Source organism: Mercenaria mercenaria, chromosome 1 (genome assembly GCF_021730395.1).
Source record: "Mercenaria mercenaria strain notata chromosome 1, MADL_Memer_1, whole genome shotgun sequence".
Lineage (NCBI taxonomy): Eukaryota > Metazoa > Mollusca > Bivalvia > Venerida > Veneridae > Mercenaria > Mercenaria mercenaria.
Window position 1 is genome coordinate 99,668,617 of NC_069361.1, and position 70,648 is coordinate 99,739,264.

The window sequence follows — 70,648 nt, forward strand, 5'->3', positions numbered from 1 at the left end:
GTCTCATGTGTATCTATTTCGTGATGAGGTCTTCTTTGGACGTATGCCGTCGGCATCCTGAAACACCGTCGGCAATGAAATATATGCTATCGTTTAGACATACATAGCAGTAATATATCCACATGTATTTATTTATCCTCTAGTCCACCTTGGCGCTGTAATTTACAGCAGTAATAAGGATTAGAGTCCATTTATGGACACCTGATAAATGCTTTAAATTACGATTTTCAACACATTACACTGTTCGACGTCGGCACATTATACATAAATTGCTGAAACGAAAATCATTTTATATCTCATAAAGGCCCTAATGATGACTTAAGATGACCAAATATTGTTTTAAGGGCATCGTTTCGGCGCAGAAAACAGCAGTAACTGACCACCAAAGCATGTTCCAATTTCGTGATGTGGTATTCTTTGGACGTATGCCGCCGGTATAATTATTATCCGTCGGCAATGAAATATATACTTTTATTTGAACATACATACCAGCAATATATCCACCTGGTTTGATTCATCCTCAAGTCCTCTTGGACGCTGAGAATAACAGCAGTAACAAGGATTCGAGCCCATTTCCGTACACCTATAAAATGCTTTAAATTCAGATTTTTCCGGACATTTCACTATTCTTTGTCGAAACATTATGCATAAAGTGCTGACACTGATTTCATTTCGTATCTTATAAAGACCCCAACAATGACCTAAAATGACCATACATTGGCTTAAGGGCATCGTTTCGGTGCAGAATAAAGCATTAACTGAGTATGAAAACATGTTCTAATTTCTCGATGAGGCCTTCTTTGGACGTATGCCGTCGGCATCCTGAATATCCTCGGCTATGTTAAATGTACTGTTACTTTTACATACATACCAGTAGTATATCAACATGTTTTGTTTCGTCCCAAAATCCCATTGGACGCTGTGAATTACAGCAGTAATAAAGATTTGAGCCCATTTCGGACATTATAAAAACTTTTTAAAAAAATATGATGCCATTGGTATCATGAACATCCGCCGGCAATGTAATATGTAGGACTTTTTAAACAAACATACCAACAATATATCGATATCGTGAAATGCATCCTAAATTCTGCATAAAAGTTGTGAATAACAGGAGCATGAGGGCTTGAAGCCCATTTCCTGAGACATAAAAAGACAAAAACATTATAAAAAGAACAGCTTTGAAAATTTTTCGATGGCCAAGAATGCATAAAGTGATAAAATTTATTTCATGTTGTACTTTGCGCAACTTCCAACTATTGTTGGTACTGTTATAACTTCCAATAGTAGCATCAGTAATATTGTTGTTATTGCTAAAACTGCCAACAGTAACAGCAGTAATACTGTTGTTACTGCTGTTACTGTTCTACTGCTAACTTCCCGCCGGTCTAATAGAAAACAGACATTTATACTGGAAAAAGAGAGTCATTTAAAATCCTAGTCTAGCTACCGGCTAGATAATCTTTTTTTTTTAGAAAAAATAATTCTTTTATATATTCTGACTTCATCAGTCTCGGCTCTGATTATGTTTTGAGAAGAAAAGGGACATAATTATACAAAATTTGAATAGCCTCAGGAGTTATCTCCTATGAACAAAACATACGGTCTGAACACAGACTATTTAAATCCATACATACACTGCTAAGGGTTTCATGTTGGTGAGGTTGTGTTCTTGGAACGTGTCTCTTTGTTCTTGCTTATAAGCTTATTTCAAGGTTAGTGGACATTTGTGTGATTCTTGTCTGTTAATTAGTTTGCTACTAGGACAGGTAAGTATTTGTTTTGCTCATTTTACAGGTTTATTACGGTAGCTATCACGCGGACAGCGGTGGGCTTTATATTTTCAGTATCAGTTTTTTTAAACCCAGAAGCTGACATAATTGATTGCTGTTAATGTCTTGTGACGTGCTTTGATCAAGGTTTATATGCCAGAACATGTACTTTTGCTATATATTCTTAAAACTCATTGCCACATACATCATTTGATCTTCAGAATATTGCTCGTTTTCTTCGTTCGTACTTAAAACTACTTTTTCATTTGATCCGGGTAGGTATTAAAGGGAGACAAATCGTGTAGGAATAAGGCGTTTAATGTGCCTTTTATCTTTTTATTTTTCAACTGCTGTACCAGGGCCAGTTTGACGTTGAACTAACAAAGAAATAAAACTAACGTCTGTAGGAGCCTTTGAGATATGTTAGTGACGCGACAGAGACTGTCTCAACTTTTTTTGAACCAACAATCCCCAGGGCCTCTGCAGACGTTAATACACACAAAAAAAAAACTTGTATATCCCTGTACTGGCATCAATAAAGGGATCATTCATGACACTGAGTATTTCGAGTTGTAACTTCTGTATAATCTTACATGTTTGGTACAATGTATTTGCATATCAAGATTTGCTTTTACGTTTGCTCAGTGCTTTTTGAAGTCTAATTTTACCTGCTATTTTTGTAACATGGGCTACCGGCTTTACCTCATATCTAGCTCACTGTGTAGGCGTAAGTTAGTACGCACTGTTTGATGTTGTCTCATGCATAGTACAATAAATATTTCAGTAAAATTCTATTTAGGGGCAATAAAATCATGTTTCTGTACCAGGTAATGTCTCTTGGGACATTTTAGATAAATAAGCTCGCGTAGAGTACGCTCAGGACATTCACATATTATACGGATGACTTCTTTAGTTTACAAAAGTTATTATACATGTATCAGAGTACAGAGCGGAGCAATTGTGAAAGACACTTCCTTTTTATTCCGCATCAACTTGGGATGAAGGTATGAAAATTAGGTAGACCTTATTCCGGCCGTCCTATCGTCTTCTGTACTTTACTAACATTTCTTGATGGAGTTTGATCTAATGATTTCGGATATATTGACATGAAAAGTTGTGCAAATAATACTTCACGACATATGTCCCTATATGTTACTTTTTAAATACTGCGATTCGAGACATAAGAGATTCCTCAGTTTCTAAATGAGATGAGCACTTTGAATAGTAACTTCTTGTTATCTACGAACATATGGTTAAACGTTTCAAATATTGCTGTACTTCACAGTTTATTAAGATTAAGGGTATTCTACAAATTGAAAGTAAAACTCCTCTATAGACAGCTTGGGAAATGCAAGGACACAACAAATAAATGATAAGAGTTGAAATGATATACATAGATAGGTAAATTTTTTAAGTACCAAAGCTTCATTGAATCCGATGTCAACAGAGCATTGAAAGAAAAGTAATGTAAAATTTAGGTTTTCGTATCGTACGCCTCTTAAATTGCTAGAAAATACATATTTACATATCAAAGAAATTTAAGAAATACCGAAGTAGCTAGCAGGAGCGTTACTTTTCTAAGAAAATGTCATCAACCATTCTAACTGCAAATTGTAAACTTGTTCACCTGAACGAAAACACTTTTAAGAAGAGGATTGTTTATGTCGTCTAGAAAGCAATCGACATGCAACTTCAAATTCATCATGTTCTATAATTATATATTTCATTATTAAAAACTGACCGATTTTTTCTATGAAAAATAAAACAAGTAATTATTTTCTACTACTATTATTATTATTATTATTATTGCACTTTAGAGATGTGGAATTAAAAGCATATACTACCACGAGACCCCTGTACATTTGAACCTTGTTGTGAATAAACTGTATTTAAATATAAACTATGGTGTCTCGGGTGAGCTATTTATTTTATATTTTTAGAGTGGTAATAACAGCGTTATGTTTTCTGCTTGAATGTTGCAGGTATTTTTATCTAAAAAAAGATATAACATCATGTCCATTTCCCAATATCTTATTTCAACAAGATTTATAACTACACAAATTCACAGGCTCTGATCTTAACAAATGAATAAGCATTCGGAATAGCCAATAAATACAACTATATTCAACTCAAAGGAATATATTCATAAATCATGATAAATCTGTTCAATTCTTAATCAGAAAATAAAAGATCAATTAACATGACACATTTTAAAGACAAAGTCTTCTAAAAGTCTATTTTTCTCACCATGGTTACTGGTCCCAAGCGATCAAGATTGTACTAAAAAATCAAACAATCAGGTTGTCACCTATCAAAATTCTCAAATGAATGAATAATTTAATGAAATATATGAAAACTTCTTAAAATCATTTCTTGTAAAACAACTTCTGCATATATTTAACTCAAAGATCAATATTAGCCGAAAAGAAGAATTAAGCCAGGGTAGCCGAAGTACAAAAATCTAACTAAAAGACTACCGGTACGTCAAACTGATATAAACTGCATATACTGAACAAATACAGTGGGACACTGTACTGCGGATCTATCTATCTATCTATTTAAGTTTAATAAGGGTCCATCCGCCCTTTCGGGCACAGTATAGCTTTCGCTATGTAGAGTATAGACCCCCGGCATGTCACCAGGCATGCCGTTAAAGATGCTTTTTGAAGCCAAAATGGTGAAAATTTACCTTTTACGCAATTTCCGTAGATAAGTAATTTTGATGCCAAAAGTGGGTCACTGTCGCGGCCAGTGAGACCTAAATGACAGCTCCCCCATGGTAGCCAATAGACAATATGAGAAGGTGTGGCAAGGGTCGCCCTTAAAAGGGCGGTTGAGGCCGCTGGTGCAAGGTGTCTCCCGTGGTGGTGATGCCCCTCCCCACTCGCCCCTCACGTTGAGCGTGAAGTTTGAGTAGCTCGGGGTCTTCTCCGCATGCCGTCAGTGGATTCGTCGATGTACTGGCAGGTCTTCTATCTTGTTTACACGACTGTGCCACCCAAAAGTGTCCCGCGAACATCTGCCGCAGCGTTCTGTTGTTCACTTGCCGTCTATCGACATGCAGGGGTTCCATCACTACCACCCGAGTTAAATGGAGCCGGGTGGCCTAAGCCTTTTTGTTGATAAACAACCGAAGTTGAGTAGGTTGGCTCCCCCGGGTAGAGTAGTTGGAAGTCTGCATGGCCCATCCTCGTCGTCCCAACCTTTGCAGGGCCACTCCCTCCAGATTAGTCAGGACACCGACAGCTGTCTTGGCTCCACATCTGTCGATACCCTGTGCCTTCTCCGCGACGTGCACGCTCTGGAGGGAAGGAGAAGCACTGTACTGCGGACAGTAGGAATGGACATTTATAGCAATATGATTGTATCTTTCAGTCAATCTACAGCCAATCATTAAAGCGCATCTACTGAGTTACTAGGCAACCTGACCTTGCTTTGGATCATTTGACCAATCACAGACTTCGGGTGGAATAGAAACAGACCTTCATGACCTTAGCAGACGGCATTTCTTATCTGACGTAACCTCTGCACTTAAAGTGGACTGTGAATTCAAAATGCGTTAAAACGACATCTGTTATATCTATGTTACACATAACTCCCTAATAAAAGTGTCAGATTATACTTGCTATAAACGCAGAAGTGGGATTAACATAATTTATAAGCCTGCAAAAGACGATAAGGATCCGACAAGTAGATTGACTAAGATACGTATCCTGAAATCATCATATTCATCTATTTCTAATAAAAATGGTTTTAAAAATCAGTTACTATTGAAATCTATCAATTAAACACACAAAATTTGTTTACTAAAATTTACACTAAAAACTGCCGCATGGCATATGTGGTTAACTTAGAAAGTACTGAAACAGTCATTTGTATACAAACGACGAGAGGAAACAAGTGCGCACTATATAAATTACAAGACTATAATAATTATTTTCAAAATTCAAAAATAGTGTGCGGCATTGTATCCTTAAGGTATTAGACCCTAATAGTAATGTTTAAAAAATGGCATTCGCTTAGTTGAAATCGTTATGTACTGTATTGCAATTTTTATACAATTTTTACCGTGCCGTTTTTTTTTATATAAATTTTGTACAATTTACGATATTTCCTCAAGCTCAAGTAGGGACAAATTTCAAAGTGATGGCAACTGTCCAAAATGTTTGCAGATAATATTATTTGTTATACAATTAATTGTCTTTTTTTCTAGGGTGCCTCAAGTAAAAGGATTTAATGAGACAGAATACTAACTAAAACATTAAAAAATTAAGGTCGAGACCTGTGGGACTGTTTTAAATTTTGCTCACTTCATTCAAAAATAACCTTGGGGCAGAAGTAAAACTTACCTATATTTCGTCCACAATAATTATGTAATCTAAAGAGTAAAGGCGAAATAGAGAATTTTTACCGCATGTAACTCAGTATTTTCAAAGATGTCTAACTCTGGCCCCTTCTGTTTCAGAGGTAAATTCACTTTGAACAGCAAGAAATCGCTTATCAAATGAAAAATTTCCACTTTTGTATAATAAATCAATGATAAGTCTTGAAAAAGTAAAAACTTACTTGAAAAACAGAAATACAAGGGGAAAAAATTTGGTCCCAGTGGGGCTTGAACCTATGCCCACCTGAAAAATTTATATCAAAGTAGGTTTATGATAGGAATTGAATAATTTTCAAAAGCAGGTACACTAGTACGGGTTTAATACCTTATAATAATGTGTGCGTGCGTGCGTGCGTGCGCGCGCGTGTGTGTGTGTGTGTGTGTGTGTTCGGGCTTGACATCTTTTACAACAATTTTTCAGTCATATAAACGACGGTGTCCACTTGTAGCAGTGAGCACAATGCCCAACTTTATAGTGCTGCCTCACTGGAATATCACGCCGTAGACGTGTCACATGATATCCTACCCAGTCACATTATACTAACACCGGACTAACCAGTCCTAGCTCTATCCTCTTAATGCTCAGCGACAAGCGAGGAAGCTTCTACTACCATTTTTCACGTCTTTGGTATGACGCGGCCAGGTAATAATATGTATGTACATTGTTCACGTATAGGGTGTCGGACTCTTCTTAACTTGTCAATGCGTTCTGACGACGAAACATTTGTTTAACAAATAATCAAGACCTTCGAGTAGTTTGTCGTCTAATTTATCACGGTTAAGAGTTCAGATGCGCATGAATTGGTTTAATATCTAAGCATCTGAATGATGAACCGTGGTAAATAAGACGACAAATCACAAGAAGGCCTTGATTGTTTTCATTCTTACATGCTCATTGATGTATTTTGGTAAAATATGCTGGGCTTCATTTATTCCAGTAGTAATGAATCGGACGTCATGCGGCATTTTAACGTCAAAATTGTCGTCATAATGCTCTCTTAACGGTCTGCGCGTCAAGCTCTGTATATTTAACAAATAATCAAGGCCTTCGAGTTGTTTATCGTCTGATTTACCACGGCCCAGAGTTCAGGTGCTTAGGTATTGAACCACGAGGGCGTTAGCCCGAGCGGTTAAATACTGAAGCATCTGAACGATGAACCGTGGTAAATTAGACGATAAATCATAAGAAGGACTTGATTGTTTTCATTCTGACATGCTCATTGAAATATTTTAATGAATATTATGCTGGACTTCATTTACCCGAGGAGTAATGTATCGGACGTCATACGGCAATTTGACGTCATAATTGACGTCATAATGCTCGTTACTGGTCCGCGCGTCAACTGTTGTTTATCGCAGAATATATAGAGTTTGATTTCCTTCTTTGTTTAACTGGAAATCAAATCGAGTCATGTTAGAATTAACAAATAATCAAAGCCTTCGAGTGGTTTATCGTCTAATTTACCACGACTCATCGTTCAGATGCGTAGGAATTGAACCACGAGGGCGTTACTGAAGCATCTGAACGATGAGTCGTGGTAAATTAGACGATAAATCACAAGAAGGCCTTGATTGTTTTCATTCTGACATGCTGATTGACATATTTTGATAATTATAATCCTGGACTTCATTTACCCGAGGGGTAATGTATCGGACGTCATGCGGCAATTTTACGTCATAATTATCTCTTACCGGTCCGCGCGTCAACCGTTGTTTATCGCAGAATATACAGAGCTTGATTTCCTTCTTTGTTTAACTGGAAATCAAATCGAGTCATGTTAGAATCTACGATAAACAACGGTTGACGCGCAGTCCGGTAGGAGAGCATTATGACGTCAATTATGACTTCAAATTGCCGTATGACGTCCGGTTCATTACACCTCGGGTAAATGAAGTATACCATAATTTTTACTAAAATGTTTCAATGAGCATGTCAGAATGAAAACAATCAAGATCTTCTTGTGATTTATTGTCTAATTTATTACGGTTCATCGTTCGGATGCTTCGATATTAAACCACTCGGGCAGATGCCCTCGTGGTTCAATTCCTACGCATCTGGACTATGAACCGTTGTAAATTAGGCGACAAACCACTTGAAGGCCCTGATTATTTGTTAAATATACAGAGCTTGAATTTTTTCTTTGTTTAACTGCCATATTAGAATTTTATTTAGACTTATACATAGTCGTCATACACATCATATGTAGGCGACTTCTCTATGATACTATTAGCCACGATTCCAGAAGCTTCCTTGAATCTTTAGAGTGCCAGGTATAAAGGAGACACTCATCCCAATGTTAATGATTTTAGTTAGACGGGAGAGGGATCGAACTCATGGCCTCTGGTTTTGAAGTCAGACAGTGTTACCAATGGACGCTGCGTATGCTCTTGATATCGTGATAATGTATAGCCAGTGTATTTATATACATTCCTTTGTCAGAATTGCCATCCACATTTATAATTGGTTTTAAGTTATTGAATTGTGAAAAATCAAACATTAGTAGTCCTTTCACTGACCTAAATGCAGAAAGTTTAATACTTACCGGGTATCTTAATCAAGACAAATCAACTTTTCAAATCATCATTTTGTACGCCGAAAGTGTTGGTACATGGTGCTACTATGTTCATTTTAACTACTAAATGATTTATAGTCGCCAAAGGTTGCCCATAAATTGAAGTACTCCCTTACAAGATAGTTCTAAATGTTTGGTCGTGGAGTTCTTTTGGGTTTTTTTGTTGTTTTTTTTGTTGTTGTTTTTTTTTCAGCGAAGTATAAACATGTTGCGTAAGTTTTCAGATTGTACGCAGGATGGACTGTTTACTTTGTACAATTAACATAAATCCTTATTTGTAAGATCTAAAGATCTATATTTTTCCACTCGGTTCTAAAAGTTTTTGTGTTACTTTGTCGATTGTTCACGCCTATGTGAAAAGAAATCAAACTGCGTTGATCAATAATTCATTAGACGTTACGGTCATTGTTGGCGTGCATTAGCGTAACCTACGTTATCGTAGTTTTTAACCGTTTTGACGTTAAGGATTACTTGGGGTGTTTGGGCTACAGTTTTCATAAATCATGTCGTTCCGATATTTAAAGAAATATTTGATATAGATGCACATATAACGTTTATTCAATAAGTAAGATTTTTGTAATAATAATCCAGCTTATAAATTTAAAATGTCCTTTTCTTTCTTTGTAGATAGTAGGCTATTTTTTTCTGGGAAAGTATCGGTAACTTATTCATTCATTTTTCAACGTGTGAAGCATCTTAATATTGGGACTTCCTATATCTGGTTTTGTAGTTTTGAATACCTGACTACCACCTCGTGCAGGTGCTCGCCCGTGCGTGAAACTATGCTTTGAAGGGTATTTGAGGTCTTCCTCCACCATCATAAGCTGGAAAAGTCGCCATATGACCTAAATTATGTCGGTGTGACTCTAACCCGAACAAAATAAATAAAATAGATAAGGCCACACCAAATTGATTACTTGGTCAACGGATTTCCCGCTCCATTTTTTTCCAAAATCAAAAACAAATATTTTTTTTTTGAAAATCAGCTTCCGCTCGCTTCAGTTTTTGCAGACCGATTTCAAAATTTAAGAGCGGGCGTTTTTCACTGTTTAGGGCTCTTATTTTCACTGTAAAGCGACACTAATTCCTAAAATTTAATACTTTTTATCATAATTGTCCATTAAAACACCAGAAGAACATGTTTGAGGCTCTGTGTTGCCCCATTTTGCAAAACTGACAGCCAAAATGACAGTTTCCGCAAAACATTTTTTTCTCAAGATGAACATCAATTTCTCATCAATTAAAACAGTGTAATTTAATAATGGCTAGTGATTAAAACAACGTTTTGCTGCAATCCTTAAAATTATACACATATATCAGCAGTAATTTGGTAGTACTTAAATGATGAACAGGCGGTATAATTCAGTTTGGACTTCACATACAGTGTTACATCATAAATAATGTATTGCTGAAATAACTTTGATTTTAAGGACTGGAACATTGCTTCTATCAGCTATGTAAAATGAACACAATTTTCTTGCGGAGAAGGGATATGGAATTTTATTAGGGCAAAGGAATCCTAAAGAGCTTACAAACTCACAATCCAAGAAAACATGCATTAAAGGCTTACTTTCTTAATTTTCAAGTACAGTTGAAAAACAAGAATATTATATAACTGTTTAAAGATCCTTTTTCAGATTTGTTTAATGGGTACCATCAGATCTATTTATCTAAAAGAAACTGAAAGTGATAATGCATTTATTGTTAAGACTTGCATCATCAAAAGTAAGTCTTTCCTTATCTGCCAAAGTTAAATGTGAAATCAAAGAACAACAGAAAGTGCAAAATTTGTCATTGAATTTACAAGCGAATTTGGCCATCAGTGGATGATGGATTTCCTGGTATCTTGTGAAATTGCATTGAAAGTTGACAGTCACTATGATATATAGGTCATGAATATACCTAATGTACTCAGGTGAGGTAATTGTAGAATTGTCCATATATATAATGATTTCTGTTATACACTACATGAGAGTAACAGCTTTCTTATTCTTTTGTAGTGACATAGAATCTAAGGCAAAACCCTTTATGTGGCCAGGGTACTGGCTTGCCTAGATAAAACTTAGCAAACACATTAGTTCTATACACTAGAAATACGGTCAAATTGCAAGATTTTCTTGTATCCGCCTGTTTTCCCTCCAGTTTGTTTAAATGTCTAAATGTTTGTAATGTATTTTGGGAACAGTTTGTAATTAAACCTTCTATATTTAAAGATCTTTGGTTCTTTATGTATTTTCAAGCCATTTTGATATGTTTTTGCAGTGCTTGTTGACTTTTGTGACAAGGTTTTTTATTTTTTTCTTTTAATCGCTGCTCGCCCGCTCCAGAAGTAGGTGAAATCCAAAAACAAATATTTTTATTTTTATTTCGCTCGCTCGCTCCTAATTTTTTTGGAAAAATTCCAAGAAATTAATTTGGTGTGGCCTAAAATAAAATTAAACGGCAACAATAGGTGTAGCAATTTATTTATGATTATTTTGCATTGAATCACATGTATATCACATTCGACTTATATTGCAAACAATCAACATATATACCAAAGACACATTATCATTACATGATATTTGTTGTCGATAATATACAACAATTACATTTTTATCACTGTAAGTTCAATCTCTCTTACGAGACATTACAGTGTATATAGATAACAAATAGAATAAAGTAGAAATTGCACTCAATATTTTACATAATACTATAATATGATAAGATTTGTCATTTTCCCGAAACAATACTGAATCTATGAAAATATACAAGAGGTAAAATATATATAAGACAACTATATATTGAAAAAAAACGTTTATGTATAATGCATACGACTCTGAAATCACGTGATGTTCACTTACACGCAAATAATGTGCAGTTGCTGTTTTCAGAACAGAAACACAATAAATATTGGTGTAGCTTTTTATAGAACCTGACTCAAAACTTGTTCATCTGATCGGTTCACTCTAAGCAGACTAGGCATCAAACGATACCCAAACAACTCAGCCAATAGTATTGCTACTTGGATACGTTTATTGGAAAGATGATTAATGTCTGAATGTGCATATATAAATGACCTCTTGTCCTTGCAACGACTGCTTGTATAACTAAATACCAACTACCCGTCTGCAGGAATTACACAGTTGTGACTCATGTACAATCCTCTATTATTTATTATTGTCAAACAATGTTTCTTAATGTAATCGCATTTAACAGATTTACAATCCAAACTACGCAAAATAGAATTAACCTTTCTGTTTCGCGTCTGCCAAACCACTGCATAAAAGAAAATAAATAAAGTTTTGCCCGTTTACTTAACCCTTAGCATGCTGGCGGCAAGTGATTTTGCCTTTGCGATCAGTGCAGACCAAGATCAGCCTGCACATCCGTGCAGTCTGATCATGGTCTGCACTGTTCGCCATTCAGTCAGTATCTCTTTAGTATGCACCCCTTTTAACAGTTAATGGTACTGCCAAAATTGAAAGATGGACAAGTTCATTATAGAAATTTAGCAGGACAAGGCTTAATAAGTCCAGGTCAGTTAAAACAACCGTTTTCTGAAGAAATATACCACGACAGCTAGAATGCAGTTTTGATGAAAAAAAAACACTTTTAAATAACAAAAAAGTAATGGTTGTCAGGCCAAAAAGAAACATGTCTTTTCCTTTCAAATCTACATGGACATAGGCCAAGAAAATTATTAGGATCTGCAGAACTTAAATATCTTTTATGTCAGTAAGTGTAAAAGGTGACAAAAAGTACACTTTCAATAGGTTTTACAAAAACAATGCCAAAATTTCTAAATTTAGAAGCATTATTAGCAAAATACATTCCGAAAAGGTAAATGTATGTCAAATGGCCGTACTTTTAAAAAGTTCAACTTATCTGAAAGAACAACTGCTATGTGAAAGTTGAAGATGAAACCTTGCCAGACGACAGCAAGAGACGGGATCAAAATAGCACGTGACAGTTAAGACCAAGAATCAAGAACTGGTTGTGACCGGTCCGATAAATGTTACGGACAGTCCATTTAAGGTTACGATTTTTGTATTTGTTCGTAAGTAAATCAGTTTCTTAAAGCTGATATTTTGCTGAATTTGCAAAATTATGTCAAAATGATTCTTTACTGAAATATGTTGCAAGTCTTAGTTCCTTTGAAGCAGAACATATGTTCACATTTAGCTCCATACATGAATGTTTTTTGTGCCTATGATGCCAATAAATACTAGAAACATTCAATATATAACATTTATAGGACACCTTAAATCTAAAACTGATTTTACTGATAAGCTGAATTGTAACAGAAAAGAAACTCATAAACTCATTTTCAAATAAAACTAGAATATCTCTTTACACATGTACATATGACATTCACCATAATCAAATAAATGCACGCACTTTGCCGGCTGCACAACTTACTATGTGTTGATCTTCGTCCATGTATTGTTTTTTTTGTAAATGACCGAACCGTAATGCATTTGTATTCAAATAATCTTGCAAGTTATGAAACTGCATAAAAATGGTCTCGAATGGTATATAACTTGCAAAAGAAAAGTGCCCTTTTGGCGAATATCTGTATAACTATTTCTTAATTTGTATTTTTTTTTTCAAGTCAACATTTTTGATTAGTTTGTGTCCATTCTCCTCAAAGAAAGTTCGTATAAAGGCATGAAACGCGATGAAACACAATTTGTGCTGAAGTATAAATAATCTGTGTGTGTTTGAAGTAATTAACCGTTACCTTCCCTTTTTATACACGATCGTGCTTGTATATATTTCATTATGTACTCTCCATACCTTCATTTCAAATTAACTTTTCTATTAATTCCAGTTCCAATGAGTGTAAGTTCTTTTATAAGTTATAGAAAGCGAAAAGTTCAAATATCCATTTGTCTGGACGGACAAGGTTTGGAACATATGCCGATTTAAAGTAATATGAGCGGTCAGTTCTAGGATTGCTAATCACAAAAGCTGTCCTATCTGTGAACAGTGTACAATACATCACTTTATTTCCATGCATTTTGCTCATCTGAGAAGTGTTAACGTATAAATATATAGTTTTTAGGTATGGCATTTACACTCACTTCTTCACATTAACGCACAAATCGTAGACGTCCTCTCTGAATGCATGTATTCGCCATTTTTTAAAACAAAATTGCAGATGATTTATATATGCATATGTCCAACTGTCATAGAATGCATTTTTACTACTTTTCGCTAGCACCAACCTGCCATTGATATCTATTCAATCAGAGTCTAGCTCGAAGTACGATATGAAATTTATTATAGTAAGTTATAAAATGCATACGACGAGGAGAAGTAAAGGGCAGTTAAATTATGCTTTGATTTCACTCTCTGAGTGAGAATTTTTATTACTGTTCATCCACTGTTTTACTTTCCTCGACGATGTTATTTCTATTGCTCGTGGTGTATCCATATCATCATCATCATAAAGTTCATTTTCTCGTGCAATTACATCTAACGCGTCTTCACTTTTTCTGCTATAGCGCATGCGCGATTTGTTATTTTCGGAATCACAATTTCGCGGCGTATTCTCTAACGCGTCGGCATCCGAGTCTGATGAAATTCGCGAGCGCCGCTTCTTTTTCTTTTTATTTGTTTGTGTGGTATTGCGAATAGGTAAAAGAAGGGCCGTCGCTTGACCTTGGCGTTGTTCTATTTCCCGGTTTGTGTTAGGCAACGACTGTTGTAGGTAAGATTGGTCAGCCACCTGGTGGACTGGATGCTTAAAAGATTCTGTTCTCTTAACAGAAAGAGAGTTTGTTTTATCCTTTTTCTTATCTCGACGCGCAGTTGATTTGTCGGCACGTGGACTAGAGTCTTTTGAAAATATACTCGGCAATACACTTCCTTTCTCTTCTCTTCCAGTTGATTCATTTGAGTCACTTTCACTCGCATTTTCTAATCTGTTAAAAATGTTTGCGTCTACGTTATTAAAATCCCTTCGAATGTTTAAATTTGACGGGCAGCTGGGTGACCGGCAGTATGACGACCGTAGATCCCTCGTCATTGATCGATGTCGCGTGGAACGGGAACCAGGTAAACTAGCAATGCTTGTTGAGTTGGCGCGGTCGATTGTGGGAAATTTCAATGGAGTACTCGAAAGTGACACCGGAACACTCCCACGTGTGTGTGACTTCCGGGCACTGTGATTTATATAATCGCTTGGATCAGTTTCACTTCCAAGAGATATGGCACTTTTTCTTGAAATGGGTGGAAATAAAGACGATTCCTCCATTGTTGATTGTAGATACTGTGGTGGTGTTGCCGACAGTTCAGAACCAATCAGTCCAGGTGGCATGACTCTGTAGGAACGTTTGGCATGTCCCGTACAGTTACAACATTGTAAAGTCTCTTACGATCACACAGCTGCAGAATGTTTGGTATTCTGTTCGTAGGTATACTCTAAATGTGGTGTTTAAATGACCTTTTCCTAAAAGTACTTTTGTTCTGTTTTACAGATGACTTCGTTGAAGGTTAACAGTTCAACTATATGATTTATTTCCAATATTGTCTAAGGAAATGTCACATTTACAGTGCTGAAATGTAGTTGTTTCTATGTCGGTAATAAGTTATCTAGTTCACTTCTTGTAACACCTGAAAATATAGATTATCAATGGTATAGTTATTGCACATTTCACACAATCAAACTATGCATAGAAATGTAACTGCCTTCTAAAGTGTGAAACATTGAATGTTCTTACGTTGATGGCTGTTTTAGGCTTTGTTCCCTTACGGCTCTATGGCCCAGAAGTACAATCGGCGATTAATTAAGGTTTGAATAGCTCAGACTTAAAGGAGTAACAATAAAAAAAAAGTTCAGACATAGAAAGTGTATAAGTAAAGCTATGTTCTCTCAGTCGGAATCAATGATAGTTGCATTGCTGACCCGCATTCATCGCCTATAAATAAATGAAATGCTCATTAAGTTTGACCCGCATAAGTAAATTGCCGGTAAAATTGTCAAGATGTTTTCAGGATAAGTCAGTTAGATTAATAATTAAGGGAAACATCCGAAGAAACTTAAGCGAATTCAGTTACAGTTGCGTGATCCAGTACAGGCTGAATAATTAACCAATTACCGCCGGGTCTCGGACAGGGACTGTTCCGAAGTGAATAATTTATTAAATGGCGAGTCTACATGTTGAAATGGACATTATCAAAAAGTTAATACTCTTAGTGAAGGTGCATATGTACAATCACGGACATGAGAGCATGACAAAATGTTATATAGACCGAAGTACAAAAAAGTTTCGAAGTACAGAAAGTTGCATTGAAACATTTCTACTGCCCGTCACATACCTGAAAAACGGCTGCAAGATAATGAATATATTACCGATTTTTTTTTTTTGGATTTTTTTTTTTGATTTTTTTTTTGGATTTTTTTATGAACGCCAACCATTTTCTCAATCATTGACCTACGGATTCTAAAAGAGAAATTATTTTATTTGGTTTTATTTTTATTACTTTTTTTTTTTCAATAAAATGTCCATCTTTGAGAATGCTATAATATGACGGCTCAAGTGTATGTATATATAATTAGAATTAATCGTTTGTTTAACGTACGTATCTGCAGTTTATAAGAAAAGAAATTACCTTGTAAAGCATTTCCCATATCTCTTGTCCTAAATTTACTCCATCATAGACAATGTACATATAGAAATCTGTTTTGTTTCTAAATTGACTATCAAAAGACCTAAATTGATTACATGTAATACTGAATTTATGAATAACATCAAATAATACACAGTACTTTTAAAAAAGGATTAATTGTACATTTTACTGGCTGATTTATCCGAGTGTTTACCATTCGATAGAGATCTAAAATGGAATTTAGAGATTTAGAATTCTTTTAATTGAGATATCAAGATTACGGACTTACAATTGAAAATAAGCCAAATTTAGGAACGCCTGAGGAACACAAGGATTTTCATTTTTATTTCGCATTTATATAATATTTACATTCACCACGACTTTGATTAACCACTACGACACGCCTACGTACCCTGCATAGTGACAATAAGGATATACGATATATAACAAATATATGAGCCGCGCCATGAGAAATCCAACATAGTGCGTTTGCGACCAGCATGGATCCAGAGCAGCCTGCGCACCCGCGCAGTCTGGCCGGGATCCAAGCTGTTCGCTTTCAAAGCCTATTGTACTTTGAGAAACCGTTAGCGAACAGCATGGATCCTGACCAGACTGCGCGGATGCGCAGACTGGTCTGGATTCATGCTGGTCGCAAACGCACTATGTTGGTTTTCTCATGGTTCATATTAGTAATAAAATTATAAACCACTTTGACTTTAATAAAATATAACATTGTTTGCACTTTGAACTAGGAGTACATAGCGTAGGTGCGTACGAATGTGAAACGCAACATATAACGTTTTTAGTGGTAAAATATCTTAATGGGATTTTTCTGTTTTTTTGTAAATCTGCACTGAAACTGGTTCTTTAGCAATGTAACAAAGTTAAAACCTGCGTTTGACAGTTCAGGAAATTCCCTTATTTGTTCGTAAAAGTTTCTTTTAAGTTAGTGATCTTCTTTTGTATCCATCTTATGTATTTCCTGTATAATTTTAAAAGACCTTATAAAATGTTAATTATTTATTTATATTAGCTTTCTGTTGAAATACGCATGTATTAAAATCCTCGAGGTTTAAGATCTACAGGTGATTTATATGTCCAAGCTGTCTTCAATGACCAAACACCTGTAAATATTTGCTTGTATTAGTAGGCAGTGGTTCTAAAAGTACAAACTTCAAGTTCGCACAATATATTTAAGATAAAATTATATTTGTTTATTTAACTGCATCAACGTGCACAATCTAAAAACATTATTAAAGGGTGTTTCTGAAAAAAAAAGGGTTATTTAAGGCAAAAATAAAAGAATATCCTTTGTAAATATTTGAAAAAAAATGGATACAACTCCGTTAAATTTTTAGTGTACCCTTACATTACTAGGTATATTTTTATCTCTATGCACTTTTTACCTATAGGCATGATAAAAGCATGCATGATTAAAGCATAACATCAAGTGGAAAGAATGACATTTTCTGTATAAGTTTATAATAGTCTCGTCCATTTACAACCTCGTCAAACATCGTCCATTTTCAAGAACAAGAATCTCGTCCATTTAAAGAATCTCGTCCATTTTCAAAAATCTCGTCCGTTTACAAGAACCTCGTCCACTTACAAGGATCAGTAAACTACACAATAGCATCAATATAATTATGCACATGGTTTTACTTTGACAGAGTCACAAGCATTATAAGAGATTCATACATACTATTGACAATGCATGTAATATGAAGAAGAAAAGTAAACCATGCTTATCCGTCTCTTATAATTCTGTTAAGAATGGCATATGAGCCGCGTCATGAGAAAATCAACATAGTGCGTCCGCGCAGTCTGGTCAGGATCCATGCTGTTCGCTTTCAAGGCATATTGCAGTTAGAGAAACCGTTAGCGAACAGCATGGATCCTGACCAGACTGCGCGGATGCGCAGGCTGGTCTGGATCCATGCTGGTCGCAAATGCACTATGTTGGTTTTCTCATGGTGCGGCTCATATGCATTTTCATAAGACTTCATAATGTTTTAACTAAAGCACCTATCATCTTACATTTGATATGAAATGCAATGATTAACAGACAGGTCTGTGAATTATATTTGCGCACTGAGTAATTTATAATATGTTTAACATCGGATTCCGTAAAATAAGAGCCAAAATTATAATACACATGTACATTATTCGATTAAAAAGTCCAACAAAATGTGCTCTATATATACTATAAATGAGTTCTTCTTGCAGGTTTTGGCGACTTCTTTTTGTAAAAACAAACAATTTTTAAAATCCACATAATTTCACAAGGTGAAAAACCTTGATATAGCTACTGTCAGAAAGAGAACAATATCTATTTAAATACCAATATTTATGCGTCAAGTGTGATACAAATATCCAGAAATATGAGAAAATCAAAGAAACAATTTGAATACTGTCAGACTGTATTATGCTGGATCGCAGGTAATATAGATTGATTACTGATATAACATGGATAGGATTGGTATTGATAAACGCTGTTCACTCAACAACTTCACTCTATAAACAGGTTGTATCCCTTGACCTAACGGCATGTAACGGGTTTTAGGGTAAGTGCCACTTCCGTTCAACATACTGTATAAAACCGTATTTGTTAAGTAAATTAATCATGTTGTTGTACAAATCATTCGGGTTATTTTTAAAGTATATATCAGTCTGTTTGTTTACTATGTCTGTCTTATTGAATAGAATATTTGCGTATGTATGTCTCTATATGTCTTTCTGTGCATTCTGCGTGCGTGCGTGCGTGCGTGCGTGCGTGTGTGTATGTGTTTGTTTATTGGTCTCTTAGATCCGCTTTTTATTTTAGTTCTATGAAACGAAAAAAATTTAAAAATAATAATAAAAGCTGCGTTACCTTTCCTGTACATTTAATCAATTTAACCTTTAATTCCTTACGCGGTAAATAATTCTACAACTACGATAAACTGTTCTTAATAATAGAAATTGAACTGTTTCTTTAAACTTCTTTTGATAATGTGAATTCATATAGTATATCTATAAGTCCCTGAACTTTTATCGCCACAGCACGCACCATAAACTTAGCATTGTTTTATCCAGTGTTAAAGTTGCATTCCACTTAAAAAGGAGCGATCTTTTTACTTATATTTCCCTTCATCGAATCAATACTGTTCGGTGAAATCAATAATACATCAAAGAAGCAAAGGACCGATTTACCGCTATAACAAAACTTTTATGTAAGAAAAACTAGTTGTCATGAGAAGTAAGTAATGGAATGCGTGCCAGATAACTTGAAATGGAATCATTAAATATTTATATCACGTGCCAGTCTAATCACGTGATGTATGTCCTGCATGTGGTGCACACTGCTTGCTATATTATGTTGAAGAAATATCTTCGTTTTAGCGGACATAATTTTGTGGGGATTTTCCAGAAATTACTACTTTGTGAGACCGTCAAATTTTGGGGGAAATAGCACACACAACTATAGTCGATTTAGAACAAGGCAGTCTGAAAGACAACTAAATCCCCCGCCACTGCTATGGATAGTGAAAGGGTAAACCTTTGATTTTAGCTGTGACCTTGACCTTGAACTGACATGGCTGACTCATGAATTCTGCACAACGTCTTGATGAGGTGATCATTTGACCCAAGTTTGATGAAAATCCTTCAAGGGGTTAAGGAGATACAGAGTGGACACCAAATGGAAGGCTCAAACCTTCGACCCTTAGTTGTGACCTTGACCTTGAGCTGGCATGGTTGACTCATAATTTCTGCACATCGTTCTGATGAGGTTATCATTTGACCCAAGTTTTATAAAATTCCTTCAAGGGGTTTAGGAGATATAGAGTGGACACGAAATGGAAGGCTCAAACCTTTGACCTTCAGTTGTGACCTTGACCTTGAGCCGACATGGCTGACTCATAAGTGCTGCACATCGCCCTGATGAGGTGATTGTTTGACCCAAGTTTGATGAAAATCCTTCAAGGGGTTTAGGAGATATAGAGCGGACACAAAATGGAAGGCTCAAACCTTTGACCCTAAGTTGTGACCTTGACCTTGAGCCGGCATGACTGAATCATGGGTTCTGCACATCGTCTTGATGAGGTGATTATTTGATCCAAGTTTTATAAAATTCCTTCAAGGGGGTTAAGAGATATAGAGCGGACACAAAATGGAAGGCTCAAACCTTTGACCTTAAGTTGTGACCTTGACCTTGAGCCGGTATGGATGACTCATGGATTCTGCACATCGTCTTGATGAGGTGATCATTTGACCCAAGTTTTATAAAATTCTTTCAAGGGGTTTAGGAGATACAGAGCGGACACAAAATGGCAGGCTCAAACCTTTGACCTTGAGTTGTGACCTTGACCTTGAACCGACAACACTGACTCATGGGTTCTGCACATCGTCTTGATGAGGTGATCATTTGAACCAAGTTTCATGAAAAGCCTTCAAGGGGTTTAGGAGGTATGGACCGGACACGATTTTGTTACGGACGGGAGGACGGACGGACGGAAGGACGGACGCAGACCATTCCTATAATCCCTCCGCCACGACGGGGGATTAAAAATGACCCAACAAACAATACACTGCTGATCAAAAAGATAAATTTCAAAACACACATTTATGGAATACTTTCTTTTGTGAAGTAATTAACAAAGCCAATGCTCTATGACTGCTTTGATAGCTACCCTGTCCTGTAGCATACACAAATACTTCTTTTTCACCGATCGAAAATTGATGTCCCGGTATTACAATAAATCAACAAAATGAAATATTATGAAATAGTGTTACATTTATGTACATACGGCTAATTGGTAGAAGATGTGTGCATAGTAACTGAACCAACCTGCTGCAAGGTGGAATATTTGCGCATAGGAACTGGACCAGCCTGCTGACTGGTGTAATATTTGTGCATAGGAACTGGACCGACCTGCTGACTGGTGGAATATTTGTGCATAGGAACTGGACCGACCTGCTGACTGGTGGAATATTTGTGCATAGGAACTGCTGACTGGTGGAGTATTTGTGCATAAGGACTGGACCAACCTACTAACTGGTGGAATATTTGTGCATAGGGACTGAACCAACTTGCTGACTGGTGGAATATGTGTACATAAGGACTGGACCAACCTGCTGATCGGTGGAAAATAATGCACATACGTGCTGACCCAATCTGTTGATGTACATTTGGACCTAACTAACCTGTTGACGTATGTAAGGACTGAACCAACCGACTGGTTGTTGGTGAATATGTTCATACAGACTGAACCAAGCAGCTCATTGTTGAAGAATATGTACAAACTGGCTGAAACTGCCTGATGATACTAAGAATGTATGTAAATACGTACTGAATCAACCTGCTGGTTGTCTGAGAATATGTACAACTCTATCAAGTCAAGTACACAGTTAGGTTCCTCAGAAAGATGTCAAGAACGTTTTCACATGACGTTGACTCGGGTCTGGTTTTGTACAACGTCATCCTTTATAGTCAATACTGTGCAAGAAAAAATAAAAGTACGCTTTGTGACTAACAAGAAAGACAGAAAACTATTTATTCCCCCTTCCAGATATATATAACTTCAAAAATCATATCACTGATATTTTACTTAAATGGTTAATAGGCTGCAATCCATGTTGTGACATTTTCACAAAGCTAATAACATGATATGATATTACATTATCGAATAAATACCTGCTTAATAGCCATAAACGAACTTTTAAACATTTTTTTAGTCATTTAAACCCTTTTATCAACAAATCTGTCAATCCAAATCGTTTGAAACTTTAAGTATTATTCAACAGAAAATTATCGTAGTCGATAATTGAAGATCGATAACTGATATCAAATCAGCTGTGATATATATGTAGACATTAAGAATTTACCTTTCTAAGTATTATACTAAATATTTGAAATGTTTATCAAACAAATTGAGGGTAAAATTTGCGATTGCTATCTTAAATTACAACACCGGGTGAAGTTACATGTATGTCACTTTACCTAATAGCAACCATTTGAAAGAATTATTTTAATTGTCGTCTAATGCCGTTAGGGGAAAGCAGGACAGAAAGACAAAAAGAATGATGTAACGCATGTATAATTATTATTTCTTAGAGTGCGTTCGATTCGGACAAGAGAGAGAACACTAGTGTTACACTTGCGCATGCGCAGTTTACTGTCGAATCGAACAGGCTCGAGTCAGGTCGAGTTGAGCGTAAATATGATCAATCAAAAGGATTTTAATCAAAAGGACGCATCTACATTAATTCGATAAATTTGCATTGTTTATCAACATCACCTTCGATGCAAAGATTAAACTTTATTTACAATCGGTACAACTTGTGCTCAGTGCTAACCTTTCGCTTTCCGTTGCTACGCCGCCGTTTTGTCAGTAGGGGAAACTTCCCGTTCGGGAAATCATTTATGGGTTTTTCCCTACTTCCAGAATGGGAAACTTGTTACTTTTTATAGTAACATGCTTCCCGTTCGGGAAGCAATATCGAACGTTTTAGACCCATTTCATTCAAAATAGCCGGTGCATAAGAATATACACAAGATCTGCAAATTGAATATGCCACATTAAACTTGAATGATATATCTAAATTTCTACCGTTCAAAATTTTTTTAAATGTCTTATTGAATATTTTATTCGACAGTGAAATTGACCATTTTCTTCAGAAATTGCTTAAAATCAGAGTTTCCTGAATTGGAAACCTAACTTCCCGATCGGGAAACCTAGCCTTTTAGTTACTTCACAATCAGGAAACTGAAAGCATTCAGAAAATTTATTCTTTTATTTTGTTATAAAAAGCAATTATTTCAAATTTCAAGTTTTCAGGGAGTTGTGATCCTGTAATTTGATGTGTCTGGTGCCCCAGGATTTTAACAGACTCATATGAGTTTGGGTTCAAAGGCAGTGGTTATTTGAATATTTACTTTAGACACATTCCAAGATTTTGTCTTGTGTGACTCCAGCATAGTTTCTGACGTAAATGTATTTCTTTCTCCTTTTAGGTCGTCTGATTTTTTTGATAAAAACATCTATGAGGTATTGTCGTCACTTGATCGTTGGCGTATGTGTCTGCGTTTGTTAAATATTTTGTTTAGGTGTACTTTTTCTTAAACATTGTAAGGGTAACAGCTTAAAAACTTTGCACGTAAGGGGACTATGTATGCCTAGAACCACAACTCTTATATGCATTTTGATAAAATAATTGCCCTTTACTGTACTTGGAAAATTTTAGTTTCTTGGTTAAATTTTTTGTTTAGGTCAAAAACTAAGAGCTACAGTTTTGAAACTTTGCACACTTGTTTATCAAGAACTATAACTCTAATCAGCATTTTGTCAGAATTACGGCCATTTTTGTAGTCTTAGAAAATCCCAACTATATCTTTTTAAGATCTTTTGTATGTGTTACTACATAATGCTCAACTTTTGTCAGTGCTTGACTCTGAATAAGAGCTTTGCAAGTACAAATTTTAACAGTAAAATTCAAATCAGAGTTATGAGGATTGTTTCTCCTAGTGAAGACTTTGATAGTTAATAACTATTTTAATTTTCAAGTCAAAATCTTTGATAGAAACAGAGATATTTGACTTCATCAAAAACTTTTTCAAAAAAAACCAAAAGTCTAAGTTAAAAAGGGGCATAACTCTGTCAAAATTCAAATCAGTGTTATGGGGATTGTTTCTCCTGGTGTAGACTTAAATAGTAAAAAACTATTTTAATCTTTGATAGTAACAGAGATATCTGACTTTATCAAACATTTCTACACTACAAAATCAAAGTTAAAAAGGGGCATAACTCTGGTAAATATCAAGTTATGAGGATTGTTTTCTGGTGTAGACTTTGACAGTAAATACCTATTGTAAGTTTTAAGTAAAAAACTTTGATAGTTGCAGAGATATTTGACTTTATCAAAAACTTTAACAAAAAATCTAAGTTAAAAAAGAGAATAATTATATCACAAGTCAAATCAGAGTTACGTGGATTGGTGTAGACTTTGATAGTAAATAACATTTTTTAAGACTGAAGTCATATTTTTGTTTACTTCTCTTTTTAGGTTTAAAGCAGAAAAAGCATTTGTCACCTTTGCATTTGGGTGTGCAGAAAAGGAGGACATATTAAGAGATTGTAATGCTGTATCAGCTATAAATAGAGACACAGAATCCTTGATTAACTTGAATTTTGATAAATATAAAAGTGAAAGAAACAAAGTAGTTATATCTTTTCTTGAAGGTATCACATCTGACACAGTGAAAACACAAAATACTGTAAGAGCATGTGTTGCATTTGAACAGATTTTACAGTTTCAGGTAGATGCATCTTATGACCCCAGTTTCCTTTATGTTTAATGTTTTACAATATCAAACAGCACAAGGTTAATTGTCTGTCAGTATTGGTTCTAATCTTTAGCTCGATTTTTAAAAGAAAAAAGTAGAGCTGGCGATGGCGTCACCCTTGATTAAAGTTTTTTAAAAGTCAAATATCTCTGTTCCTATCAAAGCATAAACTAGTATTCCAAAACAATATATACTCTGAAACCAAACCATGAGCTTATAGGGACTTGTCACTGCTTTATTTCTATGTCATTATAAGTAAACCCCTTTCATATTTTATCGTTATGTTTTGTAATACTGTTATATTATCATGTATAATAAGTTACCTAAAGAACAGAATTTAATTAATAATATTTCTGGTTCTAGCATATGACAGTATACTACTAAAGCTACTGTTTCGAATTTCTTAATTTTGTTCAAAAATTTTCAATTTGAAAAATACATTTGGTATCACCTTGACAATTGATTTTTTTGTAAAATATTCATGTGAAGAATACAAACAATCTGGAAAAGCATTATCCCTCGTGAACAAAATTAGAATTTTACATTGAAAAACATCTAGCATCAAAAATTGTCCTGCTTTTGGTATTTCTCAATATCACTTTGTATCAAACTAGATACTGTGAATTTATTACTGAAAAAAAGATTTGGCATCAATTAAGGTAAAAGTTGTACCTATACAAATATGTTTAATAGTACCGGTCTGTGTTGCTTGATCTACTTTCTTTGCATTCAGTATAATACATGTAGTATTAAAGTTTTCAGTGTAGGAGACACAGCCTTTGCAATATGAGACTAGTTTGTGATTTTCATATTTATGTAGTTTATCAAGTTTTTTTCAGATCTTCCTTTGAAATGTTTCTTCTGGTTCTTATGACTTCGTCTGGCTTGATATTCCATTTAGTATGATAAAAAGATGTGTCACGCAAATAAGATGAATTTCCTGATTGGGAAGTTAGGTTTCCAAATCGGGAAACTCTGCTTTTTTGCTGTTCATTCAGAAAAAGGGCAGATTCAATGTAAAATTAAAAAAATACTAAGACATTTAAGAAAATTCTGAATGGTAGAAATCTAGATATGTCTTTTAATTTCAATATGGCCTATTCAATTTTGAGATCTCATTTATAGTCTTATGCACCGGGCATTTTTAATGAACCTACATAAAATATAGTGGTTTTACTTCCCGAATGGGAAGCATGTTACTATAATAAGTAACAAGTTTCCTGTTCGGGAAGTAGGGAAAAACCCATAAATAATTTCCCGATCAGGAAGTTTCCCCTACTGTTTGTATCAAGGCAATACGCACATTTGCACGACTTCACTCCATTGCGGGAGGAGCACGTTCTTGACCTGTGACCTCGACACTAGCGTTGCACTACTCGCGTTCGATTGGCGGTAGTGTGAAAAATCCACTCGACTCTACCCGAATCGAACACATCCTAAAATAAGAATCAGGTACTGGCTATGATAAGCCACTTAAAGATCATTGCTTTTGAAGCAAATGTCAATTAAGGAGTAAAACATGTTTTAAAACAATATACACAGACGGCGTGTTTGATAAATAGATTATGATTCCTCTTTAAAACACCAATCTGTCAAATTGTCTACGTATCTTATGTCATATTTGAATAACTATTCGTGTCAAATATAACTTCAATCAGTTTTATATATTTTAGCTCTTACGCTATCTAATTACTAAATTAGTATACGCAGTGTCTGGCGGCACGGGCTATTACAGACTCTAGATACTCCTCATGTTAAACAGTCTTGTTCTAAATAATTTGAAATTAACTTTAATGAAGAACGTACGTCGAGATCTGGTCAAAGTCTGATTTTGTGAACAATACATATCTAGTTACTGAAAACAGTATGACAGCAACAAAGTAAACAAATCTTCTTCAATCCGTGGTTTTATAAAATATCGATTAATATTTTTAGACTATAAAATGGGTAAATTTAGTCAAAACATGAAATAAAGAGAAAATGTGTTTGTTTCACATGTAAGATCAAAATATCTTTCACTCATTAACACCCTATCTTACATTTTCACTCTTGACTATGCCACTTGTGAAAATACACACGTGAAAGATAATTCAATCTTACACTGAAACAAACATATATCCTTTATATACTTTTACCGAATACCGCACATTTATTGTCGAATTTCTTCAACATCTTGAAAATGTCAGCTCTACAAAAAATATCTTTCCAGCAATCGTAAAGCGTATTGCTTTCTGTTTACAGCATTATGCATAACCTCATGAAGTAGGTATCACCTACATTCTAATACTTTTATTACAACAAAACACATTTTGCAACTTGCTTAGTCAGAATGTCTAATGGTGTTTGTTTTTGAGAAGGGTCTGTAAATAAAATACGTTCCAGTGCCTATTTTACAATGAAACTTCAAAAGTCAAGAATAATTTAACTTTGGAACGATTTGCGCATAAATTAACAAAGAATTGCATGATTTATAGTGGGTAATGTTTAATTTATATGCACTTTACGCTTATTTCATGTGATTTACACTTTCAAATGTCTTTGAGAGCTTTTAAAAGATTTACATGGCGGATAAACATCACCGGGTTTAAAGATAAGTGTATTTTATACCAATGATGATAGATTGAAACTATATAAATTGAGTACTTAAAACTTGACACGCACATTAATGGTGGATGGTTGTGGAGGGTTTGTGGTCACACAGAAAGTTATACATTTCAAAATACGATAAGATCTAGTTTATACTCGGGATGAGGGGTTTGTTTTCTTGTTTAAATGAATTCCGATGTTGCAATAATAAATGTTCAAAAGAAATAACATAAAATATTCCTATTCTATTTGATGTGACAGAAATTTTAATACTGAAATTGCTACAAATGATAAAGAAGTATTGAAACGTCAAATCACAATGAACACCGAACGTGTCTCTAACACCGTAACTAAGTCTATTCGCCAAATCAGTACGATATTTTACAACTCTAATAACATCAGAAAATTTATGATTTCCAAAAGTTTAAGACGTAAATATGCACGTATCGTTAAGAATTAATCTGAGATTAAATCTTTAAATTATCATTTATTTTAAAACTGCTGACAAATTTGCAAGTTTTCTTTATTGCAAAATTCGATATGAATATCACGCAGCGATATAAATTAAGAAATACAAATGCAATTTTCATGAATAAAATACAAGACAGCGGCGATAAAATAATACTGACAATACAAAGCATAGCATGTTCCGGAAGTCTAAATGTAAACAGGAAGTGCACTGGAAATAAGACACCACGTGCTGCAGCAGAATAGCGTCGAGGAAAATTGTTGCACATGTAAATTATAGTAATTACAAGCGGCAATCTGCAGCAGCAGTAATGTTGCTACAAGTGGAATTGAAATAGGAACATGCACTCAAAACATGCAGTATTCTATTTCTAAAATGCTGTAAACAAACGAATTAGACAAATAAAAGCCTGGAAGCGAGTCCGATGTATAATCATGGTATCAAACGAAGTATCAAAGTAATGAAACGGTTACTGTCGGACTGACCACGGTTTTGGTCAGCGGCGAGTTTTTATAAAAATCATGTGAATTTTAAAAATAGCTGAAAACCTTTCTTGCTGAATTTAAATGATAATTAATACTATTTATCCAATCAATCGAATGATGTCTTGATCTTCACTTCGACACGTTTCTACTTCCGTTCAGGGGTCACATCCTGTCATAGTTCTCGAACCGTCATAGGGATCCGTATATACACGTTATTCTCCAGCAGGCCCTTGGACCTGCTATCAATATGTTTTGTTAAAAATACAGCAGTGGTTAACGAGAATGATTGGCTTGTAAACCATGTATTGGTTTTCAATGAATTTCATATACTTGCGAAACAAAGCGACGCTGATTCATCAAAAAACACCTTAATCCTATAAATCAGTAATTGATTGAAATAATTACTAAGAATAAAACGTTTAAGCAATTAAAACCACCACTGGAGGTCTAAAAAGCATTAACAATCAGATAAGGAGGCGGGGAAACAACGATGAAGCAGCCCGAATACAGCGCTACAAGAGAAAATGTCTTGACATTAATGACATTTTTTGTACAAAATATTTAACCCAAAGAGTATTAAGTGGGTGAACTCTATAGGAGCTAATTTAGCTGGAAGTGTTAGAGAGTGTGGCATGTGGCATGCATGACAATATATGCCTTCTCATTAACCTGACGTAATCATAAATCAAGATATACATCGACACCGACGCGGCGTCTTTCAAATTGGCAATTTAGAAACAAGCAATTGCCATTCCAAAAGATAAGTTGATACAGGTCTTTTTAAATGTTGTTTGTTTGCATAACTCTAACCACAAAATTTATGGTTATTTTCATCATACATCATATAACGATCATCCTTCTCAACACGTTTTACTCCTTTCGCGGATGCCGGGCGCCACCTAAACATTCATTTGAACCGTTTTGTGTTTTTTCGCCATTATCAAATATTGAAAAGAAAGTAGTACACCTCATTTTTTTACACAGTATAACCCATATGTAATAAGGACTAGCAAAGTGCTCTATAATATATATAGGATTGTTTTGAATGCAACTGAATTAAATAACGGACATGACAAACAAGAGTTAATTCTGATTTCTGTCCACAAGATAGAGCAAACCTTCGACTTAGCGTGCGTCTTTTTTCATGTTATTATTTTTATATCATTCTTGTATAAATTTCTTAACTCGCACTAAGGTTCGTTAAAAACGAAACTTGCAATTTTGTTCTCTTATTACCGATCCATGACTTTTTATACGGATAAGCCATAGGGTAATAGGTATATCGGCTTGAAAGTATTCATATAAAAAGCACTTAAGACCTCCAGGGGTAGAAGTCTTAAATATGCTAATTAGAAGCTGTACATATGTCGGGCTAACGTAGACACTCTTATTGACATTGCGTATAAAAAAGCCATTATGTACACAAAAACACCCTAAATGAACACACGCACTTATAGATATATAAGTACATAATAAATAAGAAGTACATAAAATATATTTTGCTGAAGACAATTGCATGACAGAAAATATAATTGTACTTTTCAGTCCTTTTCAATTATTATTAAACTATTCTGAAATCATTATTGAATGTAAGACATTTAGACAGACATAAATGAATCTACGTCAGCGGAATTATTCTATTATAGAAGACCATAATGATATTGACATACAAGCTTAGTTTGTCGGCATTAAACTATTATGTACATTAACTAAAATAAATTAAACATTGAAAATCAAATTCAATACAGAAAAGTAACCCGTAAAAGATATTTAAACAAATTAGATATGGACATTTAATAAGTCAAATTGTCGGAGAAAAAATAATGTACAAAATAATGTTCTGTGTGGTATGGGCAAGTTGTCATGACAGAACTGAAGAAATAAAAAAATACGTGCAATTAACTGCAGTCTACAGATAAAAAAATCAAGCATTTAATGAATTATGTTGGAAAAGGAACACATGCTATTTAAATTAAGATACGTGCACACGTGACAATATGTAAGTAAGTTACAGACATTATAATGGGTCCTGTATTGTGCGAGCTGCTCTTAGCCCTAACACACAACTGAATAACATGCTAGAAATAGATAGAAACACAGATGCACAGCAATAAAATAACACTATTTATTAACTGTCTGCAATATGTAAGTTACAACTCATGTGTGCTTTCATCCGATCAGATGTTTAAGCAATCACGTCTTTCAATGATGGCTATTTCATTGGGCCTGGATCATCCATATTTCACTTTTACAGCGAGATCACTGAATCACCTGTTCAGGACCTGTTTGGGCTATAGGAAGTACAGTATATCAGGCTGAAACCATTTGCGATTGCTACCGTTTAGAATTAATGTCTAAATGTGGTATCTGCTTGGAATCGTTTGCCGTTATTATACCCTGTTCATCGGAGCAGGTCGGTCTAGACGCTATTATCTATTTTAATGGTAACAAGCGAGAATGGAAACTTGTGTAAATTGAGACGGTCTTGGCCTGTCATTATCAAAGGGAAGTCACAGGTTTGATCTCCTTGGATTCAAAACCGTCGCCAGTCACCAGAATGTCCGAGGACACAGAATCTAAAGACTCCAAGAAAGTTTAAATGAGCCGCGCCATGAGAAAATCAACATAGTGGCTTTGCGACCAGCATGGATCCAGACCAGCCTGCGCATCCGCGCAATCTGGTCAGGATCCATGCTGTTCGCTAATGGCTTCTCTAATTACAATAGTCTTTGAAAGCGAACAGCATGGATCCTGACCAGACTGCGCGGATGCGCAGGCTGGTCTGGATCCATGCTGGTCGCAAAGCCACAATGTTGATTTTCTCATGGCGCGGCTCAAATAATGAGCTAAGACATGTTACAGCAAATTGAATGTAATTTCGTATGCTGAAAAAAAACATGTTTCCGGTGTCATCTTAGTGGTAGCTCTTGTGCTAACTGGAAAATCGATGCTATGTCTTCTTTCAATATAAGTAGGGTCGCAGCAATATAAGCACAAAACACAAACAACAGTTAAAATATGTCAGATCGAAAAACTGAGTTGTTAATGCCTGGTTTGTTTGCTGAACAGAAGGATTTTTGTTTTAGTTTTTCATTATTGTATAATTTCAGTTTATTCTATATAGCCAAACTGTTTGACTGTATACTTCAGACAATAAGAATGAGGATGGGGATCCAGCATTAATTAGAACAACACTTTATTATTGTAAAAGAATGTATGTAATACATCATTCGTGTAAATTAGAGGGCAAATGCATATTCTACATAGTACCGATTATATAAGAAATAACTACTATCCTGATCCAATGCCAATTTTGTAACAAATCTCACAGATTAAGGTCCAATAAATTTGGTCAAGAGGCGATTTACCACTAGCCTATGATAATAATGCCCAGACATAATCTAGAAATAGTTCTTTAGATTAACCTAGTGGCCTTTCATTATTAGTAAAACTTTGATTTTGCTGGATAAACTTTATTGAGAGAGACTAACCTGTGTTAACGGTCAGAAATAATGCGAAATTGTTTTTACAAACCAAACTTCAACACGGCATTTGTTTTATCTTGCCGACAATTCTTGAAATATAATTGAAAAAAAGAAAAGAATTTAAAAAGCCCTTATAAAAGCAACAAAGAAATGTTGAATTACGCTATTACCGAATTTTAAAAGTACTTAACCTTATACTCAAAGGAAAGCAATTTTGTTACATACTGTTTTGCAAAGTTCAGGCTTTATGCTAGATTAAACACTGAGCTGTGTAAGCCAAGACTTTTCTCACGTCTACCATCGTTTTACATGCAAGACAGTAAAAGGATTTCTTCTTTTAAAATGATTTTGAGACAATTACACTTTATGTGCAATATTTTAAATAATTAGATTTACAAAATAAATATTTAATTTCACCTTGCATAAAATGAACATTATCCGCAATGCATTTGCTATATGGCTTTCCTCAGCAATAATGTTTTCTTTTCGTTTCGCTAAGCATACTGATTAATGAGAGGCATCCATATAATTGAGATTCCATCAAAAGATGTACATTTGTATTCTCATGTATTTTCAATACAATATATAACAAAATTTCTGTACAAATGTAAATAACGTGTTCTATGACATGCTTAGATATGCTTTCTTCAAGTCTTATCTAATGCAATCTAAACGTTGTATGACTATAAACGGTTCATATGTACATGTATATACATCATTTAATCACTTGCTAAGTAATCGTGTTTCATAATCGTATCTGTATATTTACCATATTTGCATTTATGTTTTCTCATTTCTGCTTAGATTCATTGTATTCATTTTGTACATTGTATGTGACTCTTCAAATCTGGAGGAAATAAAGAAATCTTATCTTATCTCTCGTCTCGTCAAACCAAAGACGCGAAAAATAGTACTAGTAGTACTAGAAATTTACTAGTTGCATTAATTTTGTTACGAAACTTCCGTTCCTAAATTGAGTTAAAATTTGCATGCGGTGAAATCTTGTACATCAAGATCGAAGAACTGCGCATTTATTAGATCTCTCTGTCATTTGATATGTAATTAACGCAGTATTTCTTTACTTCTTCATTGCCAATAACCAATTGACAAGAAATTTAACAAACCAGATCGTTTTGTAATTGATATAAATGAGAAAGCTTAAAGAATACTGTCAATTTAGACATAATTATTGCTATTGGGGAAATATAAAAAGAGTGACATATCGTTTATATAAAAATGTAAGACCAGGTAATGAATGTATTGTATTCAAATCGTTGCTGCTGATCTTTGTTTATGGTTTTTTTTATATATTCATGTGCATTTATAGCACTTTGATTCGTTTTTTAAATACATCTGCAAATGGCAAATTTATAAAGCTATCAAAATTCAATTAAAACAAGTGACCGAGTATTGCAGTGACAATACAGAAAATCCCTACCGGTATAAAACTTTGTTAGTGTTCGTCCCTTGTGGTTGTTGGCACAGTGTTAAGACTAAAAATGCTTCAAGGCATTTAGGAACTAAGAAACAAAAACTATTTTTACATAAATTTCAATAGCGACATTGACCTACAGGCATAGATCATGTACACAACCGACTATCTTACATGGGGAACAGTAGTGTGCAGTATTAAGATAATCCATCAATGCACGTGAAAATTATGGAGCGGAAACACATTTAAACTTGACCTTCAATAGTGACCTTGACCTTTGACTGACAACCATAGGTTATGTACGCAACAAATAGTCTAATTATTGGAAATATTTCTGTGTAGTAATAAACAAAATCCTTCAATGCAATTAAAATTATGGAAAGAAAACAATTTTACTTGACCTTCAATTGTGAACTTGACCTTTGACCTACAAGCATACGTTATGTATGTACATTATCTACATATTGTCCTCTATATACATACAAAGTTTTATGAACTTTGCTTGAATACGTTTTGAGTAATTGCAGAGGATCCAGACTTGCAGACGGGGAGACGGACAGACGGACGGTGGGCATTCCTATTGTCCCCGAATGTGCTCGTGAAATCAGTTCAATGTACATATAAAACGAATGTCAACGACCAGGCAAGATTGTCGTCTGCTGCAATGAACCTAAGACCCAAACATTGTTAGGAGCAGAAGAGGTGCATATTGTTTGTAAAAAAAACTAAAGCAACATAAACCAACATTAACTTAATGTGAAACGGAAGTAATGAAAAATCTATCAAACAAATATAAGCACTGGATTTCAGAGCTTTAAGGTACATCAAGAGAGTAAAAAAAAAGACAAAAAAGAAATCTGAAATGATTAATTGAACACATAATCGTTACAGTGATCTTCCCGGAGGAAAACGAAACAATTAGTATGTTAATACAATACAGTACAGTTAAAGAACGAGGAACGTGGCTGATCTTAAAGGACTGAATACACCAAATAGGAAGTGACTACTCAGTGTTACATGTGAAGTAGTCAAAAATGTAGTTCCATGCTGCGATGAAATCTGGTACGAGTCATATGAGGAAATGGCAGTTATATTTTTGGCTGAGTTTTATCGTTTATGGTTTGAGAAAAGATCTAGACCATTTTCATTGTTAATTTCCAAGTATTAGTTTTATTCTTGAGAAAATGTCTACATACGCGTAATTGGTAACCGGGTATTTTCATGGGAGCATTTTCAGAGGGTGACGTTTTTCAGAACAGATTAATTTTCTTATATGTAACATAACATGTCAATATTTTTCTATTTTTGATAAGAAGACATGTCATATTAAATGACCATAATTATATGGTTTTCATATCATTGAAAGGCTGAAAAGTACTGAAAATGAGGTCTCAATATTTCGTTGTCTATATGAAATAAAGAAGGAACTGAATTGGTAGAGTGTAACCTTAAAGTCTAAATCGATCCATGGAGTGGCTGTAAGGGAAACAACCAAGATCAGATAATCAGGCGATTAATGCAGAATGGTCCCTGCCAACAAGGTTCGGGACGCCATAATATGAAAGTGTGACTTGTACTTTTTTTTGTACTTTCACCTTGCTATAAAGCCAAGCAAAGACAGGCATATGTAATTTATTGTAACGCAAAGGTATACGATAGAATCTTATTGGTATTTTATGTTTTAGCTGGTATTTGGTTAAACAGATTACAGTGGCATTTATACGCTCATTCATCAATATTTCAAATGTTTACATGGTATACATAGACTATATAATTTTGCCCATGGGAAAACTTTCTCTTGTAATACATCATAGGTAGATTGGGCAACAATAGATTGTACAAAATGAATAATTGATTCTCCCCCAAATGGTCTTAATTGATACGCTACTTTGTCTGACGAAACCTGGCACTGTTCATATAAGTGAAAGCTATCGCGAGATCAATAGATACACGCGTTATTCTGACATCCTGCAATAATACAAATGCTGTATTTATGTAAGTAATCAGTAGCTTCATAAAGATTTAAGAAATAAACTATTTTTCGCAAAGATAAAACCTCTTTGTAAAGATCACGGATGGAAGGGCCAGGGAGAGGTTTGTACTGAAATATTATGAAAATATGATTCAAGTATGAATCTGGTGGTCTTCGGCGCAGGACTGAAAGAATTTCTAACTTTTGATTTGTCCCTAGAAACGTTCATAATGATGTGCTTATTACACTACACATTTATGTCCTGTTTACGCATTTAAATAATGATTTGTCTTGTCTTGACATCCGGTCTACTACACTTTAAGCTACTGAATCCGTCTTTGGTGCTCGGGATCGTCTTATGTTCTAAATAGTACTTGCTTGTCATGTCCTGTCCCGAAATAAAACTTCTATTTCAACCAGAATTATTGTTCAAAAGTGAACTTAACTTATTTTGACATACAAGATATGACTTTGTCAATGTGACGTTACAGTTAGCGTGCGCTATAATGTTTGTCATATCCACTTTTTCATATCTACATGTGTCACATCACCAATGATGTCATTTTAGTGGGTGTCGTGTTAACGTCAATAATTTCCAATTTTAATAAGCAAGAAAAGCAAATATTTATTATTTATAAGTTTAACTGCATATAAGATAAAAGGAATATTAGCTCTGCTCCGCCAAACATGCAGTTTCTAATATTTCCACTGCATTTCTCGACACCTATCTATTAACCGATAGAGTTTATCATTAAATCTTTGCACTTCAAGAGATGCATATGTATTTTATGCAGATATATTGCTAAACAACTAGGAAAAGTTCTAATCGGTCACTTTATCAACTGAGATTTTTTAAAGTGTAGTTCTAATAGGTCTGAAAATTTATATACAGAGTGAAAGGCTTAGGTCTTATCTATTTTTACAACCGGCAATGTTTGCCCATCGTTTTATCATAAGAAGCACGTGCGTCTCGTGCGTACATCACAAAATTCGATTCAGTAACGCTTGCAAATTCTGTAGCGATTATCTGTTCAAGAGCGCGCATGCGCAGTTTAAATGGTTCTATCAGGCACTCCAGAGAGAAGGTTATGAATGTAGTACTGCTACTAATAGACATTTTCGAATTAAGTCTACGTGGACTGTGAACACCTAAGACGATCGATTTTTCAAGGGGACCGTCTCAACATGATAATTTTAATTTATGTTTGGTAGAATGATGGTAAGGTCTGGCTTATTATGTCGCCGAACAGGATAAGATTTTTGTTTGTTTGTTTGTTTTGGGTTTAAAGCCGTTTTTCATCAGTATTTCAGTCATGTAACGGCGGGGAGGATAAGATTTGGATTTGTCTTTCCGGCTGTCTGTTTACCAGAGAAATGTTTTGTTATATATATATCGCAAAAAGTATTTGATCTAGCGTCATAACACTTTCCTGAAATATTATTTAATATTAGAAGTTGCGCATCTGCGTCTAAGTTGCAAAGATGAGCTAGTCTGATTGCAATGTATCCATATTCCATCGTCGTCGTCGTCCGACATGAAAAATCTAAAGTGGGTCAGCTGGGATCAAAATGTAGGTCAGAAGGTAAGTCATTGTGAAAGCTGTGGAAAACGTAATACTAGTAGCTTGCGCCTCCATTCCTTTGTTATTATTATGAGGGGACGTATTTTGGGATACCTCAGGTGTTCATCTGGCCGTCTGTCTGTCTGTGTCCGTCTGTCCGTAAGCAATTTCGTTTCGACTCCGTTCTGTAACTCGTGAACCCCTTAAAGGATTTTAAACAAACTTGACAAATGTTCTCCACATCAAGACGACGTGCAGAGCGCCTGTATCAACTTTAAGGTCAAGGTCACACTTAGGTGTCAAGGTCATATGACTTTGTTTCGTGTCCGCTCTGTAACTCTTGATCTGTTTGAGGGATTTTAAAGAAACATTGCACAAATGTCCACCACATCGAAACAAGGTCAATGTCACAATTAGAGTGGGGTCAAAGGTCATATAACTTTGTTCCGAGTGCGATGTGTAACACTTACACTGCTTGAAGGATTTTAAAGAAACTTGGCACAAATTTTCACAACATTATGACGACATGCAGAGCGCATTGCTCGCTATAATACTTTTTTGCGATATGTGTAGCATATTTTTCTTTCTGATGGACAGAAACACCGAACAAGAGCTGTCCGTAAGACAGCGCGCTCGACTTTTTTCAGTGATTGACTCTGAATTAGAGCTTTGCCAGTAAAAAGATTCTAAGTTAAAACGGGACATAACTCTGTCAAAATTCAAATCAGAGTAATGGGGATTAATTCTCTGCGTGAAGACTTTGACAGTAAAAACGTATTTTAAGTTTCAAGTCAAAAGCTTTAATAATAACAGATATTTGACAAAAATTTATCCAAAAAAAATCTATGTCAAAAGGGACATAATTCTGTCACAATTCAAATCAGAGTTATGGGAACTGATTTTCCTGGTGTAGACTTCGATAGTAGTTAAGAGGGGCATTATTCTATCAAAATTCAAACCAGAGTTATGGGGATTATTTCTCCTGGTGAAGCCTTTGATGGTAAAAAAGTATTTTAAATTTTAAGTCAATTTCTTTGATAATAACAGATATATTTGAGTTTATCAAAAATTTTAACCGAATATTCTAAGTTAAAAAGGGGCATATTTCTGTCAAAATTCAAATCAGAGTAATGAAGATTGTTTTTCCTGGTGTAGACTTCGATAGTAAATAACTATTTTAAGTTTCAAGTCAATAGCTTTGATAGTAACAGAGATATTTGACTTTATCAAAAACTTAAACCAGAAATTCTAAGTTAAAAAGGGGCATAATTCTATCTATATTCAAATCAGAGTTATGGGGATTATTTCTCCTGGTGTAGACTTTGACAGTAAATATTTTAAGTTTCAAGTCAATAGCTTTGATAGTAACAGATATATTTGACTTTATCAAAAACTTTAACCAAAGGCGACGCCGACTCCGACGCCGGAGCGAGTACAAGAGCTCTATTTTTTTTTCAAAAAGTCGAGCTAAAAACAGGCACATCCGAATTTATATCACCTACCGCATAGTGATGATATAGTAACCCAAACCCTATTGCCGTTATAAACTCTTTTTCCTACCGCCCATAATATAATCAAATTATGTTGAGATGGTCCCCTTGAAAAATCTATCGTCTTAGGTGTTCACAGTCCACGTAGACTTAATTCGCAAATGTCTAATAGTTATAACAGTATTAATAATAATAATTATAATATAAAAAATAATGATTATAAAAAGTAAGCAATAAAATAAAAATAATAATTAAAGTAGTAGAAGTATTAGTAGTAGTAATAATAATATTTTATTATAATTATTACACAATAATAATAATACAAACAAAAAAAGGCTGTGATTGATTTTCAAGAGTATGTATTTATTTCCGTCCCTGCATCAACATTACATTTACAAATACTAAGCAACATATTTAAACCTATGTAAATGGTCATTCAGTCGGGGAAATGCAAGACGAATTGGTTTATTAAATGGAATTTATATACACCTGTTGAGGAAATATCAATAAATCTAGATGACCGATTAGATTTTCTGTGAGCATGGTTCATTTGAACCAATACATTATTAAGGAGTAATAAAAATGTGGGCATCAAAGACTTTAATCAATGAACAAAAAAAAACCCACAATATACGAACAAATTACTAATAACAAATAAGAGCTACGCCTGAAAAGGTCAGTTACCTTGAGTAAGTTATATATAGATACGAAATGAGTCTGATTGGGCTAATGTAAATGATAGTGACTTTCATACCGCAGATAAAGAAAGAACTCTTACAGCTGATACTGTTAATATGATTTTTATCATAACAACACGCCTAACAGGCACCAACTCAAACCATTTATTATCAGAAGTAAAAATTAAAAGTAGAATGTATTATACATTTATTGAATGGATTGTTGGTCAATAGTAAAAGCTATTGCATGAGGTCCAAGGACAAAGGCCCAATAGCTTTTTATTATTGACCAGCCATTCAATAAGTGTTTTATTATATAAAATCAGAAATAACATTTCACAGTTTTATTTTGATTTTATTTTACTTTATTTCACGTATTACCCCAGTAAGATATTTTGAATATAGACTGGTCATACATCACAAACTATGGACCTGCGATTTACATATGGAGTCGTGAAATGAAAAAAATATATATATATGTGGCACAATCATTACATATATTGGCTATAATAGTACTGAAATGCTTTATCTTTATCATTTTGTGTACATATTTATAAAGCTACATAAGGATAGAAGAGTGTTATTTATATACAATAGTATGCTTCTATAGACAAAGGAGAATTTTTAATGCATAATTTCGGTGTCTCGTATGAAAGGTATAAGTGTTATTTTAATTAGCGTAATATGATCAGCTATCATTTTCATTCATAAAAACTCGTTTCTCAAAGTCAATGTTTCGGAACGTGCAGTTTTGATATAATCTTTGTGACAGATGGGTCGAACGCCAAATATTGGTCGACTTGATAATAGCTCATCTCATGTGTCTGATTTGTCAAATGATAGGTAATAACAGGTAAAAAACAACTAGAAAAAATTTCCAGTATTTGACATGAAACAGGAAAGAAATTTCGAAACATGAAATCAATTAAATATTGAAACAGGAAGTTTCCCGCTCAAGCTGCTTATATATTTTAAAGAGACTACTGTCTTAAACAGACATCAAATGTAAATATTTTCCTCAACAGATTTACCATTTTATTTTTCTATCTTTGGTTCCTGAACAAAAAATTTACGGCTATACATTATGGCAGTCAATAATGCTAAAATGTATATAACCCATTAATATCGCCGAAAGTTTGTTTCATCTCGGCACTGATCAATGGTCATAGAGGTGGGATTTACTGATAACAAATATATGAAAAGATGATTTACAAAAACAACACAGAGAACATAAAAGTATTGAATTATAAGTTTATCTACAATATGGATGATTGATAGGAAATATTTGCTTCGTTTTACCACCTCGAAGCCTTTATTGAACCACTACATTTTACACTGTCATACTTAAAAAATGATTTATCAGCCCTAGATTAGTACAATTCTACATTTTCAATCAAAGTAATGGACAAAGACTCAAGTTACAAAAATACGAAACCTCAACTTTTTTAATTAGCTCAAACGCGATTTTCACGCTATGGCGTTTAATGCAAACGAATAAATTGAATCAAGGGTATTAAACACGCAGACTGTATTATTGAAATTTAAATGCATTAATCCTCAAATATGTATATCGTTTGGTTATTGAAAAGAAACGAAAGAAAGAACACAAAAGAATTGGATTATCCCAAAAATTAATTTTCCACATCACCCGGTCAAAATGTTTACAGACATTCAATTCATTATTGTTATGAACATAAGCAAAGAAAAAACTTTAATCAAGGTCAACAAGTCAGCCAGTTCAGCATTAAATTTATTTAGAAACATATACGGCCGGTTTTTAATGGAAGACAAAATGTTTAAACTAATTTTACCACATTAACAACACATGTCATGATTAAAACAGCAATGACAAGTTACAAATGTATTTAAATTATTCGCCCGAAATTTTGTCACTGAAGTTGGCTTGTGAACTATATTTCTACAAATTACGACAACTATGTAAAGAAATATTTCGGTAATATGAAAGTAGCTTATCCCGCGGCTGAACTGAAAAATGACAAAATTCGAATAATAGTACTACTATTTAACACAAAATGAAAATGGTACAGTCTTATCGAAACGTCTTTGGTTCGAAACTAATTAAAAATACACATATTTAGTGGACTTGGGCTCTTGAGCTGGGTGTAAAAGTCACGAATTTGAAATACATTAAAATATATGAGGATTTAACATTATTTGGTTTGCCGCCAACGCAATATACATGTATTTACCAATGCAGAAACAATGATGTCAAAATTTCAACTTGACATAAACGAGGATATCATGCTATCTGATTCACATAAACGCGACAGAAACGCGGAGACAAAGTTATCATGCATTCAGCTTAACATGAACACGGAACAATGATGCCATACCGTCAGCTTAACAGGAACATGGAGCATTGATGCCATGCTGTCAGCTTAACAGGAACACGGAGAAATGGTGCCATGCTGTCAGCTCTGAGGGAACACAGAACAATGCTTTCGAAACGCAGAAATAATGATGCCATACTATCAGCTTAATAAGTGGTATGCGGAAACAATTATGTCATATTACCAGCTTAAAAGGAACGCGGAAAAGGCAATAAAAATAAAGTCCTTATTTTATTAAATCTTACTTTCGATAAGGCTTTCAAAACAGGCAGGTCATGATAAAAGCAGGAAAGGAATGATTAATGATATAAAATTAGCACAGAACAATAACGCTATAACCTATCGCATTTCGCCCGTCCTTGTATCAACATAAAAGGAAAATAAAATCAAGCGGTAATGGACAATAAGCATAAAGTCAAAAATAAATCCGATTTTAAAAGTTAAAGTGACTATACTTACATGAATAATTTCCGAATACCGGTACTGAGCTCTGAATTCCAGTGTTTATCTCCGGGTTATCTTTTAAATTACCTGCGAGATTAGCTTTAAAGCACTTCTGATTATCCGATAGTTTAAAAACGTTCTAAATGTCTTTGAGATATAACACATCTAAGTGAAAAGTCGTTGTCGATAAAAGTGTCTTTATTTACCTAAAACCTTTATCTGACAGATTTACTTCAGTTAAACAATTTCTTCTACGACCCGTTATGGCCTTTTAAAGTTCTCAGGTTTTTCTTTCTTTAATTACATGTTGAATGCATTCAGCAGACGACAAAACGCGCTAATATAATTTTTCCAATGTTTTCCCCCACCTGGACTGGACCGCCACAATAAGTCATATTTACTTATCTCGGTGTTTATATACACCATTTAGATATCGATAATTCACTAGCACGCCTTGTTTAGATTTACAAGTAGATAACGGCTAATGGAAAACCAATTGAAAAATCTCTGCATGTAAATGTTGTCTGGGCTAAGAAATGAGAACATGCAATCAATTGTTACACACCACAAAGGCCTGTTATTGCCGGAAAGACCATTCAAGAGATAACCTGAAGTCCATTTATTGAAGCTGTAGAGAAATATCATGTCTCGTGGTCTTTTCAGCCCTATGCCTACATCCTAATCAAAAATATTTACGATTACACTGCCAGAAAAGAATTTTATTCTCAAAAAACTTCTTCTACAACATTTCTTCTTAAAAGAAACCTCACAATATTAGTATTAAGTGATCTATATCTAAACATATATATTTTCTTGATGCGGCTCCGATAGAACGTTTGAATAATTCATCCGACAGGCGAATTTGTAAGAGCCAGTTTCATGTAAAAGTGAAAAAAAAAACAGCCATGTCATACATTAAAAGATATAGGTGCTGCTTTCAAGCGGATATAAGTGAGGATTAGACAAGTGGTTCATATCGGTGACATCAGGTCATTTGCAACTATCTTCCGCTCCAGGTTGACAGTAACAACATAGAATACTTTCACGTGCGAACCAATTAAGCTGGCGTGCGTAAGTGTAGGTGGCTCTGCTCAGGTTTCTGTCCGTGCTTTAAATACGTTTTGAGGGGCACCTTGAATTTTTCTTAACTAACCAAACTGGAAAGTAGCCGTATAATGTAAATTGAGACAGTGCGACTTTAACCTCTAAAAATAGAAGAAATAATCATGATTCTGACATTGTTATCTAACTGTGTACATGCATTATCAATCAGATCAAGTTCAGAGATTATTTCAGTTTAGGAACTTGAAAAATAACGCTTCGTAGAAAATATCCATTACGGTCATACTTACAATCTAAACACACAAAAAAAGAATATAAATGTATACTGAAATCCATAGGTATGTTCAAAACAAGATTTTATCAATAACAATTGCATGTAATAGATTATGAAAACCATCTTACGAAGTTTTCTTTCAACAATGCTATCAGTAAGAGGGACTGTAAATATGTCAACTCATACATTCTTCACATCAAGATTGTTCAATACGCCAATACCAATATCCGAACATGTAATATGATGCATTCGCATTAACATATTGAAGTTGCATTTTAAACGTGCTTTAGTTTGACACAAGACACATGTCACGTCTTCGAAGAAAGTATCAAACACGGTTTCATTAAAACTGCATTAGTATCATGGCACGCAATGTGGTATTCAGAAACTGTGGTTCATGTAATCGATGAGATGACATCTGGCCTTTAACATAACTAAGAAACCGATTTTCAAATAAAACCTTTTTATATAATAAAAGCAAAGATCATAAGAGGAGAGAACGAAAGAACTACAGATACATTTAAATGACACAATTCAAGGAATAGCGAACACAGAAATAGTCAATAGTTAAATAAAGGTACAGTGACCACAGCAGAAATAAAGGACAAAAGTCCCACAGAAAAAGCCACAATTAAAAGACGCAGTGGGCCCATACAGCATTTCATATGGAAGTAGGAGTATCTGAAAACGTGCACACGTACTTGGCGGCTGGGCTGACCACATGTACGTATTAATAATAATTACATACAAAAACGTTTGTATAAGGCGGCTCTGCAGAAGTCGGAGCATCAAAGGGCACAATGAGTATCAAACTAGTCAGTGGCCGGGGAGGGGTGGGGGCGTTTAAAGCTAGTTGCCATGAATTCACAACATGCCCAATCAAATACTAGTAGGCTAATTCTAAACATTCAGTATGTCTCAAAACAAATACAATCATAGCCTCGCACAATACAGACTGTAAAGCAATTCTCCATAAAAATCACATGAAATAGCTTGTGACAATATGCACGCAATTAATTCCTATGAAAATACTAATAACCTGCCGGAAAACAGTACTCCCAAACCTGACAAAAAGGTTGTTGGATCTTACAAATAGTCACTATAGTCTGTCCCACCTAATTTTGGACCTCCGATAATTTATTTATACTACATATAAAACTGTCAAAAATGACATCGTTAATACCAGACGGTTAATATCTCAAGGCACCTTTTTCATTTATTTGAAAAAATGTAAAATGAAGTTAAAAATCAAGATTTTATGTTTTCCCCCATAGACTTGCATTGTAAAATGACGCGACGTCCATTTCAAGATGGCGGCGTCCATACAAACGTCATTTGGGGGTTTGCTCACAGTTAGCGACGTCAGATATATTTATTGTTGAGTAACAGACACGGAAAATTAAAACAAACTCTGTCCAAAACTTGTAGTATTTTCTTGTACTTCAAATTAAAGTTATTTCCGTTTCAGGTTTTCAGCTTTTTTTTTCTGAAAATGTGTTTGTACTTACTCGTTAGCATCGACGTAAAATAGATACATGTCTCAAGTTAGCTTCAATATATACTTAATTAATCATTGTTGGGGTAGCTATGCGTAAAAGAGTCGACATTGCCACCTATGCACTTGATCGCTCGAGATATTTAGTGACGTCATATATTGTATGACATAATTGGAATTTAGCGTTTGAAAAGTTATTGTGTCATGGCGAGCTGCTTAAATGTGTAGAAGGCTATATTCTAATGAGGCTGAAGCAGTTGACGTCTTTGTATCGTACAGATTCTTCCTGGATTATGCATTTGGAAAATACTGTGGTTAATGATATTGTTTCAAATGCATAGTTCAGTTATTTGCCTGAAATTCTTCGAAAGACTGCCGCAGATTGACTGGATCAATTTTCGGACGATGGATTTCCGGTGTAAAACTTCTGACTTTGAAAATTGTGCATTTAACTGGACAACGTTTGGAAGGATTTAAGGATAAATGGAATAATGATTAAAGGAATTTATAACTGAATACATTACTTAATGGTCGGGATTCTTTCGTGCAAAGTAAGTTCTTTTTCATTTTTACATTTTTCAAAATTTCGTTTGTTTACTAAATTGTAAATTCTATTTCAAACCCATTCTGTTTCTTACGGGAGGAAAAATAGCTAAGTGTAAAAAAATAAGTGTGAAACGTCCCCACGGAATAACACGTGAAATTTCCCGAAAATCTCCAAAATAGAGAATATTTTGCAATGGCGACCAGAAATAAACAACAGCTAATTCCCATAGAGAAACTGAAATTAAGTCCCACGGGAAAACCAGACGATTGTTTCAAAAATCCTTGAAATTCTCGAGGGTGACTTTTTTTTTATTCACAAAAACATGTTTTATGTTCTTTGATCCCGCTTCATTTCTTCATATCAACCCAAAGTTGAGGTCCAAAATTAGGTGGGACAGACTATAGTCAATTTAGTGTAGCGTTTAAAAATACTCAGCTAGTAAAAACGCTCTCTCATAATCAGAAGCCAGAATCATTGATTCAACGTAAGACTGTCTTATTCCAAATTGCACTTTGGTGAAAAATCAACTTTTTTCTAGTGTTGTGTTGAAAAGTAGGCAATACTTTACATGGGCTGTCTATGCTAGTTGAAAATACATTTTTAAAGGTTGTTATTTAATGGTAATGAAAACTCAAAAACCAGATACGTTACTATCATGCTCTTTGTTATACAGGGCATTTATTTTGACTATCATCTATTATAAATGAAATAAAACATTTTATTTGTCATATTACAGATATTTTAAGCTGTGTATGTAGGTCTTAATTTTCCGTTTTTAGCTAACCTTGTGTTTACTAAGCATCAGATTAAAAGGAGAAATAAAAAAATAGAAGCCTACTGCAAGAAAAATAAGTTTGGCATGTCTGTCATTTAATACAGAAACATGAATTGTGGATCTAAACACTAGTAGCATCTTAAACATCATCTATAATATCATTATCACAGTTCAAATTCAGTTACACCTGATGTGATTCGTGCACTTTGAGAGCACCAGTCAATATAATAATAAATTGAGCTGCACCATGAGAAAACCAATATAGTGCATTTGCCATCAGCATGGATACAGACCAGCCTGTTTAGGTTTAGGGTAAGGATTAAAGAGGATACAATGTGAAAATCTAATAAAGTGTAAGACTCCTTGATGGTTTCCTCCTAATTCCTAAAAAAACGGACGGAGGGAGTGGAATTTTGTCTTGCAGCTTGTTTAGTCCTGCCCTTAAAAGTTAGGCTCTTGGTGCTCTGACTTGTTGTTGAGTACATCGGTGTAATTATCCTTTTTAATTGACCCTAATTTTATGTTTTACTTTATATGATCTGGTTTTTTTTGTCCCTAATATTAGAGCCTTTCTCAGTGGGCAGTGATTTTATTTACACTGCCTTGTCTAACTTTTTGAAAATACGGTAAGTAAGAGGTTGGCATGCCCTAAACGCGTTTAAATTCTCAGTTTCCTTTATATAGGTTACTGACCGTTCCTATGCGGTACCCCTATTTTCATCTTGTTTTCTGTCCGTCTCGTATTCTGTGTTGCGTATGTTGTCTTGTTTGTTGTTGGCGTTTCTTTCCTCTTTCTCCTCGCTACCCCCATCGCCCCCTTCCCACCCCTTCCCCTTGCATTTGCGCTCCCTTGCAAATGCACGCCCTCACCTTTAATAACTATGCAATCGACGAATGCGTGCGGTAGCGCTGATATTGGATTATTGTTTTTATTGATTTTTATGATAGGTAAAGCTGTCCCGCTTTATCGGTTTAGAGATGTTACTAAAAGTTGGTAAAGAGTGAGTTATCGTGCCCACTATATTTTTGGCCGGCGGTGCCCGGCTGTTGTTTTTTCTCGCTTATGCGTGTGTGCATGTGTGCAACTGGCTATAGCTCTAAATCAACTACCAAGTTTCAACCTCGCGTCGTTTGAGTTTTCCTTCTATTTCTATGTGACCGCATCACACAAATATTCTGGACATGTAAAAAATAGTCCCATATTTATTTTTTATAATCTTGGTATTGTGTGAGTGTGTGAGTAACTGCATGAGGACTACTGTTTTTAACAACAAAAACAAGCAGCAACGGATTCTAGAATAATTATGAACGTTATATTCACATTCGAAATATTCGAAATCACACCGCTCTAGGGTAGCAGGGGTTAGTGTTTAGGGTTAGGGTTTAGGGTAAGGATTAGGGTTGAACTTAGCTTGACATATAGATGTATAGGGAAAACCTTTAAAATCTTCTTGTCTTGAACCACAATGCACAGAGCTTAGATATTTGGCATGTGGCGTTGTCTAGTTGATCTCTACCAACATTGTTCAAATCATGACCGGTCTATACACAATGAAATGTTGATTCTGCAAGTGTATCGGTTGAAATATCACTCAATAAGCACTGGCAATCAGTCCTTTCATGGCTTTGATTTAATTCTGTTAATGCATGGCTTACCAAAATTCACGATAAAGCATCCATTGCGTTACATAATTAGCGGTGTGATAAGCATCATTGTGCTAAAAATAGTAAAATTAGCATGTTGCCAAATAGAGTGGTTCAATTATTTATTAAATTTTTCAGTCATTGCAATACTAAATTGTAATATTTTCAACTTTTTCACTTTGTAAGACTTGTAAGACTTGAACGTTTATCAAAATCTACTGCATTTATTGGTATATAACTTTTTATTGTCCATGCATTCAGTCATATATTGTTGCCAAAACCTTAATCACATACGTTACCTTCATTTGTTAGATTACTAGGAACTGAAACAAAGGTAAAATGCATATTTTTATCATTAATTTGAAAGATATATTATAAGTCTATTGAAGTTAAAGAATAATGTATAACTATCAATTGTAATAGTCAACATTTATGATATGGGCCCAGTTGTTCGAAACTTTAACAGGCGATTAAGCTAACGGTCGATTAACTTTTAGAGTTATATTTCGACATTTCATAAAACTTAGAAAAACAAATATATGAGTTATTTATTATGAAAACTAAAACGCTTTATCATGTATTTTGGTAAGCCATGCATTAACAAAGTTACAAACTCATACCAAAAGATTCGTATTACAATAAGGTTAGTCAGTACTGTTGAGCGACACAAAATTAGGCAATTTAACACTGTTAATTGGAATCAATGAAATAGACGTTTCTCCCGAGCAAATATTTATCAGTTTTCTTTAATAAGAGTATTTGGTAGAGCAGTATATAAAAAAGAGAAAAGTATGTAATGACAGATGCAATTTGGAAGTTCTTGATTGGAAGTTCTCATTACCTTCATCATAGTAACTTTTCACTTGCTCGTTGACAGTATTAAGACATGATGGTAAAAGTTTGACAATATCATTAGTAAGATTGCCTGAACTAGAATTCAGCAGAAATAAATGTGCCCGTAAAAACATGATGGTAAAAGTTTGACAATATCATTAGTAAGATTGCCTGAACTAGAATTAAGCAGTAATAAATGTGCCCGTAAAAACATGATGGTAAAAGTTTGACAATATCATTAGTAAGATTGCCTGAACTAGAATTAAGCAGTAATAAATGTGCCCGTAAAAACATGATGGTAAAAGTTTGACAACATCATTAGTAAGATTGCCTGAACTAGAAGTTTGACAATATCATTAGTAAGATTGCCTGAACTAAAAGTTTGACAACATCATTAGCAAGATTGCCTGAACTAGAATTCAGCAGTAATAAATGTGCCCGTAAAAACACGATGGTAAAAGTTTGACAATATTATTAGTAAGATTGCCTGAACTAGAAGTTTGATAATATCAGTTATAAGATTGCCTGAACTAAAAGTTTGACAACATCATTAGCAAGACTGCCTGAACTAGAATTCAGCAGTAATAAATGTGCCCGTAAAAACATGATGGTAAAAGTCCGACAATATCATTAGTAAGATTGCCTGAACTAGAAGTTTGACAACATCATTAGTAAGATTGCCTGAACTTAAAGTTTGACAACATCATTAGTAAGATTGCCTGAACTAGAAGTTTGACAATATCATTAGTAAGATTGCCTGAACTAAAAGTTTGACAATATCATTAGTAAGATTGCCTGAACTAGAAGTTTGACAATATCATTAGTAAGATTGCCTGAACTAGAAGTTTGACAACATCATTAGCAAGATTGCCTGAACTAGAAGATTGACAACATCATTAGCAAGATTGCCTGAACTAGAAGTTTGACAAATCATTAGCAAGATTGCCTGAACTAGAAGTTTGACAACATCATCAGTAAGATTGCCTGAACTAGAAGTTTGACAATATCATTAGTAAGATTCCCAGAACTAGAATTAAGCAGTAATAAATGTGCCCGTATTTTTTTATCAGTCAATAAAATAATGACTGCCTATATCTTATTCACCGATGAAACTATAAGTACACATTTATTCTTAAACCACACAAAGTTTGCACTGACTGTTGAACTCCATTGTTTTCACACACCGTTTGCAAAGCATAACATAACAGGTTTGCGGGTATTTCTAGCAAAGAAACAATTCGCAAGTTATCTATTTAAAATGCATTTTGTTATTTAAGCTAGTGTTATGTGACGTCACTGCTGCCTTATATACTTGAGCAAGTTTGCTCGTTAGGAATTTAAGAGATCGCCACACATATAAGTTGGTGCGACGTTTTAGCATATTTATTTGATTATGGAATATTGTTTTTACTACCGTTTTCGTATATAGTCGAATAGAGGTAGAATCTCTAAGGTTACAATCGTAGGTGCAAAACATATTTTATCGTAGACTCATGCATATAAATTTTGCTATATGTCTATATAGCAATTCCAAAGGATCGTATTGGAATTTGAAATGATACGAGCCTTATACATGTAACACTGTTTATGAAATCTGAGATCCAGTGCATATAAATCTAAGTAATTTGTTTTGCTTGTCATCAATCATAACTGCAAAAGTGAAATCAGAACTACAATATCGGGTTGATTTGGTTGGGACACAGAGTGTGACTTGGTATTAGTTAATTCATTATTTAAAATACCGTATTTACATAAACAGTTCATCAGACGATATTATATTAGATAAGTACATTTTTAAAATAAATGATGTGCTAGTACGTATGCTAGAATTGGAAATTATGCGGCCGATATGCACTTTATGCTATATGAAAATAAATAATTAATGTACGTGGGCACATGAAACGCAACGGAATCACACACTGGAAATAGTGTCACCCAAGACAATTGAAACAACGTGATATAACAGACGGAGTGCTTTACATATGCATCAACAAGATGTGCATTTTATTTCAAAAAGTTAATATAAAGGTTAATGATAATATGAATAACAATGCTTTAATCATCACCACGATACCATGTCGACGTCAGTCGACGTAATATTTAGCGCCATGTACGCATCGGGAAATAGCGCTTTCAAATTTAATCAAATATTTTACTTAAAAACATGTTTAAAACGAAATGTTACATATCATTACTGTCTTACTTATTTTACCCCCACACAGAGTTGGTTATTAGTTGTGCAGAATAATTCGCCATCATTTGCGCCCTTATGGCACTATTCCGCAAGACGTATTAGCATTTCCGGTCCTGGCGTGTATAAACAAAAGAGCCCGACGGCCTACCATTTTGCGCCATACATGCACAAATAAACAGTTCTATCATATTTTATCTAAATTTTGCAATATAAGTCGTACGAAATAATATCACGAGGGTGCAAATTATAACACCCAACGTATAACCGACCATCGTGCATAAATAGTTTTAAGCATCCTTAAGTTTTAAGTTTATCTATCATTCAAAATATTCAATGGACTCCATTATCCAAAAGGACGAGAAAAGAGTATACTGGTATTGTCATAAGGCTAACATGCCGCGTAAATTTCTTGAACATACACATAGAAGTTGTTGACAGTTTGTACTTTTTGAGAGCAATGCTAGTCGTATGTCAGTCATGTTCTGATCAGATATCAATAACTTTTGAAAATTAAATATCTTCATTACGGGCTAAACTTTGGCTTTGGATTTTTCAGAATTATAATTAATTGTGTAACAACTGTTTACAACTTCTGTGTTGATCATTTGGCATGTATGTTCAAGAAATTTACGCGGCATGTACATACAAGAAAAGAAAAAGAGTCAGTAAAAATATACAAACTGCAAGCCGAAATAATTTTAAAAATAAAATATAAAACACTTAACTTTTAACAAGGGGGTGTTGTCATAGAGCTATTTTATGACCAAATAATTTTGAAAAAATGTAAATAGATTACAGCAATCGCTCTTAGTTCTCCTGTATGGCAAATCCGTGAATGTTTGTCGCGGATTTCTGTAACCAATGGCTACCAGTGGCTTATAAATGTAGGCTTAATTCTGGAAGGCCAAATAGCCTCTCCGGACATTAAACACATTTATATTGTTATACAGGTAAGTGTATTTATGATATTCTATTTTAAAGTAAAAACAAGTATTTCTTCTTTTAAGGTTTATGTTTCCATTTTAACGCGGAAAGTAAAAGTTTAGGACTTGAATACTGAAATATTTCGAAATGCATTTCCTATTTATTTATCATTCTTAAGTTAAATAGCTTTGCCTGTTATTTATGATTATACTAAAATATTTGTTAAGAAACTCAACGTTAAATTATCTTTATAGTAGGTTTAACATCCGTAGTTAATGTGCACCTCTCGCACAATTCCCCAAGTTTCAAGTGATATGTTTAATGATTAAGGAATTTGTATGTTTAACTATGATTTTGTTTATTTTTAACTACGCACACGTGCCTTACTCAGTAGCTTAACAAAAATAATTTAGACTATTAAGATCAATATAAACTGACTCCATGCATCACAAAATGTTTGGTCTTTGATATTTACCAGTCAAATTGAAAAATTCTGCCTTTGTCTGAAATATATGTCCATTTGATTCCGTACAATAGGAAACAGAGAGAGAAAGAGAGAAAGAGAGAGAGAGAGAGAGAGAGAGAGAGGGGGGGGGGAGAGAGAGAGAGAGAGAGCGAGAGCGAGAGAGAGAGAGAGAGGAGGGGGATTGGGGGTGGAGGCGATCAGGAAGTTGTCCAACTCCTTGGGAATTCAATCTTGTATACAAGACATTTCAATATTCACATCTTTACGTTTCATTTATAATTAAGTGCATATCTATTTAAATCTTCCGGTCTGTTTTATGCATTTTTGAACCTGTAAGAATATATATTTGTTCTTGTTCTCTTCATCCGTATATCTATCGCTACCGAAGAGCAAAACTTCTAAATTATGCGGGTGAAAAATACGAGTATCGCGAAAAATGTTAATTCTCTGAGTTTAAGAATAATAATTGTCGAAGAAGAAATGTTCTGCGTCCTCAATTTGATGGCTATATTCGCACATAGGATCGTTACGAAGAAAAATCGCCATTTAGGTTACTACAATAATTACACATGCGTGCACGATATGCTGAAATTTGTCTGTCACATATATAGTAGTACTTAAGAATCGTATGCGCTTTAAATTTTGTCTTTAGTTTAGCTTTAAAAGTACTTATTAATTCCAAGTTTCTTATGTCTGGTTCAAGATTATTCCAAAGAGAAGTTTCTGATGGAATAAAAGATGAATTAATACGAAGAATTAATGTTTCATAGTCGTTTTTATTACGAAGAGGATAGGGAGTAGATTCAGAAACTGTTGCAGGAAATACACCTGTTAGATAATTTGGCAAGTTTCCTTGTCTTGCTTTATAAACGGTTACAAGTTTTTGAATAGTACGCCTGTCTTTAAGTGAATGCCAACCTATTTCCTTCATTTTTAAAAGTCTGCATGTTCATAGTTCCAAACACGTCTTTTACACGGTCCTGAAGAAGGTCGGTCAAATTCAAAGTAAACGAATGTACCTAAATAATCACTAATGTTTGCCGAAGTATTAAATACTCCTTGGTGTAAAACGGAAAAACTGTTTGAAATAACAATAGGGTCTGGAAGTGTGGGTGAATTTGGCGTAATTTGCGTAGGTTCCACTATAACGTTGTGCATATGGTTCAAAATTGATATATCTCGCAGTTTATGATTGTTCAGATTAAGCTGGTCTTCATTTATGTCTCCTAAAATGAGGATTTTACAGCTAATGTCGAAAGCACGTTCCATAGAAATGTTGAACCTGTCCCAAAAACCGACAGATGTATTAGGTGGCCTATATACAGTAGCAATCAGATATACTTCATCGCGACATTTTACTTCAACCTTTAATGATGCAGGTAGTGTTATTTCTAGATCAGGAATTCTGCTAGATATTAAATGTTATGTGATATACGTTAAAATGCTTTCTGAATTACAAGTACTATCCTTACGATATAGTTCACCAAAGTGGTCTAACATTAAAATATTTGTGTCCACTGAAGTATCAAGGTGCGTCTCGGTGATGCAGAGAACATCAAAGTCAAACCAACTGTCACAAACAAAATCTAATTTGTTTCGGATACTTCTTTTATTTTGATGAAAAATCGATAAACAGTTAAGTTATCGTCGATATTTACTGGTTATTTACTGGTAATTTACTGGTCCCGAATTTAACTCTAACTTATCATAAACCATTAAATAGACATCACTATAAAAAGGACCAGAGAATATAACAACCCTGAGTCTAAATACGGGAAGACTTTTAACGGTCGTTACACGGTACTTAGAGATTGCTGTTGTTTAAAATACAGCAACAGGCTCAGTATGTTTATGACAAGTAACCAACAGTTCAACATCTATTACGCTCCCCAGACAGGCTTTAGCGGAAATACTATTTTACTTCATGATCCAAGAGAGCCAGAAAATATATTAACACTAAGTCAAAGTACTGGGAAGTTTTGTATGGCGCCCACATGGCACTTAAAGATTATCGTGATGATATTTTAACAAATCGATAAAATATAAAGAAGATCCTATATCTCAACGGCCGTTAACTAATTTAAGTTGAATTTTAACTGGTTAAAATGTTAAAGTCTGCGACAAACAATGTTTCTAATGATTTGCAGACACAGAATATATTTTCGTTAGTAAATAATACAAATAGGTTCCATTCAACATCATTTAGAAACGATTTGCACATAAACTCATTCATAAAGATCAAATTTTATAAGGAAAAACTGAAACTAGAAACCAATCAAATACGATACACAATTATTGTCATTTTCCGAATTCAATGGATGTCATACAGAGAGATGGCTTACAACAATAACAAAATATCTAATACCTGTGGTGGCAAATAAAGACATTGACCTCTGGGAAAAGTGTAAGCATCGAAGGTGACCGAGTGTAAATTAAAAACAAAAATATTTTGTACTGGTGACAAATTCTTAGTATCTCATGAACAAAACTTTCAAATGCATCGTTCACGGATATACCCACCGTTCAGTGTAATCAGAAATATATGGATGTAAAATTAAACTAAAAGGAATAAAGATCCAACATGTATAGACACTATGGAAGAACGAAGCCCAGAAACGTAACCTTACATTACTAATTTTCAATACATAGATATTTAAGATATAAAAGTGTAAAGAGTAGTTTTCCAAATTATATACACTCTTTAGTTTAGTTTTGAAGGAAACATAAAAAACGTTCCATTTATAATTTATAAAGGAAATAATTATTTCGGCGCATGTTCATGACATTAACAACAATTCTAATATGACTAAAATCGTCACAACGATATTATACTGACGTCAGGTCTTCACGCAGTTCAACTGTCTTGATTACTTTACACACACACGGAGTTAGTTATTAGCTGTGCATCATTTGCGCCCTAATTTAACTACTCCGCAAGACGTATTATCATTTCCGGTCCTGACGTGTATAAACAAAGGAGAGTGACGACCTACCATTTGGCGCCAAGGAACAGTTCTGTCATTTTTTATCTAAATTTTACAACAAGTTAAAGCATAGCAAAAGTTCCTTCTAGGGCACATCTATATAAATATAAAATGATCATCTTGTAAAATTTTGGTTGCAATGTCTGTTTTATACGGCCTAAAAATATCAGGTAAGTATTTACGCTAGTTATTTAATATAAATTGTTAAATCCTCTGTTACCACTTTCAGTAGAGTAAATACGGCAATAAGACATTGACCCGGTCAGTCTATTATGATTCGATGTGTGAATTCTTTGCACATAATTAGAGGGTCGCAATGGGGTTTGTTTTCACATATTAACCATGCATTTGAAGGTAACGATAATATTTGGTTGTTTACATTTAAATTTGCTGATATATGTCTATCTGGTCGACTGAATGTACATATGTTATGTTCTTCAAGAATGGAGGAAATAAAAGAATCCATCAATCATCCTAGGGTTTAGTATTGTGTTATCCATGGAACGGTACAGTCAGAGAGTCGCCTCAATTGAGAAAGAATAGTTTAACATCAAAGGTTATTTCTAAGTTCACGGAGTTTTAATTGGCCAGCTTGTAATTACAACAGCTTTCGGTATCAGTAGCTCAGTTAAGTGTGACTTATTGAATTAAGATATTCCTTCTCAACAGAAGGAATAATAAAAGACATATTAGAATCGAAATAATTTACTGATAGCAAAACCGTGTTTGAACACTATTTATACACTCTGGCTGCTATACGTCGTACGCAATAATTGCACTCGGGCTGCGCCCTCGTGAAATTATTACGCCCTACGTATAACCGGCCATCGTGTATAAATAGTATTAAAACACAGTTTTGCTATAAATTGTTTCTTAAATTATAACTGTACATTGTTCACGTAATCAATGACAAAAGTATTAAACCAATTTTCACGTAACCCTGCTCATAAAAATTCATTTTATACGGATAATTAAAACTGGAGTTAGTTAGATAAGAAACGGAATAGAACATTAAATAGTTATTGCACCAGACGGAGTTTAATGAAAATCAAACATAAAGGACTACAACCGTAATAAAACACTTACAATGTACAGCAGACACAATCAAAGAAAAGAATGCGTGCAGTTTGACCTCAGCAACAATTTCTCTGAACATTTTAAAGCAGACAAAATACCCCCAGGTGTCTACTTACAGGTTATAGAAACGTTTAGGAGAAACCAATTACAAGAAAACCAGGGATATCCATTAAAACGGACGATGCAATGAAAATTCACGGTGACTTAAGTGTTCAATAATTACTTGAAGTCATTTCTGAACCTGTATTCCAACATTCCCAAGCACCATTTTAGGTTAGGCAAATATACAGCTGTGTTTTTATTTGATAGACAGTACGAAAAATAGTAGATGGAAAAATCGTTTGCTACCCACTCTTTACTGAAGAAATCAATATGCCGTAAATTCCCGCTCCTTTTATAATATAGTTATACCTGTCTATAAAGAACACCCTTAGGAGGGACAAAAAGTGGACTCTACTGACAGATGCTCACAGATTAATATACACTGCAAATATATATTAATAGAAAAAACTTTCTTAAGTGCCAAAGTGGTTCTGTTCAGAGGTGGTCTTTAGCGCAGGGTTGGCTGCATTTCTTTTCAAAAATAATTGTAAGTTTATACATAATTTATTTTAGGTCGATTGTGAAGAAAGTTCTACAACTTATATTAATCACCTCGACACCCTATTCCTGATGAAATCCATCGCCACGAGGGTATGAGAGAAAAGGCCAGTTTCCCGTTTAATGCTGAGCGCCAAGCAAGGGAGTTCTGGTATGACGCGGCCGGGGATCGAACCCACGACCTCCCGCACTCGAAGCGGACGCTCTACTAGGCTCGAGGCGGTTAAAATGGTTGTAAGGATGACCTGCTTCAAAAACATTTGTAAAACTACACATTCTAAAATATAGGAAAGGCAATTTCGCATTACCAAAATTACAGCATTAAATTACGCATTATGGTTATAAATATTATGACACCAGAATGTATACTGAGCAATATTACAAATCAGTTTACATAATTATAATGATATATTTCAATAAATATAACATACAAAGTCTATAACATTCCCTGAAAGTTGATTTCCCAATTCGTGATATTAAAATAATAATGGACTTAAAGAGTGAGCCATCTTGAAAATAAATATGTCTGTTTTATTGTCCCAAAAGTAATTTCTTAAAGATGATTTTCACATTTAAGCCAAACAACAAAGGATAAGAATGGAATACAATAAAGTCTGGAAAGTAGATCCCTCGGAAGCACCGAGAACAAGACAAACAGTGAAAATTGCAGACTCGGTTTGATTGAGTCTGTTCATGAGCAGTAATGGAAAATGCAACACTGCCCACGCCCCCTAGCACCGGCTTAAGCAGTATTCAATCTTCAAATCTAAATGAGTTGAAATCAATGATCCCGAAGGACCAGAAAATATAACAGTCTTATAGAATTCTTTTCCTTTGCGGACAAAATATAACTGTATGGGCATTTCGAGTTTAAATCTGTAATGGGGCTAGGAATATAGTCAATAAATCGCTATTAATGTCAAAAATGGAAATTTTATTACATGTTGAAGCCAGTACCAAATTTCTTTAAAGTTGTCCGACTGTTCTGAAATTTAGAGTCTGTTTATTAAAATTGTAAGCGACTTTTGTACAAGTAAAAAAGTACGCATATCTAAACATCTATTGTTGCTCCATAACGCGGCAACCATGTCCTTAAATACATGAAAGTAATGACAGGCAGTGACTTAGGGTCCTACAAAAGGTAACTTTTGATTACGTTAACATCACCTATATAAGCGTTTTGCAACGTTAAAATCAACTCAGTTCTTTCTAAATGGAAATTCTGCCCAATTTCTTTATCTTTTAACGGTGTCGCAACCTCTATTGTTACCAAAGAATTTACCTGAATAAAAACTCATGCTTCATGTATCACATCAGGAGTTTCCTTCTAGAACGAATTCTTTCGAATCTTAGATGGTACGTTTTCAATCCACGCCGATGCATGACAAAGAGCCTGGTGCAAGAACTGGATGACTTTTCACGTTGTCAGTGGAAAAAAACGTCATTCAAATACTTAAAAACGACGACCTTTAATTCTTTCTTTTTTATATCATGATATAATCTAAAATTTCGTTATCTACATGTTATACCTACAAATATGAAACATGGATGTTTTAAATAAAAAAGATTATTTTCATCAATATTTTCATCTGCCAAATGTAATTCTTTTCAAATTATTTAGAGACTCGTTGAAGGAAAACATAAAAATGTTCTCCATTCATCAAAGTAAATAATTCCCTGGGTACGTGATTAAGACATTGAAAAATAGTAACGACATGACATTGTTGGTGTTATCAACGAAACTACTACTAAAACTTCATTTAGAAACCGATTTTCACATAAACATGTTAATAAAGAACAAGTTGTATATGCTATATTGGCATTGGCAGTGAATGAAATGGGAAACCCCATTGAACACGAGACAGTTATTGCTACCTTTTAATGCTCCAGACAGAATTCAATGAAAATCAGGCATGGCATAGACAAGGTTACAGCTATATAAAAACATTTAAAGTAAAAACAATTTACATGTATATCGTGATCACAATCAGCGATATATGCGGACAGTTTGACCGCTGTATGATGTACCTGTAACGCACGAGAAGGCAAGAAACATTGAAGGTTGTTGCATGTACTTTCTTCAGAGCTTGTAATCAAATATTCAAAATATCAGCAAGTTGATTAGAAAACTGTTATTTTGCTTGGTTGCGCTGTGTGCTGCTAAACTTTCTTATAACTATCACTACAACAGTCTTTAACTGAAGACTTATGACCCATACTTGTACTTAATGTTTTTCTTACAGATAATATAATTCCACTTCAGGCAGTGCTTGTACATATCATTCACTTTTATGAACAGACTCAATCGACCCGAATCTGCTATTATTTGCTTGTTTGCGTTCTATGTTTTCAAAGAATCTTGTAGATTTCGCAAATTCTCACTTTACTGAAGATATCAATGTACCGTACATTCCTGTGCTAACATTGATCGCTGCTTGTGACCTGTTTCTCTATGAACAACACATGCGTAAAACAAAAGAATAGTATTACCTTATCATCATATCAACATGAAATTACCCACTAGACATGTTTACAAGTTTTGATTCCAGACTATACAATTAGTACTTGAACCTTTTATCCCGCAGTTACCCCTTTATTGCGCTAAAATCGGGCTGTCGTTTACATGTTGCCTTAAATATCGTTTATAAACCGATTCTAACATCAACATGTTCCTAAAACAGAAGTTTAATATAAACGATTATAACTGAATCAACTGAAATAAGAAACGTAGTCGAAATAAACAAGGAAAGGAAAATTATTGCAACCCATTAATACATCAGACAGAATGAATCAATGGATATTAGATATGAATTTCAAACATAACAAAATGCAGAGCGAAGCAAAACACACCCAAGATTTTAAAGACATTGATTGTGGGGTTGGATGTGTATGTCGGAGGGGGTGTGATGTGGCCGTTAGAGGAGGTTGTGGGGTGCGACGGCGGTTATAGAATTAGAAAGCATAAGAAACTAGATTGATTTTAGAGGATGAGTTTGCGGAGGGGTTTGGTGTTAAGGTTGGTGGTGGTGGTGGGGGGGGGGGGGGGGGGGCGCGGTGAGTAATGCGAATTTTGCATTCCTTAAATCGTTTCTTCACCACCCACCTATATTTCAAGTTCAAAGTCAATAACTTGAATAGTTTGCATTTGTGCTCCAGATACACAATACAAAGAAAAGATTTGACATTTGAACTGAATTTTGTACCTTGACCTTTGAACTGTCCAGCAAGGTTTTGTGCGTCATCACCTACCTATATGCCAAGACTTTGAAATCAATACCTTGAAGAAGGATTCGAGAAATATTGACGGCGCCTTATGTGATCAATAATTGCTTGGTTTTGTTACTAATTAGACATGTGAAAGCACAAATTCACCTTAAAGACCCATCACAAAAAAAATGACCTAATCGTCCCCTACATAAACTTCATGAAACATTTAATGCAGCTGTGAAATAGAATAACAGCTGGACAATTTAACACCCTTCATTAGATATTGCATTTTCACTACTTTACGTTTTAATTTTCTTTTTATGTGTGCCTTTCTTCGGCATATCTTTACATGATCTTACAGATATGAAAACAAAGTTAGAAATATTATGCATACCAACACTTTAATATAATACAACGTTTATATAAACTAAACAACCAGATCTTGGCCTCATTACTTTAGAAACAAAGCAGACAATTGTATTCATCAATTTTCGATATATAAATCATAGTTAATGACCATCATGTAAACACAAAAGAATACAGATGTTTTGTTGTGGATCTTTAAAGCAAATTTAATGTAATGCCTTTGTTTCATAGACAAGGTCAGCTTTTAATGAGAATTTTCGAGAATCTTTCCCTTAATTATTAACTGTGTTAAAGCAATTCTCTTCAAATTGGATTGTCTCCCTTACATTAGCTAAAGACCCAAATCAATAATTCTTTGTCATAGATTTTGCATTGATCTTAAGAGTTAGGTCCATGTTTCGGAGAAGAAAGTTCGAACATCACCAAATCACAGAAAGAAAGAATTGTTTTACATGAAAATTAAACAGCATATAAAACATTTATATTATTCTACAAAACTATTGTCAATTTACTCATATATATATTGAATTTCGGAAAGGGACTGCATGAAGGGGCCACACTTCTGGACAGTTCAACGCCTTCAAAAACTCACCATTTTTAAAAAGCTTGTACATGTCTTCGTTTTGATGCATTTGCAACAATGTACGAGTGTTTAAACTTTACATTACTAGGTTAAACATCGTTTTTGACAATTGTTTACTTTAATTCTTTACAAATGGCATTCTTTTTTAAAGGGGGACAACTCTTTTAGTGCATTTTAAGTATCCAATTCTACGGGTAAAGATGTATTGGACAGATGGGTTGTTTATATTGATGTTGTTTGTTTACTAAAAAATTCTGTGGTTTTATGATATACTGCTAAATCTTAACATATTGCTTTTGGCAATACATGGAAATAAAGCTCGCATATTACTCCATAGAAAGCAGCAAAACATGTAGGCAATTTTTATATAAATCATGTTGTTTTATAGATTCATATAGAAAGATTTATCTTGTAAAGATATAAAACATTTGTAAAAAAAGCATTATCATATGATATTACGGAATTCGTGTTGTCTTGTAACAGAAAATGAAAACATTTAAAATAAATTTCTTTTCTGTTCTTTTGAAACTTTGAATTCCACCAGAAAATGACGGCTAAACATTGAAATCTGAGGATTATTTTATAAACGAGCTTTCCCACAAAAACATGTATAATAATTTTCCTCGAGAAAAACGAGACTTGTGTGAAGATACATGTACTCCAATTTTGTTTGAATGTTCTTGTCCATATAACAGTACTTTTGTTTAACTTTACATGCCTAGACGTTTGCACTTTAAGGTTTAGCAGTATATAAAAAAACAACAGAAATTTTTGTAAACAAACAGCATCTTGACAAACAATTTATCTGTCCAATACATGTTTTCATAGAGTTGGATACTTCAAATATTCTAAAGGAGTTGTCCCCCTTTAAAAAAGAATGCCATTTGTAAAGAAATAAATGTAAACAATTGTCAAAACGATGTTTTACCTAGTTATGTTACGTTTAAACACTCATACATACATATGTGCTAATAAGTTGTGTTGTTTTGGAAAATATGATTTATTTGCCTCTAAAGTAAACGAAATTGAAAAGTGTAGTGATTTTCACTATATGCTCAATATAAGCGATGGTGATACTTTTAAAATAAAGATGATGTTCAGTTAGAATAAATATTTTCACATTAAAATGAAGAGGAGAAATAGAAGTATACTGTCTTATCTGTTAAAATATTCACAAACCAAAAGACATATTTTAAATTAATCATTGAAAATAAATTCCCTATATACTCTATTGCTCAATGTAATATCAACAGGTAAACCAATATTGATTATCGGATAATTTTCAAGGGGGACAACCTATGATATGCCAGTCAAATACAATAGAAGCTGGGGATGCACCCAGAAAACTGATTGTACTGAAAATGTGTTTGCCTATTTGCACTTTCCAGAAGAAATCAATGTACCGAACTATCCCAGATGTTTGTGATTCAAGTCCAAGGACAAAACAATCGATGCATAATCGCATACACAGAAAGTATTATCTGGTTATCAAAATGGCAACATTAATCTAGATGCTTGTGTTTCAAAAAAAAAAAAGAAACATATTACTCGCCTTGCATTTAATCGGTTGTTTAGGAAATATAACATAGAGGTTATAAACATAGAAAAAATTTCGCTGATTACAGAGAAACTGAAAACTATGAATGGTATTATGTAGAGAAAAATCACTTCACTATATGCGTAACGTGGTAAATGCGCAACGAGACTCGGTACTGAATATTCATTTGAAGTTTCCTTCAAATCCCATCAATAGTATAAGAAAGGTAGTCATGAAAATTTCCAATACGGAGCGATAACTTTGCAAAAATTATCCCAGCGGGACGTATCCACAGTATGAACAATAAAGCCTTTACAAAGTTTCAATGAAATCGGTCAGACAGCAGTTCAGGACAAGTTTGTAAAATCTCTACATCACTTTTATGAGTAAAGATTAAAGGATCATTTATAAATCAATCAAAATAATTAACCATAAAAACCTTAACTTATATAATAGGTACAACAAGGCTTAGATCTGTTCATTCAGGCCTATGATGTTTCAATCAAAGTCCGCCAGTAGTATAGGAAAAATAGTTCTTACAAATCTAATTTATATTCCAAAACGGCATTTAAAAGGATACCATTCCGCAAAAAAAAAAAACTCAAGCGGGACAAGCCAATGCTATCTATAACTAGGCGTCACACCGAAATCCAACAAGAATGTTTTAAGAACAAATGCAGACAAGCTAAGAGCGGTCTGACGGACAGACGGGCGTCAAGGTCTCCCTATTTCGTTGAAGACGTAATTACTCATTACAATATAAAACTTAAGATTCTTGAAAATGCAAATTGGTAAGAGAAAATTGAAAAAAAAAATTCGCTTTACGACTTTATAACCTAAATATTTTTATTATAATGCTTCATTATTTAAAGATAACATTACAAACATTTTATGTAAGAAGGCGATAGTTAATGCATCAATTCGCTTGCAATGTATTTAACGTCAAGCTCATAATTATTACCCATCTCTATGATTAAAGATTCAACGTCTTCCTGCACGAAAATGTATACAAACTTGTAGAAAAGGTGCATCGAGAGATCCAATCTCAAGCTTCAAAAGATGAAGTCTATTATATATTAACCCAATGTTCCCGAGAGGTACAATTATGTCCAGCTAAAACATGTCTTCCTACATCTCTGATATATCAATTAACTCTTTGTGAATAATTCATCCTGTATATATATATATGATTTTATTGAGCATGAGACTTTAACGGACATGGAATTTACCGAGTCATTAAACAATATTCCAAATAGGAGAATTTCGATGGATACACGTAGTAATAGATACGGTGATTATTTATTAGATATGTGTAAGTCATTAAATATATGTATTTTAAATGGGAGAACGGCGAGTGATGACGATATGGGAAAGTTTACCTGCTATACGCATAACGGGGAAAGTGTGATTGACTATGTAGTAACTGATTACAACAATTTTGAATGTATTAAGGATTTTAAAATACATAAATATAACGAATACTCAAATCATTCCCCAATAACGTTTAAAATAAAAACTGGAACGCATAAAAGTATGAGTAAACATCAAACAAGGACATTTTATAACTGGGACAATAGCGTTAAGGATAATTTTAAGGCGAAACTGGCAAACGGAATGAGGAATCTAATAGACTCTATGAAAAATAATGATGTACGAAATAGGGAAACGCTTAGCATGGCAGTTACTTTGTTTACAGACTATATTGATTCAAAAGCAGGCGTATTGTTTAAAAAAACATTTAAAACGAAAACGGTTACTTTTCTCGATAGTGAAAGATCGGAGCGTAAAAAATGGTTTAACGTTGAATGCGAAAATAAAAGAAAACGATATCGGGAGGCCCTTGAAAGGTACAATTGTGAAAGAAGTATAGAAAATTTTGAGTGTTTTCAGCGACTTAAAAAAGACCACAATTTTTTTGTACGAAAAACCAAGACATTATATAATATTGAAAAGGGGAAAAGCAAGAATGAAATGCGCCGTAAAACGCCAAGGGAATTTTGGAAAATGTTTAAAAATGGAAATAAATCAGTGGATGAGAGTGTTACTTTAAACGACTTCTTTTAGCATTTTAAATCTCTGTCTACCATACAGTTTGAAAATAACGAAGACGTAGACGACTTTCTAAAGGATCTTGATAGTAGTGTACATGGAAGTACATTCGAGGAATTAGATGTGCCTGTTACGGAGACAGAAATATGTAAACTAGTAAAAAAGCTAAATCGAAATAAAGCTGCGGGATAAGACAATATGATAAATGAATATTTCATAGAGTGTATTGATATATTTATTGAGCCATTGTTATTTTTGTTTAACAAAATACTAGACGTTGGTGAATTTCCGCGCCAATGGTCGGAGGGACTAATTATACCGATTCTTAAAAAACAACCGTCTAATAACACAGATAATTATAGAGGAATAACACTTTTAAGCTGCCTGGGTAAAATATTTACTGGAATATTGAATGAGAGAATCAAATCATGGAGTAAAAGCAACGACAAATTATCATGTTAACGACATGTCGTATCTAAGGATATTATCGAAAACAAGAAATATCTTTAACAAGAAATATCTTTAAAAATGATGGTCGGCGAATTGTAATAAGGAAAGAAGTTTATGAATTTTTCATCTAACATTCATCTTTCATCTAACATTTTTCAAATTGCAAAACTAAACACCGCACTTTAACAATTTAAATGGGTCTCTTTTAAGTTTTCGCAAAGGTTTCGTAGGGTTGCATTTTTTTTCGTTTATCCTTAGACGAATAATTACAGCAGTAGTTTGATGAAGATTCATGAAGCGGTTCATGACAAGAGGTCATTAAACGTGTTTATATTTTTAGCTAAATTGGTCCATATCCCCATTTGTAACAAATAGCAGGAAACCTTACGATATTGTTACACATCGAGTTTGATAAAAATCCATTACAATTTAGTGGTTAATCAGAAGAAAGGCATATCTACTTTTAGCTATAGTGGTCCCTAATAGGGCCCAAGTTCCTATATAAATAAATTTGGAAGAGGACCTTATAATGATGCTCCAGACCAAGTATGACAAAGATCCACCAAGCTGTTCATGAGACGCTGTATAAAGGCATTTCTAGTTTTAGCTCTAGCAGCCCCTAAAAGGGGTCAAATGTCCCAGCTGAACAAAGTTGGCTGCGGGCCTAATAAAGATGCTACAAATCAAGTTTGATTAGAATACATGAGAAAAAATCAATTAAAGGATTTTTTTATTTATTATTTTTATTTATTTATAAAATAGGCCAACTGATCCCGCTTTAACAAATAGCATATTCGCTAGTATTCATGAATCTTTGGACAATGACGTCACATCTATAGAAAAAGTGAAGGTAAAGCAAAACATACAATTGTAATTATTTCAATATTTCTGTTTCATAAGCAAAGTTTGACCGTAGTCATATCACATAGATAAATTGTAGGCAGCATACCTTCATTTCAGTGTAATAAGATTCAGTCATTATATAGCATATATATAATGAAACAGATTTCAACTGAGTTCAATATTTGCATACCATACTAAAGAAAAATATTCATATATAATCAATCAGTTAAATAATTTATAACAAATATATCAAAGCAAACAAGTACTCATTTTAATATGCAATTTGAATAAGTCACAAAAGCAAGAAACCTTTTCATATACAGACGGCAATTGTAACAAGGAAAATCTTTTAAAAAGCACTTCTCTACATAAAAGACTCTTATCACACCCTTATTCATGTGATACGCAGACCGTATTCAGCTCTTTCTTTAATTTGATATATGTTGGTATTTGAACAGGTTTTTATCATATTTATTAAAGTTACTTATCATTTTGAGATATATCAATATTCTTGCTAAATATACTGAGCCAAAGTTAGCTTTAAAACTGTGAACAGCGTCGTTTAGGATAAACGCTTTGTCTACATTTCACTCAGCGTAGCAGATTCAACAGAGTGAAAGAAATTGATACTCTCGTCCAATCAGGCAGAGTGTTGCATAAATCTTCCATTTTGATAAATTATCTATAATGTGTTTTCAAGCAGTTTGATTTGCAAACTGAAGTCACGTGGCATAGGTAACGAAAACGAATTTAGACGGCGTCGCCGAAAAAAGATGGTCGGCGTGATGTAACTGAAGCACAAGTTATACATAGGCAGAAACATGTATTTTAAATCTTTTGGCAATGTTGAAAGGGGCCTCTGTGAAGTTTTGTATAAATGAAGACAGTAGTTGTGAAGAAGACTGTGTTTAGAAATTGTGGAGGGACACACGACGGACAATCACAAAAGCTCACTTTGAGCCTTTGATGCTTAAAAGATGGTAACAGTAAGCAAACAATATTAAAATACGTTCTATACTTTATTTCTGGAATTGTTGGAAGCAATATGAACCCTTACCCTACTTCAGGTTATTATCAAATTTGTCTATCATTCAGAATATGTACAGTACTGTTTTCACCGGAAAGATTAATTTAAAATTTAGAGTCTAAAATTTAACAGTATTGGACATGTTGTTGCAGATTAGTAATGATTCTCACTGGTTAGAAATTGTTGCTGTAATGCAGGGTAAGAGTTAATGACTGTTAACATATAATAATCTTTTTGTAAAAAAAACTTAAGGAAAGGAAACTTAACAAAACAGAAATAACTTAACAAAACAGAAATATGTCCGGATGAGCAGATGTATATTTGGTTACGCATACCTGTTCAAGTGGTACGCATACAACCCGATGGTGCTGCTCTTATAGAGGTTATAGATGACGAACGCGTTGTCATTTCACTCAGTGTCACACATGACTCAGAGTGAAAGCATTTCAGGCTTTCCTTCAGTCAGCGCCGCTCTTACAATATCTCTCATTATGGCTGAAAATACCTAGAATACCTTACCAAGCAATCCGATTGGTACATTATTCAGGCAGCATAAGGTCATACGAGGTCATAAAATCGTGCTTAATACGGCACGCCGAAAAAACTTGTTGACTTTGTTCATTGGTTAAATTTTAAAAGTGTTCAGAATGTGAACACGAAACTATAATTTCTACATCCAGGACATTCGGAGAAACAGATAGGACTTTTACTAAATCTCCGTACTCCGTAAATCTGAACGCTGCAACTGGTGAGGGTTTTATAACATCTTTTCTAGTATCTATTACTTTATTACTTTGAGTTTGTTACTGCATTTGATTAAAAGGTTTCCGCCAAGAAATGAATTCTTTGCATCGGACCTGCAGCTGTGCTTAATTGTAATAAAAAGACACTGTCTGAAGAATAACTTCTCTGCGTCGGACCAGCTGCAATACTTTATCGTCATCTGAAGATATGTCTTTCAGAAATAAAGTCTCTTCACTGGACTAGCTACTCTGCCTAACTGTGTCCTCTCTGTCACTTTGTCTCTCTCTCTCTCTCCCCCCCCCCCCCCCCCCCCCACTCTCTCTCTCTCTCTCTCTCTCTCTCTCTCTCTGTCTCTCCGGTGGGGCTCAAACTCCGAAACTCGCGATCCAGAGGCGAACGCTCTTCCACTGAGCTAAAACTGCACACGATTCCACTTTCAGTGAAGTAATCTTGTCTGGAGCGTCCGCCTCCGGTGCGAAATATCATGACTTTGATCGCCAGTCGTTTACCAAGAATGTGAAAAATGATACCATTTGCTCAGCTTTATGCGGATAGAATAGACTCTTTTCTCAACTCGTAATCTTGCATGAATGAGATGTGTGGAGATTGATGTCTAAATTAGTAGAATTTATTTCATGATTCACCATAAATTAATTAGTGTAAAAAAATAATAATTTCTTATCAGATATAGGATCCGATATACTATTTTCGTGCTGATTATACATGTAAAGTGGAGCAACCGTCTGCCATGCGTCGATAAATATTTCTGGTAAAATCAGGCAAATGCTCATTTCATAAAATTACATTTGAACGAACTTTCTAAATGTTAAAAACATGTTAAAGAACCTATTTTCACGATATTAAATCGACAACGGACCACATACAAGCTTTTTTACAAAGCTAAGTTAGCATTTGCAAGAGACTGTGTTGAACGTAAAACTATTCTTCAACCTCTGAATTTGCATTTTGAAAACATCAATAGGAAATAAACAATGGATAGTAAATAGTGGATATTGTCCGTAAGTATTGATCTGGCACTCATGAATATTCCGTACATTTCCGTATTTTAATTCTCCGTGTCCGGACCTAAATAGCTTAAATATTTCTAGATGATAAACAAAATATCGCATGTGCAAGTAGCTGCGGGGACAAACCGATTATCCATCAATCTCGGGGTTGTGGGTTCGAGTCCTCTGTCTGATAATCTATTTTTCAAATTTCATCTCCAAATTTTACAGGCCGGAAAATTAAAACTTATCTGATAAAATTTTATGGTTCATTTATTGAAAGAAATACACTTGTATTCAAGATATTTTGTAGAATGTGTCGAGTAAAGGTATCTTAGATAAAAAGACAAATTACTCCCGAAAATTGATACTACAGCTGAAAACAAATTAAAATACGTGAATATTGTCGCAAAGAAATGTAAGAATACAAGCAATAACGATAACACTACATTACATTTTGTACATTGAATTATACAAAAATGGTCTGAGGTAATTTTGAACCCTCGGTAACGTGCGTGGAAGTCAGACAGTTAATCTTTTCAGGATACAATATTGCGTAAAGTAACGAAAACGCCCGAAAATATTAGTGAAGATTAATGGCAGGTCAATACTTACGAACAAAAGTATAAAATATATACATTTTTTTTCAAAGTTGTTGTCTTATCTTCTGCAGTTCAGATCGAATATATCGTGAACATTTCTTATAATAAAACCATCTCGTTTTTAACACGAACGTAAGTTGTGCAAGTTGAAAACGCATTCTTTTTAACTCTAACGTCATATAGCCTAAAACCATGTGGGGGTGGGGGTGAAGTTATATTATATTGTGAAAAATAGTCGGTGACCCCTAAGTATTTATGTGTCTGTTAGACGACCACATACTGTGAAACAACATACAAAAGTTACACATTTTTTTATCGAGCCGATTTTTTGTAAACTGGATTCTAAGGCAAAATTTATAGCAAAACTTGATGTGAGTTTTTCCGTTCTGACGTCACAATATCGTCTTTGACGTTTTAAGCATCAATCTTATTTCGCTGAATTTTGTACCATTGTGTAGCATTTTCTGTACGCAAAGTGATAATTACTTTGTATTTTTTATTATTATGACATTCAGAGCGCAGGAAAGGAAAAATGCCGAGAGCATTCGGAACTGGGCGTTGCACGAAAAGTGACGTCAGGGGCCATGTTTGTGACACAATAGCAAAAAACTCGAACAATATGGCGACAAAGTAAAATCGGAACCTAATCGCATATATCCTGAATTTTGTATAGTATAAATTTCAGGACGAAATTCGGAAAAAAAATTGGGGCGCATTCCACCTTAACAAAATAAAAATGTATACGCAGCCTTTGTGGACTACCAAAAGTGTTTCGACACGATATATAGAAATGGCCTCTGGTATAAACTGATAAAAGAAGGATTTGATGGGAAAATACTTAAATTGTTGAGATCTATGTATAGCGATCGTGTGTAAAGCACGTAAATAATGTTTCGGACTTCTTTAAAATTGATCTCGGGTTATTTCAAGGGGAGCTAACCTCGCCACTATTATTTTGCCACTTCGTGAATGATCTTGAAATATGCTTACAAGAAAATATCGATTGTGGAATTACATTAGACCAATTATCAATTTATTTAATCCTTTTCGCGGACGACAGTGTATTGCTGAGCGAAACCCCAGAAGGACCACAAGCTAACTTAGACCAATTAGAGGCGTATTGTAAAAGGTGGGGCTTAACAGTTAACGTCGAGAAGACAAAAATTATGGTATTTCGAAAGGGCGGTCCGTTATCAAGAAACCTGTCATGGACATATAACGGACAAAACATTGATATTTTTGACAGCTTTAACTATCTGGGCTTTGTACTTAGTAGTGGTGGTTCATTTCGCAAAGGAATAGAGACATTAGCAGATAAAGCTCTTATGGGGCCGTCACACCATGACGTTCTGGTCAGCGTTCTATGACGTTTGAGGAAACGTTGGTAGTCGCCCATGGTCGCTGGGATAGCGCCAGAAGAGCGTTGTGTGAACGCTAGTGAACGTCGGTGATCGCCGGGAATCGGCGGAGAACGCTGGTCCGGAAAAAAAGTTTTGAACATGCACAAAAGTTCTCACTGAGACCAGCGTTCTTCAACGTTTAATTCTAAACGCTGAAGAACGTTCGTGGAACGTTTTACTAACGTTCGCCGAGCGTTGCACGCGTTCGGCTATCGTTAGTCAGACGTTACTCTAGCGTTACTTGGTTGTTACTAATCGTTTGCTTTGCAGTGAACGACTCACTGGCGACCTGTCAACGACCGCTGAACGGTCCCCTAGCGCACGCAGCGTGTGACTAAAGTCAAACGAACGTC

The 70,648-nt window shown here is 34.4% G+C and overlaps 1 protein-coding gene across 2 annotated transcripts; it reads right to left on the minus strand.

Annotated features, from left to right (window-relative positions):
• Positions 1–11,177: 11,177 nt before the first annotated feature.
• On the minus strand, positions 11,178–41,998 carry LOC128546996 (uncharacterized). 2 transcript variants are annotated; one of them, XM_053518472.1, is made up of 2 exons: positions 41,620–41,998; positions 11,178–15,329 (listed from the first exon to the last, which is right to left on the minus strand). In XM_053518472.1, exon 2 carries the CDS (start codon positions 15,031–15,033, stop codon positions 14,047–14,049), a length of 987 nt encoding a protein of 328 aa, XP_053374447.1. In that variant the 5' UTR covers positions 15,034–15,329; positions 41,620–41,998; the 3' UTR covers positions 11,178–14,046. The 2 variants fall into 2 exon arrangements, with proteins under 2 accessions (XP_053374447.1, XP_053374450.1); XM_053518475.1 differs by lacking the exon at positions 41,620–41,998 and adding an exon at positions 21,659–21,801.
• Between the last annotated feature and the right edge of the window lie 28,650 nt (positions 41,999–70,648).

Coding starts and splice junctions, on each gene's coding strand:
- LOC128546996 (XM_053518472.1), bottom strand. CDS start 15,033: ATGCCACCTGGACTGATTGGTTCTGAACTGTCGGCAACACCACCACAG.